Source organism: Hyperolius riggenbachi, chromosome 3 (assembly GCF_040937935.1).
Source record: "Hyperolius riggenbachi isolate aHypRig1 chromosome 3, aHypRig1.pri, whole genome shotgun sequence".
Classification (NCBI taxonomy): domain Eukaryota; kingdom Metazoa; phylum Chordata; class Amphibia; order Anura; family Hyperoliidae; genus Hyperolius; species Hyperolius riggenbachi.
The window spans coordinates 152,595,224-152,667,312 of record NC_090648.1 but is presented as its reverse complement, the minus strand read 5'-3'; the positions used below and the strand labels follow the sequence as shown (position 1 = coordinate 152,667,312).

At 43.8% G+C, this 72,089-nt stretch overlaps 1 long non-coding RNA gene across 1 annotated transcript; it reads left to right on the top strand.

Moving 5' to 3' along the window:
• The first annotated feature begins 12,789 nt into the window (after positions 1-12,789).
• On the top strand, positions 12,790-47,610 carry LOC137563101 (uncharacterized). Its single transcript, XR_011030248.1, has 2 exons — positions 12,790-13,142; positions 47,138-47,610. It is a non-coding gene; the product is annotated as an uncharacterized lncRNA (long non-coding RNA).
• Positions 47,611-72,089: the final 24,479 nt, after the last annotated feature.

Genomic DNA, 72,089 nt, shown 5'->3' with positions numbered 1-72,089 from the left:
TCAGAGAAAGGGCGGAAGTACCACAAGGGTACTACCGCTGAACCGCCCGCTGCCCGGCCTCAACGCGTCACTCTGCTACTTGGACTCCTCCTCCTCCTCACTCCACTGCCAGTGCCAGGCCAGCCACCAAGTACTATTTAACTTGCCTTAAACTTTTTTTATGGGGAAGCGGGCAGAGGGGGGAGCGCTAGCGGAGGGGGTGGGGGGAATTTCCGACCCCCCCCGCGATCGGGGCATGCTCCCCCCTTATGCCTGCGACCCCATAGGGGGGCCGTATTGCGGCATGTTCAGGCGAACAGGGCCCTGTTTGGCGGCCATTCAGTAGTTCGGGGCGAACCCGAACTTAAAAGGCCGAACACCATCAGGTGTTCGGCCGAACTCGAACATCACCCGAACAGGGTGATGTTCTGCAGAACCCGAACAGTGGCGAACACTGTTAGCCCAACACTACTTGTGACCAAGCGTCAGATCGAAGCAATACTGGTTGGTTTTCTAGCCCCCAACTCCCCCACTCTGCACCTAAGAACCCATGTTTGTAACAATCACATTTACATTTTTAGTTGTATGTTCTCCATTTGGCTAATAAGGTCACGGCCAACATACTTGGATTTATTTGGTGCTTGAGGATCATTCTTTCTTCTTGGATCAGTGCTAGTGCAACCTTATACGTATTGTATAATCAGCGTCTTAAACAGTTAAAAAAATTTAATTTACAATTTTTTCAAACATCTTTCTGGTAAGATCACTGCTAGTGCAATGCAATACAACAACAACATGTCAGTGTCTTAAACGGTGAAAAAAATGAATGTACAATTTTTTTCAAACACATGTCAGAGGTGTAATATTCGGGGCACTGATCTGTAGAATGCTAAAAGCTGCAATATTTAAAAGCCATTGGCTGCTGGGGCTAGCTGTACATCATGGCAGCAAATTATTCACCTAACAGACATTTCTTTTTATGGTATGCTTTTTTTTTTGTATCTGCATTAGACAAGAACAAGGATTTTCCATGTAAACAAAAGTTTCAAAAGTTTTCTCTCATTTCTTTTTGATTTATGATTGACTTCACTTCTATACAGTGGTTTGCAAAAGTATTCAGCCCCCTTGACGTTTTCCACATTTTGTGATATTACGCCACAAACATGAATCAATTTTATTGGAATTCCACGTGAAAGACTAATAGAAAGTGGTGTACACGTGAGAAGTGGAACGAAAATCATACATTATTCCAAACATCTTTTACAAATAAATAACTGCAAAGACTTGAGACTGGGGTGGAGGTTCAACTTCCAGCAAGACAACGACCCTAAACATAAAGCCAGGGCAACAATGGAATGGTTCGAGAATCTGTGGCAAGATCTGAAAACTGCTGTTCACAAACGCTGTCAATCTAATCTGACTGAGTTGGAGCTGTTTTGCAAAGAAGAATGGGCAAGGATTTCTGTCTCTAGATGTGCAAAGCTGGTAGAGACATACCCTGAAAGACTGGCAGCTACAAAGTTCTACAAAGTATTGACTCAGGGAGCTGAATAGTTACTCACACCCCACTTTGCAGTTATTTTTTTTTAAATGTTTGCAATCATGTATGATTTTTGTTCCACTTCTCACGTGTACACCACTTTGTATTGGTCTTTCACGTGGAATTCCAATAAAATTGATTCATGTTTGTGGCAGCAATATGACAAAATGTGGAAAACTTCAAATAAAATGTGGAAAACTTGTAGACCAATTTCCAGAGCGCTTTTATGAATAAATACATTGTATTTATTCATTTTCCGGGTTAAAGAGTTCACTTTCTGACTGACTTTAGGAAGTGAAAAAACAATCATCGATTTTCTAAGCGCAAATCGCAGGGAAAAGCTCTTCAAAAATCACAGTATAAATCACTCAGCGCTTGCAATAGCGCTGGCGATTTATAATGTGAACAAAGCATTACTACGTTTTTAAATATGAAACCAACATGAATATCATTGAGACTTACAGAATTTATCTAGATTTGACCATCAGACTGGTAACAGTTTCATGCAACTTGCCCCGCATAGTTGGATATCTCCACTATACTCCAAGTCCAGTTAAACAGCTTTGCTTTTTTCGTCAGAAGAGAATTATGCTTTAGAACGTCTTTTGGAGGCTTATAATGTCAAAGTACGTGAAAATGAAATAACAAGTTCTTATCAAGCATATTCCTGACCTTAGACACCAAATCTGTAATAAAAATGAGCAATGCACTATTCAAAAATAATAATACATAATACATTGCCTTAAACAATTAAGGGTCCATCAGACCACCTTTGCCGTAGGTAATATTTAATTAGGTTCTTAGCACTCATTTACACATAAAGCTCAAGGATATTCTGGCATTAGTAATAGGATCAGATTACAATACGCAGAGATAACACCTAGAACTTACATCTATTTTATTATTATGCTATACCACATTACAGTCTTTAAACCTTCCATGCCAACAGGAATATTTAAGGTTTTGTAAAAAATCTAGTAACTTGGCTATTTTCTATTCCGCTGTTTAGGAATTGTCAAAACAGAGACATACCTAATTAATGAACCAAGACCTTTGAACAATGCTTCAGTTGGGTGTGGTCCTTGCGATCAACTCTAAACAGTAGCAGCAACAAGTCACTACTTGGGACAGTTGTGTTGGCACCGGAGCTTAGTTATTGAATAGCTGAATACCTAATATCATTTACAGCATAATGCCAAGTGCAAAATGGGGCTATATATAATGGCAATATAAGTTGTTTAGCTATACAATAACTGAGCATTAGTGCACAAACAATACAACTTTGGTGATTGTTGGCTAATGTTAGCAGTTAGCCTAAAGAGCTATTTTGGGAGGGTTAGCGTTAAAGTGAACCTGAAGTGAAAATAAACTGATGAAATAAACAATTATGTTTATCCTCCTACTCCTAAAATTACTTTTTAAAGTATCTTAACATTTTCTTTTATATTTAAACATTCACAAAGTAGATTGAATGTTTTACTATCTCTAATCAGTAGCAGTCCATTAAGTGTCCCAGAGTGAAAATGCATGAACAATTGACCTTGTTTTACCTCTGTCTTCAGAAGTTGAATGGTTTATGGCTGTAATTAGCACTTTAAGGGAGTGGGAGGTATTATTTAACAATTAGGATTAACAGTTTAGAAGTAGGCATCAGCAAGGTGTGTATGTAGTAAAGGATGTTAGTTAGGCAATAAGAAGTGGTTTATGTAAGGAAGTAAGGAATGGTTTACGTCAGTAGGTAAGGTTGGTATTAGGAAGAGGTTACTTTGAGAAGTAAGGTTGGAGTTAGGCATTAGGAAGTGGTTTATGTTGAGGTCTGGGGAAAGGAATTAGAAGAAGTTATTAGTAAGAAGGAGGAGATTATTAAAGGAAGGCCAAGTGATAGGAAGAAATGTAGAAAACTAAATCCACAAGTTCCTCACAAAGATGATGGTAAAATATTGGTAACAGATTTTCTAAGTTTTGGTCTCAGCTAATAGGTCAACATTTTTACTGTATGTATCCATATCTTAACGAATTTAAAAGGCAGCTGTAGGAAATGAATATTGGACAATAGGGCAGTAACTTCTTTGATAGTTTTCTTTCTGAAACAAGACTCCAGTGGCCCACTGGGCAGCTCCTTCTAAGAATTGATAAAGTAGTGATTTTGATCCTAACATTCACTTTGTGCTATTAACCGCCTCTAAGAGAAATAAAATGTGCCAAAATTTGTACAATGCGCATGGACTGTTAAAGATATCAATCATGAAATAAACGATCTCACCTTCGTTTCCATAGGACAAAGCTGGGCAATTGACCAGGGCCCCTGAGCCAGCTGCTGGGCACCCCCAGATCTCCCGTTAAGTGAACAATGGTCTTCAGGGCCCTTGCAGAGAATTCGGCAGTGGCAATTCTACAATTCTTGTTATTGTCTGATATAGCCCAGGTGCAGGGTATAAATAGGTTATTTTGAATGAACCCAAGCAAGGCTTGCAAGACCACTCCATTAACCACTTGAGGACTGCATGGCTAAACCCCCCTAGTGACCAGGCTATTTTTAGTAAAATTGGCCACTGCAGCTTTAAGGCTAAGCTGCAGGGCCGCACAACACAGCACACAAGTGATTCCCCCCCCCTTTTCTCCCCACCAACAGAGCTCTCTGTTGGTGGGGTCTGATCGCTCCCCCATGTTTATTTTTTTTAAATAAATAAATTTGTCAGTGATTTTTTTTTTTAAAAAAGTGTTTCTTTAAATATGTCCTCGGCTGTCATAGGCTTCTGCCTATGAGAGGCAATCGCTCTCTTGTCCCCCAGGGGATCGCAGCGCTGCACAGTGTAAATAGACGGCGATCACGCAATAGCCACTCGGAGACTGAAGGCGGGGCGGAGCTCCGCCCTCCAAGCATGAGATGCGTGCGCAGCGTGCGCGCGATCTCATGCAAATTACAGCCCCAGGACTTTACGCCAATCGGCGTTAGGCGGTCCTAGGGCTGCCGCCGCGGCCACGCCCATCGGCGTGACGCGGGCGGCAGAAGGTTAATTAATTATGTGTTTAATGAATGCCATACTAAGATGGAAAGTTTAATGAAACCATTCTGTTGTCCATTATTATTATTTATATAGTGCTGACATATTATGCAGCGCTGTACAGAGTATATTGTCTTGTCACTCAACTGTTCTTCAGAGGGGCTCATAATCTAATCCCTGCCATAGTCATATCTGTATATATCGTGCAGGATCTTTACGCTAGCAGGTGCAGAAAGAGAGCGACCAAGATGCCTCAGACTCCTCTCACCCAGCTCACTCCATCTTCCAGCTCATGCCCTCAAGAGTAAGATTCTGGTCAATCACAACTAAAACCTCTAGACAGAGGAACAGCTTTTTTCCTCAGGCAGTAGCCATACTTAAAGGACTTACGAGGCCAACGGAGGAAAAAAAGTTAATTACCTGCATCGTCGTTTCAGGCACGGAGGACGCCGTCCGTGCCCTCCGTGCCGATACGCCGGGTCCCCCCGCTCATTATCCCCCCGGGCCGGCTCCCGACCCCACGGCCCGGGTCGGGCTCTCCTGCCTCTCCAAAGATTGCTGCTTCCTCTGGCCGCGCTGCGCAGTCCGCCTGGCCGCGAGGGCGGCTGCGCAGCTCTAGGGCCAACCTCCCCGATCCACGCTATGTAGCGTGGATCGGGGGGGTTGGCCCTAGGGCTGTGCAGCTGCACTCGCGGCCAGGCGGGCTGCGCAGCCATGGCCAGAGGAAGCGGACATCTTTGGAGAGGCAGGAGAGCCCGACCCGGGCTGTGGGGTCGGGAGCCGGCCCGTGGGGGATAATGAGCGGGGGGGACCCGGCGGATCGGCACGGAGGGCGCGGACGGCGTCCTCCATGCCTGAAACGACGATGCAGGTAATTAACTTTTTTTCCTCCGTCGGCCTCGTAAGTCCTTTAACCACTTAAGGACCAGGCACATTTCTAATGATCGGTGCTGCGTGGGCTCTACAGCCCGCAGCACCGATCAGGATTACACCCCCCTTTTTTCCCCACTAGGGGGATGTCCTGCTGGCGGGGTCTGATCGCCACCGGCCATTGATGAGTAGCGGGGGGGGTGGGGATCTTAGCCAATGCTACGAAACATGGAGCAAGGCTGGTGCAAAAGTGTAGCAGAGGACAAGGTCAAGGTTTCCGATTGGTTGCTCAGAACATCTGCTCTTTTTTTTTTTTTTGCACCAGTTATGCACCAATTAATCTTGTACTGGTTTTGATTATTCTCTACAACCTGCTCCCCCCTCCCATAACTAGATAAAGAGAGTTTCCCCCAAAAACCACTGTGTGTGTGTGTGTGTGTGTGCGTGTGTGTGTGTGTGTGTGTGTGTGTGTCTGTGTGTGTGTGTGTGTGTGTGTGTGTGTGTGTGTAATTGTGCAATGAACACCAAAGTTGAGAAGCTTAACAATATCTGTCTGTTGGACATGCTGTCTGGTCTGTCATGTTTAATTTGCGCATGACCTCTTGGCCAAAGAATAGGAGTGAGGTGGTAGAATGCGGGACTGAAAGCTCATATCATTGCTTTGACAGTTTCACTCATCTAGAAATAATGCGAAATGCAATTTATATTTATACTCCCTGACCTTTTGTACAGTGAATGAAACTATCTAATGATGCTTTTAAGGTAAGAAAAGACCAAAACAGAATTTAGGACTAGGAGAGGAGATGGGCTTTTGATTGAAGCCATTCATTTAGAATTAAAGAGTGATTAATGGAATACAAGGTACTCTCGTTGTGAGTTTGGTAGCGATATAATTATTGTTTCAGAGATTAGATTTTGGCCCTGACTCTTTTAGAATAGTCAGGTGGTGAAAACCTTTAGCACCAAAGTTGTGGATCATCTAAAAGTTTTTCTAGGGGGTGTTGTTAAGAGGAACATTACCCCCCTATCTTTGTAGGTGTGTCATTACATCCTTCGTAAAGAAAAAAGAGACACCACTGACTAGTCTCACTATACACATGGATTTTCTAAAGAGCGGCTGACACGTTAATCCTATTATTGGTCATGAATAAGTGCAGGCCTGGTTGTAGCCACTGCAGTTCCCAGCTTAGAAAGGGGAAAAAATGTCTTCTGAATATCTTTCTTTTTTTTTTTTTGGACACGCAATGTTTACTTCTTTGCAGCCAGTACTTTGGCTAAACCAGATTAAGGTTAACATAATATCCAAGAGATTATAAAGAAGCGGGAATTCTTAAAATAAACAGTGGCTCCTTTGAAAAATCTCATAAAGTCAAGGATGTGATGATATTACAGTCAGTGGATTACTCCATGGGCAGGAAACAAAGCACCAAATTCTTGTGCAAGTGTTTGATGGATATTTTGTATGGGCCAGAAAGTCTTAACACTAGTATCAATTTTTTAGACATGCTGTAAGACTTTATAAATAGCTTGCAACTTGTCCTGATAAATCTATTACAACATGCTACGATACCGTATGGACTACGGTAGGGCAGTAGTCGATTTTCGTGCCAATATATAGCAAAAGCATTACATGTTATAGAATTTTGAAACAACGTAGATTTAAAGTGGTATGAAACTCAATATTACATTTTTGCTTTAAAGCATTAAACACAGCAAAAATCCAACATAAACCAGTAAAACACTGATTAAATGTCTTTGTAATGGTGCCCATACAAGGTACAATTTTTTTCATCCAATTTTACCTACCAATTCTATGTAATATAAGGGAACTGCCTAAATTATTCTTTCAGTATATTCACTTAATGTACCCTAATACTACATAGAAATGGTAAGACTGGATGAAAAATCATTGTACCATGTATGGGCACCATAAGGCATATTTACATTTTAATGAAATTAATTGATATTGGCAGATGCAGGACAGAATATCAGATTGTCTTGTAATTAAACAATTACTGCTCAAAAAAGCTACAACAGAAACTTTTCTACATTTTTCCACCTTATTTTCTATTCATATTGTGTCTAGTGCTTTAGACCATAGATGAAATTTGAGTTCATCTTGCTTTAATAGGCTACATCTTTATGCTTTTATTGCCTTTACCTCACTCCTGTTTTAGTAAAAGCAATTAAATGTAAATGCATAATGGATGATATTCTACACTTAAATAAAATCTCTTGCAAACTATGATGCAGGCACAAAGCGTGCTGGTGAAGCTGATTTCTTTGGCTGGCGCAGGCTATATGGGGGAACGCATCCGCCTGCCCAGGATTATCGCGGACTGCACAGAAGTGCGGTACGCTGACTGTGAGCACTGGAAACACAGAGAAAAGAAGGAGGCTAACTATTATCTTAAGGTGTCCACTAACAATACAATTTTCTGAATGATCGTTTATGAACAATTCTTCGTCTGAACGATCGGAAATGACCGTTTGGCACCACTAATGGATAAAAATCTCCTAACCGATCCAATCAGATTAATGAAATCGATCTGATTAAAATCAGAGTAATGAAATCTGATTGGATTTGTTAGGAGATTTTTCTCCATGAGTGGTCCTAAACAGTAATTTCTGATCGTTCATACGAAGAATCATTTTTAAACGATCGTTCAGAAAATTGTATCGTAAGTGGCTATCTTTAGAAAGTAGACTAGTTTGTCATTTTCACAAATTGCGCAATGGCTAAATTACTCATCTACACGCATCCAGGCTTTGGCTGCTGACATTAAAAAAAAAAAAATACACACATCTATAGTGTATAAAAACTGAATTCTATGTAGTTTGAAACTTTTATTATTTTATTGAAAGAATTGACAGAGCTGCTTTAAAATGAAACCAGGTCTGCAGGAAACTTCTATTATGGGACACAAAGGTCCTGTGATGAGATTTTCTATCAGGTGACTTTCCATATAAGATGGATAGACATGGATATATGCATTTGTTCCCATTCAGGCAGTGCCTGCTCTTTGACTAGCAAGTTGTAGAACATTTAGCTGCCTTGCCTCTTTAGTAAGGAAAAAAGAGGAGGATGAAAAATGTGATGCCCTCTATCACTTCAATTACTGAGGAAGACTCGGAGCGGCTGCCGTCATGACTTCATCAAAGTACCTTTGCTTTCTCATTTCTCATTCCCCTCATTTAAAGCAGATATTCAAGACACTATTTGCCATAATGCTGATGAAGATGACACTTCAACAACTTTAGCTCCCCATTTCAATTACCGACCCTTTCAGTGGCACCAGATCAAAATGTAATTTGAAGTCTCCCTGTCTCTTTGAGAGGTATTTGTCTTTTATGGCATTTGAAAGTATTCCACTGCACTCCTTCCTGGAGAAGGAACAGAGGGAATATATGGAATGTGATCTGGGCCGTGATTACCATGCGGTTTCTGTGGGGCAGTTGCTGGAGGGACGCTACAAAAAAAAGTTTAACTCTTGAGCAAGGGACAGTGACCATGATGCACTGAGCTTTCTTCATGAATGACTGCACCCCAGGCCTAATGCTAGAAAGAAAGAAAGCGTTTTAATGTCAAATAATCAGATTCAAGAAACATTTATAGTATTTAAAATTCACTTTGTACCTTATAAATCATTTGAAGTGATATTTTCTCTTTATTAGAATTAGAGCCCTTATGGATTTATAATTTTATCTCAAAGGGTCGTCCAGAAAGTAACAGCTGTTTTCTTCTATCTGCCATGCAAGGTACTCTTTCTGTGTAACCTGTGATTTTTATAAAGGTACATATACTTACCTACAGGGGGGGAAACCTCTGGATCCTAAAGAGGCTTCCCCTGACCTTGTACATCAGTCCGTTTCAGCACTGGAAACCCCCCAAACAGGGCCATTTTTTGGGCAGTGTGGGCAGGGCGACCGCCCTGGGCGCAGAATGGCAAGTAGAAAAAGGGGACACAGGCAGAAGGACATAACCGCTAGGGAGCTGGTGACATCCAGTGCAGCCAAATGGAAGAAGAAAGAAGATTACCAGCGTGATCACTTTCCTTGACTCCTCCTCGGCTTTCTGCGTCAGACGTCAAGTCATCATCACATCACCACCGTGTGATGACACCTGATGTCCTGTAGCGATACTGCAGGCTGTCAGTGCGCGGCCAGTGCGTGGTGCGCCTGTGTGTTTTCCTGGTCCCTGCTTCCTCCTGGATGAGTGGCTGGTCACTAGTAAGTAGGCAGATCTACTTGTGACATGTGGCTGTGTGACTGTCCCTAAAGAGTAAGGGTTCCCGAGTCCACGGGGGTGGGGGGAAAGGGGTGCAACTTTACACCCTCGCTCTGGGTGCAATTTAGCTTAGAAACTACCCTGTCTCCAAGGGTGGCCTCCCTGCACATGTGCACTAGCACTGTCCTACTCGAGTTCCGGTTTGCGCCTGCACAGCAGAGCAGACCTGATCCGGTCCCGCTTTTTCCAAAAAAAGCAGAGCAGGATTGTGCTAGTGCACTTGCATGAGCTCAATCTTATTTCCAGGGGTTCCAGAGCTGTAACAGATCTGTGGAGGAGGGTGAGGGAAGCCAATTTATGATCCAGAGGCTTCCCCCTCCTGAGGTAAGTAGCCCCTAGCAGCACTTTTTTCAATTCAGGGTCACTTTAACTTGCTTGTGTCAGGTAAATATCATCTATTCCTGCACTGCTTGTCATGTGACTGCAGAACGCTGGTAACTGTTTGTTCAGCAGCACTACCATGAAGCCCCCATACACCCTCAATTCCTCCAACAGATAAGTGAAGGGAGTGATGCTAGTACAATAAAGGGATTGAAACAATTGTTAAAAGACATGATAAATGCTTAAATAATGCAAGTGATTATGTGGGGCAATAATCAGAAGATACAGTGTGTCTAAAATAAAATAAGCAAAATGTTTTCCTAATTTTTTAAATGAAAACTTTCCAGATGACCCCCGAAGATAATAATTTTTCAATACCCTCTGCAGCGGTTAGAGGAGAAACCCCACACAGCAGCCAATTGGCGGAGCACGAGTTTCAAAGCGTTGTCACAAGTTCTCAAAGGACTAATTGCTAAAAAGAGACATACCATACTCATACATTATTACATTAAATAAAATCTGTATATACTAAAAAGGATACTTACCTACAGAAGGGGACGCCCCTGGATCCTAAAGAGGCTTGCCCTGACCTTGTATGTCAGTCCATTTCAGCGCTGGAACCCCCCAAGGGTGGCCTCCCTGTGCAGGTGCACTAGCACTGTCTTACTCGAGTTCCGGTTTGTGCAGCAGTGCAGCACAACAGAGCAGACCTGATCCGGTCCCGCTTTTTTCCCTAAAAATGTAGAGCGGAATGGTGCTAGTGCACCAGTATAAGCTCAATCTTATTTCTGGGGGTTCCAGAGCTGTAACAGTCCTGTGGAGGAGGGTGAGGGAAGCCAATTTAGGATCCAACATCAATATATGTTTTTGTAAAAATCACTGTTTCACTTCCATTACAATTTTCACAGAAAATTGGACTGCCAATTTATTTATTTATTGTATTTATAAAGCGCCAACATATTACGCAGCGCTGGACATTAGCTTAGGTTACAATCAATATTTAGAGGTGACATACAGCAAAATGACAATACAGGAATACAAGAAAGACCAGATCATGCAGCACAGTATGAGTACAAGGTAATGCTTAGTCAGTCACTGGATGGGAGCATGGAGATTAGGCAAGTTAATGGGGATTTTAGAACCCCTTTACACTTTACCAATACCCTCTTACTGAGCATCAAGAAACTAACACTCTCATGCTGATTTTCAGGTCTTTTAACCTCTTACCGACCACCTAACGCAGGATGGCGGTGGCAGAGAGCCTCTCTCAGGTCTCAGCAATGGCATATGGTGTCATCTCGCAAGGAGCGAGATTTAATGGGAGCTTGTGCTCACACGAGGGCAAGCTCCCGTCAGTAAATACAGCGGACCCCAGCGATCAGCCTGCCAGCCAGTGTTTAGAGCTGGCAGGCAGTTTTTTTGTTAGTATTTACTAATTATATATTTACTAGTAGACCTAAGCCCGTTTAAAAACAGGCTCTAGGTCTGTGTTTCTGGGCGCGTGCGCTCGCCACGCGCAGCACTGCATATAGTATAGTCTTGTCACGAAACTGTCCCTCAGAGGGGCTCACAGTCTAATCCCTACCGTAGTCATATATCTATGTATGTATTGTGTAGTGTGTGTATCGTGGTCTAGGGCCAATTAAAGGGGAAGCCATTTAAATAATCTGTATATATTTCTTAATAACAAAATTTCCTTTTTTTTTTAATTAAAATAATAAAATCTAAAAATCACAGAAGCAATCAATTAGCACCAAAAGAAAGCTCTATTTGTGAGAAGAACAGGAGGTAAAATTCATTTGTGTGCTAAATTGTATGACCGAGCAATAAACCGTTAAAGTTGTGAAGTGCTGAATTGTAAAAAATTGCCTGGTCATTAGGGGGGTATAAACCTCTGGTCCTAAAGTGGTTATTAATGTAGCCAACAGATTAGTTTAAAATGATCAAATCTCCAAACAAAATTAAACTGTCCATAAATCTTATAATCTTGTCCAGTCTTACCCCATCTGTGTAATATAGGGCCAGGGGGCAGACCCTGTAGCCAAGGCCTAGCGAGGAGGAGGGTCCTGCTATCTTTGCTCCTTTCCTGGCTTCAGATCCAAGAATCCTTCTGTAATATCACTGTTTCATCGCATCAACAAATGATATTCAAAAATATCCAAATATGAGTCTTTGTCAAAATGTACCACATTGTACATGGGTGCCGCCATGCTGCCTCAGCTTGGGGCATTTTGGTATCTGATGTGGAAGGTCATAGCAGGGAGTGGCATCAGACATGCGATTGGACCCAAATCATGTCTACCAAGCATGCAGTGGGTATGGCCACATGACCCCTTAAACAAGAAGACCCTTTTAGATCAGTATCAGTCCATAGTTAGTTAGTTGTTAGTTAATTACTTGGTTAATTAGTTGGGGTTGGGGAGAGAAAAGGGCTGTAGGAGGGATTACTTCGGTATTAAAAAAATATGGAAATTAGATAGTAATAGAATTAATATAAAATGTATTTTACCAGTATAAAACTGCATTTACAAGACTGAATCCTATGGAATGTTTAGTGATAGTATCTGATAAGCAGTGTTGCTTAGCGATAGGCACAGTACTGGCATGAAATGGTTAACAGCATTTGCAGCAGTTTAATCCACCAGTCTGTCCCCTGCCTGCCCTTATAATCTCCTGGCATGTGCTGGTGACATCACAAGACACCAGTTCCAAGTTCCCTGCAACTGTCATTAAGTGCCGCAACCAAATGAAAAATGACTGGGAGACACTCTGGCTCCTTACTGTGACCTTGGGTATTATTAGAATGACCTTTTCTTGGCTGGACCAAGAAACAAATCTTTCTGATATCATCATACAGTCTATGCAGCCGACATTTGTTAGCCTGATAAAATAGAAGGCACTGCACAGAGTAAACACCAGGCAATCTTAGTCCTGACTACTGAACTATGCAGAAGTGCAACACACAGGTTTAACCAGACTTCATACAATAACCAAGGGCTGCCTTCCCACTTGGGCTTGTCAGCTCTGAATTTTTAATTAGCAGCAATCAAACAAAGAAGAATTATGGATTAAAGAAGCAAGAAATCTTCAAGTAAACCTGGGCTTTAAATCCTTACCTGAGAGCATATATGGCACACAGGTACAGTATTAACTTTCCTTCCAGATGTGGTAAGTTAGTTTATGCTGCTGATTTTATGGTGATGTATAAAGGTGGCCGTACATCAGGCGACTTGGCGACCCAGAGGCGGGACAAGGTCCTTTAGCACCCAAGGCTGAGACAGCAAAGTGCGCCCCTCCATCCCTCCCACCCCAGCCTTAACACACTGAATGCTATTAGACTAATAGGTGCCCCAGGGCCCCCAACCTCCCCAACACCTTAATCTCTAGTTATCTGGCTTGCAGTCACTGTTATGTATCCCCTTTTCTTATTTCTTTCTGCTTAAAACACAATTGGGAATGACAGCTGAATGAATTGTGCGCCCCCTCCTACACTGCGCCCTGAGGCTGGAGCCTCTCCAGCCTCTGCCTCGGCCCGGCCCTGTGGCGACCGATCGGCCATGTGATTTGATTATCATAATCAAATGAAAATCGGTGCTGCCAAGTGCATGCCCGATCGACGATGCACCAATTTCAGGCCAAAATCGGTCGCATGAATTGGTTGGACATGCTGCAAGATTAAGGGCCGACTTGCTCGATGTGTGGTAGTAACATCGAGTGATATCGGGATGAGCAAGGAATGCACTAAAACCCTTGGCGCTGATTCCCCAGCGTATAAATGTACATGTTTACATATGTGCATTTACACTTTATCTGTGTCCGAGTCTGCCAAGTCTGCCTGTCCTGTGTCTGAGTCTGTTGCGTCCACCACCTCGCCGCTGTTCCCTAGTGTATAAATGTACATGTGTGCATTTACACATTATCTGTGTCTGAGTCTGCCAAGTCTGCCTGTCCTGTGTCTGAGTCTGTTGCGTCCACCACCTCGCCGCTGTTCCCTAGTGTATAAATGTACATGTGTGCATTTACACATTATCTGTCCTGTGTCTGAGTCTGCCAAGTCTGCCTGTCCTGTGTCTGAGTCTGATGTGTCCGCACCTCGCCGCTGTTCCCTAGTGTATAAATGTACAAGTGTGCATTTACACATTATCTGTCCTGTGTCTGCCAAGTCTGCCTGTCCTGTGTCTGAGTCTGCCGCGTCCACCACCTCGCCGCTATTCCCTAGTGTATAAATGTACATGTGAGCATTTACACATTATCTGTCCTGTGTCTGAGTCTGCCAAGTCTGCCTGTCCTGTGTCTGAGTCTGATGTGTCCGCACCTCGCCGCTGTTCCCTAGTGTATAAATGTACAAGTGTGCATTTACACATTATCTGTCCTGTGTCTGCCAAGTCTGCCTGTCCTGTGTCTGAGTCTGCCGCATCCACCACCTCGCCGCTATTCCCTAGTGTATAAATGTACATGTGAGCATTTACACATTATCTGTCCTGTGTCTGAGTCTGCCAAGTCTGCCTGTCCTGTGTCTGAGTCTGCCGCGTCCGCACCTCGCTGCTGTTCCCTAGTGTATAAATGTACATGTGTGCATTTACACATTATCTGTCCTGTGTCTGAGTCTGCCAAGTCTGCCTGTCCTGTGTCTGAGTCTGCTGCGTCCACCACCTCACCGCTGTTCCCTAGTGTATAAATGTACATGTGAGCATTTACACATTATCTGTCCTGTGTCTGAGTCTGCCAAGTCTGCCTGTCCTGTGTCTGAGTCTGCTACGTCCGCACCTCGCCACTGTTCCCTAGTGTATAAATGTACATGTGAGCATTTACACATTATCTGACCTGTGTCTGAGTCTGCCAAGTCTGCCTGTCCTGTGTCTGAGTCTCCCGCATCCGCACCTCGCCGCTATTACCTAGTGTATAAATGTACATGTGTGCATTTACACATTACCTGTCTTGTGTTGCAGTGCCCATCCGGCTTCTGAATCCGCTGCTCTTCCATTAGCCCCATACATGCTGCCATTGTATAGCACACTGGCGATTTGTATAGGACTGACGGGAGAGTGGCAGAATTCAGAAGATGGACGGATACCATGACACAGGAAAGGTAATGTGTAAATGCACACATGTAAGCATGTACATTTATACGCTGGGTAACAGCGGCGAGGTGGCGGACGCGGCAGACTCGGCTGATTCCCAAGAGATTTCATGCTGCAATCGATCAGGAATCGGCCTGCGCTGTATGGGCAGCTGACAGTTCTCTCTCATAACAGATTAGATCAGAGAGAGATTTGTCTCTTGGTAGAATCTGCCCATCATGGCTTGATGTATGGGCACCTTAATTCTGGTGCAAGGCATGGGTGCCAAAATATTAAAACTAATGTGAAGCAAAAATACAGTTATAGCCTATTTCCCCTGCATTCTTAGCATGGGTTTCTGTGTAATTTTCATGCGATTTTCTCATTTGACAGTGCGTTTACATTTTTTAAATGTGTTTCGCTAGCAAGAAACAGTGAATCTCAAGAAAATCACGTAGTGCTCTGTTTGGCATGCAACTTTTTGTGCACCCATTGACTTAACCCAAAAGCAATCGCTCAAAAAGTAGGGACAGTTTGGGGAAAAAATTGAATCACAGGAGGAGAATGACAACGGTGTAACACTTGCGGCTGCGGGCACGCAGGGTGTCTCCGCAGCCACCTCGGTTCCTTGTTTGCAGGTTGTTTCTGTTCCGCCGGTGTCTAGCACGCCGAGGACGGAATTGTCAGTGACTCATAGGATTCTGGTATCGCGCGGCCACCAGCGTAGACAGGACCTTTATGCTGGGAGGAGGCGCGCCAGCTGACCGGCTGGTCGGCTGACGTCAGAGGGGACTCACGCCGCTCGTGATTGGTTAATTCCTGCGGGCGCGGCTGTGAGGTCTCCTCTGCTTCTTAAGCCTTTTCTACTCACTCGCAACCTGTCTGCGGTTGCGAATACATACGTGTTAGTGCTCAGACCTTAGACCAGTTACGGTGTGCTTTGATCTGGGAGGAAACCAGGGATTTCACACAAAACTAGGATTATTATTATTACTGTATATTTGATACTCTGTGTATGACTTAGTCTATCTCTGACTCTGCTCTTGCTTATTGATTCTGTACCTCTGCCCATCTGATCTAGTTGCTGAAACACTGCCTGAATACTTACTACTCTCTTGCTTACTGATTCTGTACTGTATCTGTCTCTCAGTTGCTGAACCCAGCCTGTCTGACCTCTCTACTCACCACCAGTGGGCCCTTGCCACTGGTGAGGTGTTCCAATAGTGCCCACCAGCTCCTCTGGTGAGGTTCTCCCAAACTAGTCAGTAACTGTGTTCTAATAGTACCCACCAGCTCCTCTGGTGAGGTTCTGCCAAACTAGTCAGTTACTGTGTTCTAACAGTACCCACCAGCTCCTCTGGTGAGGTTCTGCCAAACTAGTCAGTTACTGTGTTCGTATAGTGCCCACCAGCTCCTCTGGTAAGGCCTAGTTTCTACTCTGTACTGTTGCACCAATCACTAAACACTATTGAATTATCCTGTTAGCTATACTGGTATTATTGGTGATTCTGCAGATCACCATATAATCAGGTATATTGTCTGTATTATTGGTGATTCTGCAGATCACACATAATCAGACATCGTGTTGCTACACCAATCGTTACAAACGGAAATGGGTCACAACATTTGCATGACTGCAGTGGAGGCACAATTGGCAAACCGCATGCATTCTAAATATTAGATCAAAAAGCATGCAGTGGAAAAAGGCTACTACTGTATCTGTAGATCTAATCCAAAACATACTTTTACTGGAGTTTCTGATTCCTATTTCTTTGTATGAGTTGAAAATCTTGATTCTGCTAGACCTTTCTGCAGCCTTTGATACAGTTGACCGTGACATCTTGATAAACAGGCTACAGGAATACTGCAGCATTGATGGCATAGTTCTTCAGTGGTTCCAATCCTTCTTGAGTGGCAGAACCCACAAAGTGTCTATGGGGCCCTTCCTGTCCACCCCTGTATCACTTAAGTATGGGGTGCCCCAGGGCTCAATCCTCTCTCCCCTGCTTTTCACGATTTACATGTTACCGCTTGAAAAACTAATCCAAAAACATGGCCTGACATACCACTGCTATGCAGACGACACCCAACTATATATTTCCTTCAAGCCTGGTGTGACAGACCCAACTCTAACTATAAACGCCTGCTTACGTGAACTACAGCAATGGATGAATGACAACTGGCTGAAACTAAATGCAGACAAAACTGAAGTCCTTCTGATTGGAGGGCAGAGCATGATAACAAAACAACTTAACTTGCAGTCTTCACCACAGGGAATAGGAGGCATGTATCTACACAGCTCTGATCATGTGCGTAGCCTGGGAGTTCTAATTGATGGAGAGTTATACTTCAGAACTAAAAACTCTGCTGTGGTGAAATCATACTATTTTCACCTGAAGAACATTGCAAAAATCAAGCACCTCATCCCCCCAGAAGATCTGCCAACCTTAGTCCATGCCTTCATCACATCCCGACTGGACTACTGTAATGCTCTCTACACTGGCCTTCCAAAAGAGGTCTTGCACCGCCAACAGCTGATACAGAATACTGCTGCCAGACTGCTAACCAACCAACCCCGTCACTGCCACATAACGCCAGTCCTGCACTCCCTTCACTGGCTACCTATAGAATGGAGGGTCCTATTCAAGATCGGCCTACTGACATTTAAATCCCTGAATAATCTAGGCCCTGGATACATGAAAGATATGTTGCAGCTACATAGCAATCCCCGCATTCTCAGATCCACAGGTTCTAATTATCTAGTCATACCCAGAGTCCACTTAGAATCTTTTGGTCCCAGAGCCTTCTGTCATGCTGCCCCTACGTTTTGGAACTCCTTACCTCAACAGATCAGGACAGCCTGGACGTATTTAAATCCAGACTGAAAACCCACCTGTTCAGTGCTTTGAGTCCTATGGGAGAAAAGCGCTATAGAAATGTTATTGTATTGTATTGTATATTGTATTGTATCCTGGCCAGACTTACTAATGGAGTGTGTGAGGAGAGGGGGGGGGGGGGGTCTTATGCTTTTTTTTCTATTTGCTGGGGGGTGCATACTGGCCTAAATTTGTTGTGGGGGAAGGTAGTTGGGGATGTTATACTGGGTGGAGGACTTCTGCAGGTTTGTTGGTTGGAATGCTATTGGGGGGGAGGGAATTTATGTTCACACTTATTGGGGGAAGTGGAGGAACTTAGGTAGGTGGCAATGACGAAACTAAGGAGCTCGGTCTTCCGCTGAATTGCACTAAAGCTGTGCTGGTTTGCCCAGCTGTAACTTCTCCCTATGTTTCCCTTCCCTAGTGTAGGTAGCCACAGGTGCCCCTTAACCAGTGGCATAGCTAAGAGCTATGGGCCCCGGTGCAAGTTTTACATGGGGCCCGCCCAAGCACTCTTTACATAACAATTGATACGGCGCACAAGGTGCAAGAAGGGGATGGAGAACAGCTTGTTAATGATTACAATTATTTATAGCATCTATAGAAGTTATTATTACCAGCACAGGACCAATAGAGAGCTAATACTGTGTTTGAGGGAGGGCCCCATGGGGCCCCTCTGGCCCAAGGGCCCCGATGCGGTCGCTACCTCTGCAACCCCTATTGCTACGCTACTGCCCTTAACACTGAGAGTACCTCTGGCTACCTAATACTAAGTAGCTAGAGGTTCCCCAAGTATTAGGTACCTAGAGGGGCGCCTGGCTGAAGGGAGATCTCATCGGTGGAATGCCAAGAGCTTTTATTTTCACTTCGCTCGAGAATCTTCATAGGTAGGGAGGCAATTAGGGAGGGGAATGAGCCCCCTTTCCATCATCAGGCATCTGTAGGCACATGCCTACAGTGCCTTATGGTAAATCCGGCATCCATCATCTGCATGTTTCTTCATGACTTCTTCTATACAGTAGCTGTAATGATCGAAGATGTTACCTCTGTTGGGGAAAGCAGCGCAGCTGCTTTCACACCTGATGTCACCTCTGCGGCCACGCCATCCCGGGTGTCGCTTCCCGACTCAGGGGGGACAGGAATCTCTCTTGCACAGCAGCTTAATTCCACACGCCTGCGCATGGAGCAAAAGGACCTTTATGAACGGAGGAGACAGATCAGCTGACATTGTGGTCAGCTGACTTCCACCTGTCAATCTACCTTGCAGGCTGGCTCAGCCCCTCAGGCGGGGCTGCTTGAATCTGCTTTCAGTATTTAAACCAGGAATTGTTACTCTGTCCTTATCTGTTGTCGTGAATGCTTGTGTGTCAGGGCTCAGACCTTTAGATTAGGATATTGCTATTGCTCTGTTATCTGTCAGATTAGATCCCAGGTGTGATGCCAAGGATTTCACACCTAGATTAGGATATTGCTATTGCTCGGTTATCTGTCAGATTAGATCCCAGGTGTGATGCCAAGGATTTCACACCTAGATGAGGATATTGCTGTTGCTCTGTTATCTGTCAGATTAGATCCCAAGTGTGATGCCAAGGATTTCACACCTAGATTAGGATATTGCTATTGCTCTGTTATCTGTCAGATTAGATCCCAGGTGTGATGCCAAGGATTTCACACCTAGATTAGGATACTGCTATTGCTCTGTTATCTGTCAGATTAGATCCCAGGTGTGATGCCAAGGATTTCACACCTAGATTAGGATATTGCTATTGCTCTGTTATCTGTCAGATTAGATCCCAGGTGTGATGCCAAGGATTTCACACCTAGATTACTCTGTTATACTTTAGACTAGTCCCAGGGGGTTGAGACCAAGGACCTCACCCCCAAGCTTAGGATTGCTGTGTGAGTGTTCTGTTATACTTTAAACTAGTCCCAGGGGGTTGAGACCAAGGACCTCACCCTCAAGTTTAGGATTGCTGTGTGATTGTTCTGTTATACTTTAGACTAGTCCCAGGGGGGTGAGACCAAGGACCTCACCCCCAAGCTCAGGATTGTTGTCTCATTGCTCTGTTATACTTTAGACCAGTTCTAGGGGGTTGAGACCAAGGACCTCACCCCCAAGCTTTGGATATTGCTACTCTGTTATTGCTATTTGTTTAGACTAGTTCCCGGGTGTTGACGCTACGGATTTCACACCCAGACTAGGTTATTGCTTCTGTATTGATCTCCTGTGTATGACTCTTAGCTATTACTCTGACCCTGATCCTGTCTTCTGTTCCTGTACTTTCGCCTATCTGCCTACCTGTTGCTGAATCTCTGCCTGATTACCGACTATTATCTTGCTTCACGATTCTGTACTGATACTTACCTCTCTGTTGCCGAACCCTGCCTGTCTGACCAATCTACTCGCCAGTGGGCCCTCGCCACTGGTGAGGTGTTAACTGCGCCAGCTCCGCTGGTTAAGCAGCTCTGCTAGGATATAGTTAGTCCTAATTACCTGCTCATTAGGTACCTATTGTTTTAGTATTACTGTATCTCATAGGCTGCAGTTCAGTATGACTCACCCGCACCTCGGGTGTTCATTTGCCTGCAGTATAGTCTGAATCACCCGCTCCTCGAGAGATTCAGTCTCTTCAGTATTATTTCCCCAGCTTGCTGGATGTTACATAGTTACATAGTTATTTTGGTTGAAAAAAGACATACGTCCATCGAGTTCAACCAGTATAAAGTACAACACCAGCCTGCTCCCTCACATATCCCTGTTGATCCAGAGGAAGGCGAAAAAACCCTTACAAGGCATGGTCCAATTAGCCCCTAAAGAGAAAAATTCCTTCCCGACTCCAGATAGCAATCAGATAAAATCCCTGGATCAACATCATTAGGCATTACCTAGTAATTGTAGCCATGGATGTCTTTCAACGCAAGGAAAGCATCTAAGCCCCCTTTAAATGCAGGTATAGAGTTTGCCATAACGACTTCCTGTGGCAATGCATTCCACATCTTAATCACTCTAACTGTAAAGAACCCTTTCCTAAATAAATGGCTAATACGTTTTTCCTCCATGCGCAGATCATGTCCTCTAGTCCTTTGAGAAGGCCTAGGGACAAAAAGCTCATCTGCCAAGGTATTATATTGCCCTCTGATGTATTTATACATGTTAATTAGATCCCCTCTAAGGCGTCTTTTCTCTAGACTAAATAAACCCAGTTTATCTAACCTTTCTCGATAAGTGAGACCTTCCATCCCACGCATCAATTTTGTTGCTCGTCTCTGCACCTGCTCTAAAACTGCAATATCTTTTTTGTAATGTGGTGCCCAGAACTGAATTCCATATTCCAGATGTGGCCTTACTAGAGAGTTAAACAGGGGCAATATTATGCTAGCATCTCGAGTTTTTATTTCCCTTTTAATGCATCCCAAAATTTTGTTAGCTTTAGCTGCAGCTGCTTGGCATTGAGTACGATTATTTAACTTGTTGTCAATGAGTACTCCTAAGTCCTTCTCCAAGTTTGATGTCCCCAACTGTATCCCATTTATTTTGTATGGTGCTAGACCATTAGTACGTCCAAAATGCATGACCTTACATTTGTCAACATTGAATTTCATCTGCCATGTATGTGCCCATATAGCCATCCTATCCAGATCCTGTTGCAATATGACACTATCTTCCTGAGAGTTGATGATTCTGCACAATTTTGTATCATCTGCAAAAATAGCAACATTGCTCACTACTGCATCTACTAGGTCATTAATAAATAAATTGAAGAGCACTGGACCCAGAACAGACCCCTGTGGGACCCCACTGCTAACAGTCTCCCATTTTGAGTACGATCCATTGACCACAACTCTTTGTTTTCTGTCCATTAGCCAGTTCCCTATCCATGAACACAGACTCTTCCCCAGTCCTTGCATCCTCAACTTTTGCACCAGACTTTTGTGGGGAACAGTGTCGAAGGCCTTTGCAAAGTGCAAGTATATCACATCTACAGCATTCCCAATATCCATATTAGCATTCACTACCTCATAAAAGCTGAGCATGTTAGTCAAACAGGACCTGTCTTTAGTAAACCCATGTTGATGCTGAGAAATAAGATTATTTTCTACTATGAAGTCATGTATAGTATCTCTTAGTAACCCCTCAAATTCCCTTAGGACCCGAGGATGCATGCCATCCGGGCCAGGTACGTTAGTACACACGCAGTGTACTGTTTATACCTCACCAGCCCCTTTGGTGAGGTCTCTTTAAAGCATTATAGTGACGGTTACACCAATCACTACACACTCTGCTCTCAGTCTTGCTATACTGGCATTATTGGTGATTCTGCGGATCACACATAATCAGGTATAGCGTCTGCATTCTTGGTGATTCCGCAGATCACCAATAATCAGACGCCTGAGGTGTGGCACTCAATCGTCAGAGTAGCTAATCATCTGTGGGGCCTAATTATGAAGTTAACCCTACAGAAAAGCTAGAAACTGAGGCCCAGGTAACAATTTTTGAATAAATGAAGTGAAACTCAATCGGGAAAGGCTGTACTGGTGTTGGTGTTTTGCTTAGTGTATCACTTTAACCTTTGTTGCTCCAATGTGTCTGTAGTCATGTTCCATCCAGTTGTAACAGCCTGTGTCTGACTGTTGCATCAACTTAGTATTGCTAAAAATAAATACATAATTTACATGGCTTTTAAAGGTCATCCTAATTTTTTAACACATTCAACAACATTTGAGAAAACGTGGCTTTTTCAGACAGACCTAAAGGAAGGGGATGTAATGGTGAATATTGGAGTGCCAGGGGAAGGAGAGGACCAACCAGAAAGAGCAGTGCAAGACATGACATGTATTTACTAAGTGTCACCTGCTGCTTACAGTCCTATGAGTTGAGTGATGATGATGGTGATGAGGCCACTAGCTAACATACGATTAAGACACAGAGCAGCACAGCCATAAGCAGGGTGAGGAGGAGGACGAGGAAGATGTTGCAAAGCAGTAACATCCTGGCATAGGTAATAGCATGTCCCCCAAAGAAGGTTCTCCGCCATATTTTTTGATAATTCGCCTTCTGACAAAAACATTCTCATCTTTCATCTACAAGATGTGACACAATTAAGTAGTGTAGTGCTAGTGAACTCATTGAAAAAATGATAGTTTCCTGATGGGAAAGAGGTCAGGAAAATTAAACTTCTCTATTTCACAGAGGCAGTTGACAGCGGTGCATCCACTGTCTGTCAGCCTCTTCTGTGGATCTTGGCATGGATGGTGGGGTGGCTCCCATTCCATGTATGTACATTTTGTGTACTGCAGCAGCCACCTGTTAGATGTTACATATGACAGTAACCTCACATGCAGTAATCACACTGTGGGAGCTGTTGACATGCATACGGTTACAAATGTCATTCAGTTATATTACACAACAACCAGATGACACTCCTTTCCCAGCAGATCAGCGGTTGAACGATACGGCAAGCATCTAGTTAAGCTGTAAGTGCGAGCTGCCTCCACTTGTCTCTGCTTTTTCACCTGCTGCTGACATAATTTACTGAAAACTTTCAGCATTGTTTATCTGTTTGGCTCGATGCAGTAGAAAGTGTTTGGACAGCCCAGATACAAGTTAACTCTCGCAGTGCTGATCGTGTTTCCATACTTTTTGTGCCATTATACATTTATGTAACACTGACACATTTCTTATAACTCTTCATTTGTACTCTTTACTCAGTACATCAAACAATCTACATCACTAACCATTCTTACAAAATAGGGCCTGCTTTTGGAAGAAACCAAAACAATCTACATCACTAACTATTCTTACAAAATATGGCCTACTTTTGGAAGAAACCAGAATACTTTGAGGCAGTGGCATAGCAATAGGGGATGCAGAGGTTGCGACCGCACCAGGGCCCTTGGACCAGAGAGACCACTAGGGTCCCTCCTTCATCCATCTTATTAGCTTTGCATTGGTGCTATGCTGGTAATGAACACCTCTATATGTGCATTGCATAGTAGTAATCCTTAACAAACTGTTTCCTTACTCTAAATACACCTCTCTGACACTGCAGCTGTCCTTGGTAGGTTTTGGGTTTCTGTACCTATAGAGTGCATGGGGCCCCGTGTAAAACTCACACTGGGGCCCCAAGCTCCTTAGTTGCGCCACTGCTTTCAAGAAACCCTAGTAAACACAGGGTGAACATACAAACTCCATGCAATATTGTCCTGGTAGGTAAGGCACTTGTATTGCAGTGGTAGAGAAAGATCAGGGGTGGGTGTGTGAGATCTGAATGAGATTTGTTCTGCCAAGTTCAGAGGGGACCAATAACCATTAGTTACCATAGGTGAGCTCCCCACAAGGGTGCAATTCACAACCAATATTTAGACAGCGCTCCTTACCATTGTTTTGTTCAAGTAAGTCTGAAGCCAGAATAAAACAAAAAAACAGACACTCACCTAAGGAGAGGGAAGGCTCTGGGTCCTGTAGAGCCTTCCCATTTCTCTCCTTGTCCCGTCCTTCCTGCACTGGCTCCTCTGTTAGCAGTCTCTGACTGATGGGTCAGAGACTGCTCTCTCTTCAGCTGCTCAAAGCTTCGGCAGTCTTCAGAAGCCCAAGTGCACCAGATTGTGCCTGGAAGATACAACTTAGACATTTTTCTTGCTAAATACTACTGTATTCCCATTTAGTGCTTCAACCTGCCATGCTCCCCAGCAAAGATCTGCCAGTCTGGCCTCCAGCCCCATCTTCCAGTCCTCCATCCAGCCTTTCCCGGGGGCCTGGGGCTAAGGGGATCCACTCCTGTCAGCAAATGCAGAATCATATGCAGAGTTGCGGCAGTGGAGACGAGACAGGTTCCCAGCCCCACTCCTCTTCTTTGAAGCTGCACACCTGGCAGGAAGTCACCATGTGACTCACAACGCCTGTCCCATGATGGGATCCACATGGTAATTGGCTGCACAGCATCGTGCTACACTGAAGAGGGTAGCGAAAAAGACCTGTCCTGCCGTCGGAAGCATGACGCTCCGTCATGCTTCCGACGGCAGGACAGGTCTTTTTCGCTACCCTCTTCAGTGTAGCACGATGCTGTGCAGCCAATTACCATGTGGATCCCATCATGGGACAGGCGTTGTGAGTCACATGGTGACTTCCTGCCAGGTGTGCAGCTTCAAAGAAGAGGAGTGGGGCTGGGAACCTGTCTCGCCGCCGGAAGCAGGTTATGTATAGCACTCCGCTGCCGCTGCCCTGCATTCATCTCTGCATTTACTGACAAGAGCGGGCCCCCTTACTCCTCCCCACCTGCGATGGCCGGGGTTGCAGGGGCTAATTCCTACACCTCTGCCAACTGCTTTCTCTCTACTTGCCACAGTGCAGAGCAATGCAGGTCTGGGATGGAATCAGTGGGGTTTGAGGGCTTATTCCCAGTGGGACATTGTGATGACTTTAACATTGCATTACAACGCAACGCAGCATTACAACGCTATGCAAAAAAAGATCAGAATCAGAATCAATTTATTTCGCCAAATAAGTTTGCACTTACAAGGAATTTGTCTTGGCAGTTGCTTAACAAACACAATCAAAAACAATACAAGGACTGACAGTGTGTATATTACAAGTCAAGGGCAGTATGTAAGTATAGTGGCAGTAAGCATGGTGAGAATTGTTCATTTTCAATTCTGTGCTGATGACTTTCAAGTCCTAGCAGCTTTACGTGTTTCTGAATGCATTAGGCATGGCTACCGCCTGAGGAAAGAAGCTATTCCTCTGTCTAGAGATTTTAGTTGCGATTGACCAGAATCTTACTCCTGAAGGCATGAGATGGAAGATGGAGTGAGCAGGGTCAGAGGAGTCAGAGGCAATTTTGGTTGCTCTCTTTCTGCACCTGCTTGCATAAAGATCCTGCAGGGAAGGTAAGCTACAGCCAAATATCCTTTCCGCTGTTCAGATGATGCGTTGCAGCCTCCCCTTTTCTAATGCTGAGCAGGAGCCAAAGCATACAGTCATGGATGATGTTATGGTGGATTCAATGATTGCAGTGTAGAACTGCACCATTAAATTTTGAGGTAGGCCAAACTTTTTCAGCTGCCGTAGATGGTACATCCTCTGTTGCGCTTTCTTGACAATAGTGGCAGTATTGTTGTTTCATTTTAGGTTGCTTGAGATTGTGGACCCAAGAAACTTGAATGACTCTACCTTGGTTATTGTGGATCCATTTATGGTTAATGGGAGGTGCTGGGGTGTAGATCTCCTAAAGTCCATTATCATCTCCATGCTTTTAAAAGCATTTAGTTGCAAGTTGTTGCTGCTGCAGCAGGAGGAAAGCTGTCCCACTACAGCCTGTATGCATATGCAGGGCCGGCCCTAGACTTTTTGCCGCCTGAGGCAAATTGTTAAAAAATTGTCACCGCCGCCCCTCCCCCCCCCCCCCGTAAGAGGCACGGGCGGGGAGGACACTCACCTCTTCCCAGCGTGCGTTCCACTGACGTCACTTCCTGCAGCGTTGCAGGAAGTGATGTCAGTGGAGCGCACGCTGGAGCGAGGAGGAGGTGAGTGTCTCCCCGCCCGTGCCTCTTACACATACGGCTGCTTCTATTTAGGCTGGAGGGGAGCGGAGGACGGGGGACCCAGGCGAGGGAGGGGGAGGTCCGACCCCCCTCCCCGCCGCTGGCCCAATACCCCCGTCCTGCCAGCTACCCCTCCAGCTCGGCGGGCCGGCTCCCCGCACCCACGGACGGGCGGGTGCCGCCCCTGGAAATTTGCCGCCTGAGGCAAAAGTTTCACCCCGCCTCATGAGCGGGCCGGCCCTGTGCATATGGTAATGCACATTAAAGAGACTCCGTAACAAAAATTGCATCCTGTTTTTTATCATCCTACAAGTTCCAAAAGCTATTCTAATGTGTTCTGGCTAACTGCAGCACTTTCTACTAACACAATCTCTGTAATAAATCAATGTATCTTTCCCCTGTCAGACTTGTCGGCCTGTGTCTGGAAGGCTGCCAAGTTCTTCAGTGTTGTGGTTCTGCTATGAACTCCCCTTTATGCAGACTGCCTGTGTGTTATTTAGGATTAGAGCAGCTTCTCTCTTCTCTCTCTTATCTTTTACAAGCTGGATAAATCGTCCTCTGAGCTGGCTGGGCTTTCACATACTGAGGAATTACAAACAAGGGCAAAGCTGTTTGCAGGAAGAAAAGAGCAGCCTGAAACTTCAGTGCATGGGGGAAAGAAACACACAAATGATCTCTTGAGATTCAAAAGGAAGGCTGTATACAGCCTGCTTGTGTATGGATGTATTTTCTATGTGTGGACATACTGTACATCAACCTACTTCCTGTTTTGGTGGCCATTTTGTTTGTTTACAAACAAACTTTTTAAAACTGTTTTTAACCACTTTTAATGCGGCGAGGAGCGGCGAAATTGTGACAGAGGGTAATAGGAGATGTCCCCTAACGCACTGGTATGTTTACTTTTGAGCGATTTTAACAATACAGATTCTCTTTAATGCTGCGTTACCGTCAAATACAGTAGGTAAAGTAAAGCATACAAGCAATGAAAAGTATGCTTTCCTGTACCCGATAAAGTGTGCGTATAGAGGTAGTACACTGCAAGCAGTGCATTACCATAACGCTACATGTTACAATGCGATGCTAACATTGCACTGTGAACGTCCCATAGGCTTATTGCAGTGCGGTAAGCTGCGTTATAAGACTTTATAACACAGCTCCGCAACATCCCACTGTGAATAAGCCCTCAAGAGAATCGTTGGTTCATGCCTGAGTCTTAATCTCTTCTAGTCTATAGACAGCTTTATTTCTGGGGAACAGTAGCAATCCCTCAGAAATAATCAAATCTCTTCTGCTGATTCCCCCATTGAGGCCTTTGAACTGAGTTCTGCTCCTCTTTGTCTGTGGCTGGTGCAGAACCTGCTCTGTGGAGAATGAGTAGACAGGAAGATGTGACTGCTGCTGATGAATCAAGAGGATATGAAGGACAGCCACTCTTTGCCTTCATTTGCTCTAGATATGCAGCGAGTGCCCTGTGGACTTCAACTCCCCACAAAAGGGCATTTATTACAGGTTATGACAAGCTGCAGATAGACATGGAGAACTCAATAAGCAGAAACAGCAAGTGGAATCACAAATACTCGGGATGTTTTGAAGACAGAAGGAAGATGACTAGAGATGGCTTGAAATGATAGGTGTTAGCAGAATTCTTGATATAATCAGTAATCTGAGGCAGGACTTGAAACATGGCTTCTTCAGGGCTGTAAGGAGAGAAAGAAAGAAAGAGAGAGGAGAGGCTGCAGTGTGGGATAGGAGCTCTCTGTGCCCTTTCTAATCAGATCAGCCTCTCAGAGCTGCTTCACTATTAATGCTAGCTGCTCTTCATAGACTAACCAGCAGTGATTAGAAGCAGCTCTGCGGATCAGGACTGCTGCTCATCCCTCACAATGCTGCCCCTCTCCGACTTTATCTGCTCCAAACTAATAAACTCACACTGCTAGGCGGCATGACATCACACTGATTGCGCAGTGATCTATAGCTCAGGCCAAATTACATCTACACACAGCCAGCATTACTGGGGGACAATCCATGTATTGTATAGTAACTCTTGTATGAGTGTATTTATCTTATGCCTAGTACACACCATACAATTTTCTGTTAGATTTTTCTGTTAGGGTTTCTGTTACATTATTTTCTGTAAAGGCTCGTACACACGTCGGATTTTCCTAAACGACCAGTCGTTTGGACTTCAAATTGGGCGTGTGTACGGTCGGTCGTGCAGATGATAAAACGAGATTTCAACAATCCGCTTGGTAGAGACTGGTCATTATCTCCGGCGCATTGTCTTCTGGTTATCTCCTGCTGAGTAGAACAATGCCGAATTGCTAGGCAGATAGATGGTTAGATAGATAATTTACAACATGTTGGAAATTATCTATCTGGCAAGTAAATTTAACAAAAAAATGTAATGCTGGGAATACACGGTTCGTTTCTGCCGTGCGTTTCTCCTCTCCATCGTTTTTGCTGCTCGATTCTGCAGTTGATTCTCTTATCTTCCGCTCGTTTTTCTTATCTTTTTCCATTCACTTCTATCAGAAATTAAGCAGCGAAAAAATCGAAAGGGAGATCGGACATGTCGGAAATTATCTATGCAACCATCTAATCACCTAAAAACCGAACAGTGTATTCCCAGCATAACAGAAAGTTGTATGGTGTGTACCTAGCATTACACACATATTAATCATATGATGTGTACTGCATACAGTGTTTGCATGAAAATTACATGCAAGTCTTTGTGTGTGTGTATATATATATATATATATATATAGAGAGAGAGAGAGAGAGAGAGAGAGAGAGAGAGAGAGAGAGAAGAGAGAGAGAGAGAGAGAGACATAATTTTGATTATTATGAAAAAATCCCATATCCGGCACCAACTGTGATTGGTTGGTTGCTTGAAAGTCAATGTTAAAAATAGGCCTGGCTAAAATAGAGTACTATACCTCACACTGTGTACTTACCATAAATTCTGTATTACTGTTGAAATACACTTAACTTAATGTAATAGACTTAACTTAATGTAACAGAAGTTTACTACTGTATAAAAAAGTGTAAAGGTAGATTTATATATCCTGCAAGACCAGAATTACACACAGGCACACAGGCACACATACACATATATTTAGCCTTTTATCTGCAGCAATAGCATAACAGCCCCACCTTCCTACCCCCCTCAATTCCTCCAACCCATCGGTGAAAAGAACTTGATGAATGTTTGGAGAATAATTCTAGTGACATATAGTAGAATGTGTAATTTATTTAGGATATACATTTTAATGTGTATTATCCTGGTTTCAGCATTAGAAACACTTCCAATATCTATATACTGTATTGTTGTACATGAGACTGTAGCCCCACCCTCCCCAGTGATGATATATATATCCTTTGCTATTTTTATGTTGAAATAGGTGATTGTTAGTAGAATGAAAATCTGAAAATCTATTGCGCAATTCATGTACTGTAGTAAACTTATCGGATTTGACCATTTATCAGCTACAGCACAAGCATACAGAGAATCATCTTGAATAGCAGTTTAGTGTGATTTGGTGTGTGACGGGCTCAGCTCAGCCTCTGCAGGACAAGCATTGAGTCACCCACAGCCAGCCTATCCATGTATTGGATCACACATCAAAGCTGTCCGCAGCCAGCCCGCTATGGAGATGGGGCAAAGAGAGCAGGACCCTCTATTTAACCTGCTCACAGCTCCAGTGGCCGGCAGTCCTGTGTATACGGCTGATAATCGTCACAGTCAGGGCTACTGCTGACTTTAACATGCTTATACAGCAGCTCAAAGGGCCATGTGCAGTGATACTTCTAACAGCCAGCCAGCATCAATAGTTCTCTGGTGTGATTCCAGTCAATTGAAAACTAAATAGAAGTTATGCTACAGGAAGCATAAAACTCATAACAAGCAATCAAGTCTATTTAATAGAGACTGGTTTACAACCCAGTTCAACGTGCATGGCAATGGCAGCACTCATTAAGGTTAGTTTGTATTCACTGTTTTATACGACCTTCTGCCTGTTGGGTTGAGACTTATTAAGCCACACATCTTTATGATGATGACATGACATACAGTCTACACACACTTTTGTACTTGTTCCTTTTGCCAAGCGCTGATTTGCTAAAAGCATCTTTGTTGTGTGATTGATCTATTAGGCTGTCTATCGAATACATACGGAGGACTCAAATAATATTACATTAAAAGGAGTGTACTAATTAAAAAAAATAGATTTAAAGTATGTATGTTTGTACAGAGCATATACAGGATTCGTTATGCATCTCCTTTAATATGTTGAACAGCAGCATTGGTGAAGGTGTGGCACTGTGCAGCCATTCACACTATGCGTTTTCCTCTGAAGAGGCGGAGCAAGTTAATGGTGCGTCATGGCTGTGCTGCAGACCTGCACTGTCCAGCCAGCATATCTGGAAGTGCCTGTGCTGGAGTGCCGAGGAAAAAGGCAGATCAGGCTAAAACTGTTCGATTTGTACAGCCATCTAAATTACTGGACATATTTGTGAGATTTTCACAGAACCAAATAAATGAAAAGGAAGAGGACAATGATATATAAACACATAAAGAAGTTAGACTGTGTTCACCCACACAACTATAAGTTGTAGCTTTTATAAGTATGAACAGATCCATGCTACGGCATAGAGCTATCATACAAGCATGCAGTGGCGTAGCTAAGGAGCTGTGGGCCCCGATGCAAGTTTTACAATGGGGCCCCCCAAGCACTCTATACATAACAATTTATACAGCGCACCAAAATCTGCCAATGGCAACTACAGTGTCAGAGGTGCAAGAAGGGGATGGGGAACAGTTTGTTAATGATTACCACTATTCAAAGTATCTACAGAAGTCATTATTATGAGCATAGGCCCAATAGAGAGCTAATTCTGTAGTTAAGGAAGGGCCCTTCGGGGCCCCTCTGGCCCAAGGGCCCCGATGCGGTCGCTACCTCTGCACCCCCTATTGCTACGCCCCTGCAAGCATGTGCATAGTAGAAATAAGAAATAAGACTCCATGAGCAGGTGTCCACATACAAACAAACCTATGACATAAAGCATGTTTATGGTAATAGGCAGAATCCATGTGCATGCTTCTAGAGCCATGACAAGTCATACACAGTCTCCAAGGTAAAATCAATAAGCATGCTTCTAGACTTAGAGCGGGGACTATATGCAAAGTATAAGGCAGAGTTCCTGTGTAACATGTGCATTCAGCTGCCACGTTTGACACAAGCGTGTACACAACCGCCACGTGTGACCCAAGCGTGTACTCTACAAGGCAGAAAGCCAGAATCCCTTAGTAACCTGTGCACACAACTGCTATATATATATATATATATATATATATATATATATATATATATATATATATATATATATATATATATATATATATATATATATATATATACAGTTTTTTTGTTTACTGGCACCAATGATAGAGAGAGGTGAAAATGAAAATAATAAAGGGCTATACATATACTCACTAATATAATAAATGTGCAAGACCTTATGTGCAATACCTTGTATACGGATTGCTATGACCACAGGGGGGTTTATATGACTATACTGTCCAATGGGAAATTTATATAAAATCACACCCCAATAGTCAGCATTCAGAAACGATTCCAAGCAATCATCAAAATAAACATCTTATTCATTCAAACTAATGGTTAAAGCTTCATACACTGGGATGATTCCCTGCCTATAGATCCCTGAATTCTGGGCCAGCTGTGATGTAACAGAAACAACACATGAGGCATGATGAGGATACTGTCTGCCCTATTTTGGCTAGTCAGGTATACAAAATGATATGTCACAGGTATTATTCCAATGCTGAACATCATAATCCGATCCAACAACCAGACACAGAAAGAACATAAAAACAGACATGCCCACATTACAACAAGAGGAGAAAGAGAAGATGGTTCCTGAGGTCACAGCGCTCGCTTTGTACTGATACACATGTATATGGGAGAAACTGTTATACTAGGGGAAATTATACATACACAATAAAAAATAAACAATAATACATATGTGAAAATAAGTGATATAAATAAATGTCTATCTATCTATAGAATTTTAGAATTCTTCTGAATTAACCATACAGTTGCCACGAAAACGTTTTATGACTTTTGCAATGAGTCTGGATGGGGGAAAACATTCCCTTATCTCCATGCGCTGCTCCAATGATCTCAGGCAGGAAATGAAGGCTGGGGACAATGATGAGACGCCTTGCATGGTACCACACTACAATAATGTACAACAAACATTGTAAGTGTACTTTATATGCAAGTAATACGTATTGCAGTACAAATCAATAATCAGTGCTGTGGAAAAATAAGCAGTAACAAAAGAAAGCAGCACAGTAGACAAGAACTAAACACTATATATATATATATATATATATATATATATATATATATATATATATATATATACATACACACACACACATACATATATATATATATGTATATATATATATATATATATATATATATATATATATATATATATCTGGCAAGATGAACAGTTCCATGATGGTAATAGTAACACTGCGGGTGCAGAGGATATATATGCGCTGTAATTTATGAAAGGTGAGGCCGATGTCTCTTAACCCTTGCAGCTTTCTGTAGACCTCAATTACTTAAGAGTTTATCAGTGTAGAGATGCCACCAGGAGAATTGAGATCCAACTGAAAGAGGAACTCATTAACCCCATAGATCCCGCATTTGTCCTTGGCCCAGCTTGCTAGCCACTGGTTAACTCATCACGTGCCACCCCTTGCAGCTCAGTGGTTAACCATCCTATCTAGCTAGCCTGTGGTGCTGATGATGAGACATCAGACAATTTCTCCGTCCTGTCTCGCACAACTTTTTTCTTTCCTTTACGTTGATCTCAGTTTAAAATGTGCCTTTTATCCTGATTAATGATGGGTAAATTAAATCGGTGCCTTTAATAGCTAAAAGTCTAGTTTTAATAATTCAGCAGAGCTGTGTGTTATAAAATAAAGACTCTTAAATCTGTCAGATGTCGGTATTTATAGTTCTATTTCACTGGACGATTAGCAGCTACTTACAAACAGTAGATTAAATGGGGCGACGATTTGATGGAGCATGCATTAATCCCTGGCTAAATCTGGCTGTGTTATTAGTACATATACATAAATAATGTATTAGCCCATGCATGGGTTGGCATACACTGTAGCCGCTCTGCTGATATAATGATGGGTTCACTCCCATCCTCGTGTGATTGTCACAAATGGCTTCATGTGACACCCAAGTCATGAGACAAGTGATGGATACCATTGTCCAGAGATGACCCTCCATTAACACCAGCTCTCAGCATCTGTATCCTGTCAGCAGCTTTCATCTCTGAGCCAAGAGAGGCTTCATTGTGAGAGTGCCATGCTGAGACCAACGCTGGATCAACTTAGATGGGTGCAGGGGCCGACCTCCATCCTGATCCCCCCTATCTGAGCCCTGCCTGGCTGCCAGTCTCTGCTGATGCCAGCCATGTGCAGGTGCCGCCATCCGCCTCTAATCTCCCATGCGTTCTATGAGAGATTTAATAATAACACAATAGGGGATATTATTAATATTAATTAACAAAATTCAGAGGATGAGAATTTTTTTTTTTTGGAACAGTACAAATGAAATCAGCTCATTCCTTGCCTGATTAGGAGAGGAGAGAGAGAGACACAGTTGACCTGGTGGGTGACAGGCTCAGGTTGGAAGGGTGACATTTTATTGTAAGCCTGACTGTGAAAGGAAGAAAAGGGAAGGACCAGTCAATTTAATGCGGGGACCAAGAGTGCAAGAGCGTTGCTAGGCGACAGAGATGCTGCGAAAGTTCTGTCAGAAGCGCTACTCTGACCTTATGCAAATAGAAGCTCCCAACTCTTTGTGGAGAGGCTGAAATTTCCACCCACTGTGTCACCAATACCTGGCATAGAGCCTTTTATTCAAATGTTCTCAAAAAACACACACAGAGCATGTGACAAAGCCTGACACGTTTAGGGCTGCAGAGAAAAAAACAGAGAAGGGGGAAACGGTTCAGAGCCTAGAAATGTCAGCAGTCCTCTCCTCGGTCCATTCACGGGGGTCTCTCCCAAGCCAAGACCAGAGGGTCGCAGAATTCTCTCTCTTCTCTCTTCTCTCTCTCCAGTCAGTTTAGCTGTCTGCAATTTATGTAATCCCTTGGTAACACTATGCCTTTCATATGTACTTCTTCTTGGTGTGTCTGTGTGTCTGTGGCTTCTTGTCACATGATACTGCGCACCACATCTTCCCGCCCTCTCTCCTTTTTTGATGCCTATAGGCAAGCTTGGTCCGTTCTGGTTCAATGCTCAGGCAAGGATCAGGTCATGTGGGTCCCCAAGAGTAGATCCTTCTGTCAGATACACTGATAGGAAAACATTGGAGTGGGACTGAGTCATTCCCTATCTTCTCTCAGTGTGAAAGGAGAGGAAGATAGCTGTGTACCCAGATAGCGATTTTTTTACCAACAAACCCAGATCGCAATTTTACCAACAATTTTTTCAACAAGCGGTCGTTTACTCGACATTGCAACGTGGGTACAGGCGCACAATCACACGAATGTCGCTTAGTGTCACGTAGCAACACACGACCATCACTGTGGATCTTTACGAACTCTGACGACACTGCACTAAATACCGCGATCACTTGACTTCCAGTTCACGCCTGTCGTGTAACATCATTATGTCGCGCATACCCACTGGCAGGAAGTTGAATCGCTGGATGCTCTTCGTGAGGGAGACGTCGCTAGATCCATCTTCCTGGCTCATTGCAGTGAGTATGAGGCTTACACTTACTGCCCATTGGAGATCAGGAAACGATCTCTAGGCAACAATTCTGCACATGATGCTATACAGACACATCACTAGCCATGAGGCTAGTAATGCATTCTGTTGCTATGGAGGTGGGAAGAGGGACAATAAAAAAGGTGCATGACAGAGCATCTTCCAGTGGGAGGAGGGAATGACAAGGACAATGCAATCAGTGCTGCTTGGCATCGGGGGTCATTAAGGATCCATCATGCTGGATCCTTAAATCGGAACTGTAGATTGCTAATAAACACAATGTTTCACTTACCTAGGGCTTCCCCAAGCCCCCAGCAGCCGTCCTGTCCCACGCCGCTCCTCAACTAGCCTGCGTTCGCCCGCCGCCAGCTAGTTTCGATTTCGCCGCCGGGGCACTGCACCTGCGCGGCTCTGGCCACGCGTATCCTTTCTTCGCGTTCCCCGCTATTGCACAGGGGAACGCGAAGAAAGGATACGCCTGGCCAGAGCCGCACTGGCATCGACTTACAAGTGAGTGAGCTGAGCGGCGGCGGGGGAATGGAGACTCGTTGAGGAGCGGGGCGGGACAGGACAGCTGCTGGGGGCTTGGGGAAGCTCCAGGTAAGTGAAATACTGTGTTTATTAGCAATCTACAGTTCCGTTTTAAGTGGCAATGGCCGGCTGCTGTACACACACTAAGTGAACAAACAATGATTTTTATCTAGTGTGTACATACATTTAATCCAATTCATCACCTTATTGCTCTTCATTCTTGGTGAGGCAGCTGCCAGCAGTTTATAGGTATCCTTCATCTGTGGTAGGTACATCTGAGAACATAATATGTGTTCATATCTCAGGACACTAGATCATGGCTACTAGAAATGGCCAATGGGATGCTAATAAGCCTGGCCTGTATACAAATGTATTGGAAATTGTATGCAGCTTTGAATTGGGCCAATCAAAAGTGAGAGGAAGTTTGATTGGCGCAATTCCAAGCTGTATACAATTAAACTTGTAATTATTAGCATCTCATTGGCCATCTCCAATGGCTACATAGTGAGGCTAGGCATAAACAGCAGCTTCTTAAAAGATCAGTTTGCCTGCAACACATTGGGCCTGATTCACAAAGCGGTGCTAACAGTTAGCACGCTGGTGAAAAGCCCTTTATCACGCCTAAACTCTGTTTAGGCATGATAAGTTTAGGTGTGATAAGTTTAGACATGATAAGTTTAGGTGTGATAAGTTTTTAGGCGTGATAAGTTTAAGCACCAACTGGGTTAGCACCGCAGTGCACAGCTGATCAAAAGTTTTGCGCTAGCAAAGTCTGGTGCACTTTGCATAGAGTTTAATGGTGCTGCTTTGCGTGCGGGACTTTGCATGCGATCTAAACTTATCTAAACTTAGCATGCCTAAACTTATCATGCCTAAACTGAGTTTAGGCATGATAAAAATGGTTATCACGCCTAAAGTCTCTAACTGGGTTAGCTCCGCTTTGTGAATCGAGCCCATTGTATGCATTTCATAAAAACGGACAGCATGTGGTTCCCCCTACCAAGCCTTGTTAACCCCTCGTCCCCCATGCAGGCTGTTGTGTTGCATTTTAATTTTGCATTGCAACATTAACATCGCACCACAATGCAACGCCCCTCTGTGAACCTAGCCTAAAGGACTTTTCGTGGTTGTGTTTTTATTTTTTTTTAACTCTTTGTGGAAATAGATTAGGGGTACACCAGTATCCCTATACTCATTTCACCTGAGGAGGGGGCAGGCATCTGGGGATCCGCTTGTTAAAGGGGCCCCCAGATGCCACCATGAACTCCCACAGGGGTTGACTGCCACCACCTCCTCCTGGGTACTGCAGTTGGAGAAGAGCACCTTGTCCATCGATTGATTGGACAAGGGCTCTGGGGAAGAGGGGGAGGCTTGGCTGCCCCTCTCTTCCAGAGCCCCCCCCCCCCCAAAACCATGGACCATGCAGGCTGGTATAGTTTAGGGTACGGAGCCACACGTGGTCCGGCCTTCACATGCTGGCTATCCCAGCCTACATAGGGGACAAGGGGTTAAAGAGGCTTGGGAGGGGGAACCCCAAGCTGTCCGTTTTTCATGAAAGTTAAACAGTGGATATACAGAACTCAGAAGTCGGAATGCAGTACAGTGCACTGGAGCAAAGTATAATTTTACCCAAAATCGATTTTCTCAGAAACTACATGGTCTTTAATAATTTTTTTCTTCCATGATCCTACTGATCTCCCTTACTTTTGTGGCAAAAATGGTGATGATCGCATGTACGGGGCCTTTGCTATTAACCAACAGCAGAAGCCAGTGCTATTGACTTCAATAAAAAAAACACAACAAATTACTCGGGACAAAGCAATTTCTCATTTTCACTTGGAACTGCTGAATTCCAATGTGAAAATTGGAAATCAGAACTCTTCCGATTCCAAGAGCTCAACCCTACCTCCAACATACTGGATTAGCCTGTTTCACACATAGGCTATTGAAACATCTATGCCCTGGTTGCAGCGTCTAATCTCTGCAAGGGCGTAGATTTTATTAGCCAGGTTCCATGCACTCCCACCATGGCCATGCTTCTGCTGCCACTAAACCTAGCTGTCCGATGACAACTGAGTTCTGTGCACCACTGTGATGATCTCCTTACCCTGTGATCACTGTGAGCCAATCACAATGATCTGACCACAAAGGGAAGAAAATCATCATGGTGCAATGGTCCCACAATGGTCTTACTTCCATCTGTGTGTTGCCTCCGCTGTGCATCAGGTTCTGGTGTAATAAATGACCCAAGCTGTGCGCTACTAGACAATGTGCATGTTAGGCAAGCATTACAAATGAATGGTGACTGTGCATTTGTGACATATGGAAAAGCTAATTTTGAAATCCATTGCGATGTGTACTGCAACAAATTCAGTGTGAAGCCTAAGGCTTCTTTCACACTACATTCATTGCTACATGACACAGCGAACAATATAATCGCATCAGAATAAGATGCAATTATATTTCTATGGGCTTTTCACACTGGCACTTTTGTGGTGCAATGTTTTCCATGCAGTAACATGCAGCATGCAGTGTGTTATGCCGTGCAAGCATAAAGTCTATGGACTGTATGCTGCACTTTGTGGGTCGCCGTGTGTCGTAACTACCATAGGGGCTGCAGGTGCTCACAGCATTGGGTGTAGCCAGGGCTAGGGGGTGCCGCTGTGGTGCTCAGCCACTGTGTTCTTCAGCCTGGGACCTTTTTTCATAATTTGAGCAACATTCAGAAAAATAGCAGCAGGCAGTGCAGTGGACTTCCTGCACTAGATGTAGCACCCATCCCCCTTCCTCTCCCATGGGCAATGTGTCTCCTCATTCTCTATGCACAGCCTGCAGTGGGTGAATGTGCAGAGCAGCAGGGTGAGTAGAAAGAATGATTGCTGTGTTGCAGCTGGGACTTTAGCAAGGAGAGGTGGCAGGATGTGTTTAGTACATCTGAAATTGCCTGTCATTAGTAGCCATGTGCACTGGCTGCTGTAATACCAGAGTGTCCTGGACTATTGGTTATTTATCCTGATCAGAATAATTTATCAATAATGCAGGGCAGTCTGTTGTTGCAGAAGCCAGTGATACAGGTGCTGACAGCCGACTTGTGTAGTGAGCAGAGAAGCAAACTTGAGGCAATTTAGATTAGCTTGATTTCAAATAATCTTATCTCTTTTCCCAGCTCCCCCTCTCACCCTGTTGTCTACCCCATGACCCTTTCATCTTTTCAAATTTCAGTGGCTCCTTTTAAAAGCATGTCTCTGCCAGATTGCAGTCCTTCCTGCCATTTCTCCTCTCCCACCAAGCTCTCTGTCTTGTGCCTCTACCTCTTTATCCCCCCCCCCTCCTATGCATCCCCCTCTTTCGTATGTCCCCCTTTTCTGATTGTCCTCAGAGTAGCTCACAAATTAATCCTACCATAGACATACTCTAATTTCCTACCATATTATTATTATGTATTTGTATAGCACTGACATCTTCTGCAGCACTGCATAGAGTACAGAGTTTGATAACGGTTAGCTCCGTCCACATCCTGACCAATCCTTTTCCCCCCAAATCTCCCAAAATATGCAGCAAGACACTCGGTGCCCCAACCCTTCAACACTCGTATAAAAAAAAAAATGTTTGTTTTTGTGGGGGGAAGTTAACTGTAAATAATCAGCACCGGGTGAGCTGATTATTTATAGACAACAGGATGTGCAACAGAGCAATGGCTTATTGGTGTACTGGTTAAAGGGAAGGTTCAAGCAAAATAAAAAAATGAGTTTCACTTACCTGGGGCTTCTACCAGCCCCATGCAGCCATCCTGTGCCCTCGTAGTCACTCATGGATCGTCTGGTCCCCCGCTGGCAGCTTGCCGACCTCTGAGGTCGGCGGGACGCATTGCGTGCATTTTTACGCATTCCCGCTAGTGCAGGAACATTAACACATACATTTTTACGCGTTAATGGTTCAATTCGTACATTTTTACGCATTGAACCAGTAATGCGTAAAAATGTATGTGTTAATGTTCCTGCACTAGCGGGAATGCGTAAAAATGTACGCAATGCGTCCCGCCGACCTCCGAGGTCGGCAAGCTGCCAGCGGGGGACCAGAGGATCCATGAGTGACTACGAGGGCACAGGATGGCTGCATGGGGCTGGTAGAAGCCCCAGGTAAGTGAAACTCATTTTTTTTATTTTGCTTGGACATTCCCTTTAAGGGCTCTGCCTCTGACACAGGAGACCTGGAATTATTCTTCTTTGTCCAGATGAGCATTTGCAAAGGCCAAGTAAACTTTTGTGTTCCTTATCTGGAGAAGTGGTGTCCTCCTTGGTCTGCATCCATGGAACCCAGCAGTGTGCAGTGTTCGTTGGATTGTCTGCCTTGAAATATTGCCACCAGCAGAGCCCAGAACCACCAGGATGGCCTTGGTGGTGAATCTTGAATTCTTTTTCACCTCTCTCACTATCCTCCTGGCCAGTGACACTCCTGGTGTCACTTTTGGCTTCCGACCATGTCCTCTGAGATTTTCCACAGTGCGGAACATCTTGTATTTTTTAAATAATACTTTGCACTGTAGCCACTGGAACTTGAAAACATTTAGAAATGGCCTTGTAGCCCTTTTCTGACTTGTGAGCAGCCACAATGCGCAGACGCAGGTCCTCACTGAGCTCCTTTGTCTTAGCCATGACTGTCCAGCCTCTTAGCCTCTGCCTGATTTGCCCGCCCTTAACTATAGAAAGTGCATTGTCTCAGCATGAGAACTATTGGCTAATCAGAGAGGAACAGAGGTGTGATATAGGAAAACAGGAGGGAAAGAGGTTTCAGCCAATTAGGCTGCATTAGTTAAGTCTGAGGGGAAGTAGAGAAGCAAAAAAAGGACAACCCAGCATGCCCTGCAACTTCCTTTTTGTGCACCACATTTTGTGTGTTCCAAATAAGAGTCAGGTAAACCGGGGAATGATCATTTATACACAATAAAAGTTATAGTGATTTTAACTTTTGGATTTTATGCCTGACAGTTACACTTTAAAACAGCTGTTCTCAATTAACCAGTGTAATTAGGATGCTTTAGAACAGCTAGGACTATTTGGAATGGTATAGAACTTTGGATTTTCCCACAGACTGTGACAGTTTGTGAAGGGTATGAATAATTTTGGACTGCACACTTTTTGCTCAAATGTAAATAAAAGCTGAGAATTTTTTTTTTTTACACAATAATGCCTCTTGTACATTGTCTTATTACCTTTTGGGAGACACCTGTGTCATTTCCCATGAAAAAATTACTTGCTGCTTGAATAATAGTAACTTTAAGTCAAAATTTGCCAGAGGTATGAATACGGTAGTTATGGGCAGTACTGTAAATGTTACTGGTCTTGTCTGTATATTGTGAAAGTAGTAAGAGATCAGTAACAGAAGTAAGAGTTCAATGCTTATGACATAGCTTAAGTACAATTCAATCCAGCCATTATTTTGCGATTTTGTAATTTCACAATGCAAACTTGGAATTTACAAAATTTGAAATTTGCTTGAAATTTTGCGTGAAAATTTGGAATTTCACCAGATTTCGAATTTGGCAATTCCAACCATCCCTAACGCAGGTATAGGCATTTGTACAAAGTCACAGCATGAGAGGAGAGCTGGCTACAGCTGTCATTGTTCTGTATCTGAGTCTCTGCTGTTAATGAGCCAGATTAAACACTATGTAAAGTTTTAAATGTGTTTAAATGAGGTATAAAAGTGTATGAAAGGGAAACACCCTGATAAAAGGACTCTACCACCATAGAGGAGTGAATCCACAGACCGCAGCCTGGCCAGGGAGACTTATCTGCAGGGTATTCATTTCTACATTAAGGCAAATCATTGTAAGGAAATCGATATTGTCAAATCTAGAGTTAGAAAGTATTTCAAACACAGCTGTGATGTGCAGATAACATCAAACGCTAAAGGGCTGATTGTGTGTGCTGCACGGGGACAAAGAGGCAAGACAGCAACCTTTATGTAGGGGCTGCACACCGGCTACAACAAATCAATGCTGCCCATAGTACTCTGTAATGAAAATAGACAGATTACATCTACAATAGGAAGCCCTGGTAAAGAAGAAGCGCTGTGGACTGCTTTCTGACATATGGATATTTGGATGCTGTTGGTATTATTATTATTATTTATTAGCATCAACTTAAGTACTGTTATGCGAGTTTTGTTCATACTGTTTCTCTTTTTTTATATAGCACATACAATTTTCCTGCTGCACACTCAACAATTCACAGAGTGCCACAGGCTAAAAACATCTAAGGCCAGTACTCATTTTGCAATTTGTACTGCAATTTTTCTGACAATCTCGCAATGTGGACAAAGGCGCGCATTCACACCAATAATGTTTGGCAATGCGCGGGGCTAACAACTGTCCAATGGATTGTATCTTTAAGAGTCCCGATGACTACCATGCAAAGTACCACGATTGTTTGACCTCTCCTTCTTGCCCGTTGTGTGACGTCATGTGACGTTGTACGTTCCCGCGGGTAGGGGGATGGATCTGAGATCCTCTTCCGTCAGAAGGTGTCGCTGTGAGGTTCCCTGATCCATTGTTAGGTGAGTATTTAACTTTAGGATCAATGTTGTAACATGTTAGTATCCGGTCAGAGCATTGGTTCTTAAAGAGAACCCGAGGTGGTTTCTAAGAATGATATCCGCACACAGAGGCTGGGTCTGCTTATATTGCCCAGCCTCTGTTGCTATCTCAATCCCCCCTAAGTTCCCCCTGCGCTCTGCTATGCCCCCATAAATCACAACCGCGCAGACGACACGCATCGGGCTGTGTTTACCTATGTAGTGTCACTCTCGCTGCTCCCCCCGCCTCTTGCATAGCGCCGGTCCCTGTCCGCATCCCTTCCCTCCAATCAGAGGGGAGGGAAGGGAAGCAGGCGGGAACCGGAGCTATGGAGGAGGCGGGGGAGCTGCGAGAGTGACACTACATAGGTAAACACAGCCTGCCGCAACACGCTGCGTGTTGACAGCGCGGCTGTGATTTATGGGACATAGCAGAGTGCAGGGGGAACTTAGGGGGGATTGAGATAGCAACAGAGGCTGGGCAATATAAGCAGACCCAGCCTCTGTGTGCGGTTATCATTCTTAGAAACCACCTCGAGTTCTCTTTAACCTTGTTGACGGTACGGAACCCCGCAGGCTTCATATATGCATTCACCAAACCTTTCAGAGTCTGAACTCTTCGTAGTTGAAAAAAAAATATATATATTTTTTCAAATTCAAAACATATATACAGGTACATTTAATTAGTGCACAAAATGAACCATGCATCAGTTGCACATAAAATCGCTGTGTTCAAAGAACAAAACCTATAAAACATGAATGGACACAAAACCAAAAACACAACTCAATAAATATTTACTGAAATACACCTCTGCCTAAAGGTGGCCACACACCATACAATTTTTTTTTAAATATCTGTTCAATTCAAGAATTGCAACTAATTTTTCAGACAGATTGTAACATTTCAAAAATCTGACCAATGTACCACACACATGTTCAATTTGTCCCCAATTATGATAAAAATGATTGGAATCTCTGAGAAAATTGCTAGGATGTATATTAATAAACTGGAAATCTAACACACCATACAATCTTTAGAAAAATTGAAGAAAAATTTCCAGCATTCCAGATCAATAAAAATAGAAAAAAATTGGGAAATCCGATCGGATTTTTCAATCAAATGAAAAAAAAGCTTTTGATTTTTTCGGGAGATCCGTCTATATTTATCGAATTGCAGTAAAATCGGATCATTTTATTGTATCATGTGTGGCCACCTTTAGCCTGTGTATGCCTTTGTCACTGGTGAGCTGAATACCGGCTCACCCTCATCTTCACAAGTTTGCCTCAGGCAGCAAAAAGTCTAGAACCGGCCCTGTTTGGTGGTACTTCTGCCTTGTATTCTCATCAGTGTTTGTATCTGGCACACTTAAAGGCCTAAGTGTATTCGAGTATTGGGATGATGCACAAGGCCAGATTTATACTTTTAGCGCCTCCAAGCCAACCTTCTAGTTACTTTCCCTCCATGTGCAGCAGCGCCTTCCCCTGGCATGTACAGCCCACTAATTCCATGTGTACTATCCATGTACAGCAGCATCTCTCTTTCACGCACAGCTCTCTTGGGTAGCAGCACCCCTTTACCATGTGTTGCTCCCCATTTCCAGACTCTTTATCCAGTTTATATCCTTGTCTTTTCAGTTCATCCACCCCTCTTTTATGTCCAGCCACCCTCTTGGGCTGCGGTGCCCAAAGCCCAGGCCCTTGTGGCCTATGCAAAAATCAAGCCCTGACAACGCACTTGTCATCTCTCGACTGAGCAGGGACGTGTCACACAGGGGAAATCATGTGTAGGAGATTGAGATTAGGTACTGATAATGAAGGCAGGAGATCTCCCAGATCTTATACCCGGAGTCATTTTCTAACTGTTACCTTGAGAATACGTCTTTTGTGTAGAAGGAAAGGATTCTCTGTTTGTAACGGAGACCACTTGTCAATCTAATGAAGAAAAAGTGCTGTGGCTAATAGGACATGCTAATGAATTGTCCTCTACAAATGCTTGCAGCACCCTGCTCAGTTTAGTGGTAAGGCCTTTTATAATGTTCACTGTCCCATTAATGTTTCATAGTGGCTGTACGTATAGTGAACTGTGTGACGGGCAATTCAATAGAGGCAGTAAATATTAATGGAATAGGGAATGAAGTCACAGTTATGTTGCAGTGGCAGTAAAAGAGAGTAAGCATGTGTTGGCCCTGGGGCAGGCATGGCCTTACTCTGGTTTCATCTGCTCCATAAGATATACTATCTAGTGCTGAGCTCACAGCATGAAGATCCCAGGTCACCGCAGACAAGTGTCCCTGTGTGACGCCATTCCTCCCTCACAATCAGCCTCTGGAGAGCATTTAGCTGTGTCTATTTCAGGTAAAAAACCTTTTACAGCAGCTGCTGGTCGGACTTGCTCTTAAAGGAACCTGTGAGGAAGAAACAAAACAAAAGATAGATTCTTAGCTCAGTAGAGGAATAGTCCAGAGGCTTCCCAATCTGTCCATGAGACCATTGTTCGTGTGCAGGGTCCCTCCGAACATATCCGACAAGAGCTTCTGACGAGGCTTCCCATGGTAAGAGGTACAATCTAGGTTGAATGTATTATTTTCCTACATCTAGGCCAACTTTCTTGTGGCTCCCCTTGTACATGCAGCCGCCCCCTTCCATTTCATGTGCTGCCCCTTCTTCTCTTCTCTTTTATGTGCAGTCTTTTCCTTTTTCCATGTGTTGTGCCTATTTGGAGCCCCCATTTTCCATTTATAGACTCCTCCTTCATATAAAGCCACTCCTCTTCCTTGCTCAGCCACCCCCATGTGTAGCATCCGCCCAGGGCCCAGGGCTTTGTGGGATTTCCAGAAATCAGGCACTGGGCACAATGAAAACAATGTAATTGGGGCTGCTTGGCCATCATGAAGGATCTAACATGTCAGACCGTTAAACGACATCTGACTGCCTCAGCACACACACTAGCCATAACTGTCATTATCGACCGATTCAGCCGACCTTTATCTAGTGTGTGTATGTATGTACCTTAATTCTGGAGTGTTACTGTAATGTAATTCTTAAGGATGCCACACACCATACAATTTTTTAAATATCTGTTCAATTTAAGAATTGCAATCAATTTTTCTGACTGATTGTAACATTTCAAATATATGACCAATGTACCACACACGTATGTTCAATTTTTCCCCAATTACGATAAAAATGATTGGAAACTCTGACAAAATTGCTAGGGTGTATATATTAATAAATTGACAATCTAACACACACCATACAATCTTTAGAAAGATTGAAGAAAAATATCTGGCATTCTGGATCGATAAAAATCGAAGAAAACGGGAAATCCGATCAGAATTTTCAGTTGAATGAAAAAAAGCTTTCGATTTTTTCGGGAGATCCGATTGTTTTTATCGAATTGCTGTAAAATCGGATCATTTTATAGTATCATGTGTCGCCACCTTTACTGATAGCTAACCAGAGGTTATAAAACTTGTGTGTCACTGTGAGAAAGAGCTAAGAAATCTTTTTTTAGGATTAGGTCTATAGATACAGTTGTTCAGCTCAACAATTTATTTTAATTACTGTAGTCAGTTGATAATTCAAATTTGTAAAGGGAATCATTTTTGTTACTATGGGTTATTGCTCCACTTTTAATCTCATTTTCTGTAGTTCACATTTCATACACAAGGTTTTTAAAGGACACCTGACGTGAGATGATTTGCCAGTTGCCTGGGGTCCTGCTGATATTTCATGCATCAGCAGGTTTTGAATCACACACCTGAAACAAGCATGCGGCAAACCATTAGTCAGAGACATCTGATCTGCATGCTTGTTCAGGGTCTATGGCTTAAAGTATTAGGCTTGGATCACACATAAAAAGGTGTCCAGTCCTGTCAGTTTTTGACAATTGGCATCATTTATATGTGTTTCTGTGGCTTCACACATAAAAGGTGTACATTTCTGGTCCAGTCAGGTAAAACTGACAGGACATTACTGGGCGGGAATGGAAATGTGCAGATTTATGTGTGAACCAGGCCAGTGGTGCAGCTTAGGAGCTCTGGGTACCAGTGCAAGTTTTACATTGTGCAACCCCCCCTGGAGAACACCAAAACCTGCCACAATGACTGCAAAGGTATTATACTAGGTACACACTTTGAGATTTTCTGGCAGATTATTATCAATTATTTCCAACATGTCCAATCTGATTTCCGATAGATTTCTTATTGTTTTCCGATAGTTTTCCAATAGTGAACAGGAAACAATCGGAAATCAGATCGGACATGTTGGAAATAATCGATCTGACAGTAAATCTGCCAGAAAATCTCATAGTGTGTACCTAGCATTAGAGTTGCAAGAAGGGGATAGTGAACAGTTTGTTAATGATTACTGTACTACTATTCAAAGCATCTATAGTAGTGATCATTACCACTACAGGACCAATAAAGAGCTAATACTGCAGTTGAGGGAGGACCCCTCTGGCCCAAGGGCTCCGGTGTGGTCGCAACCTCTGCATTCTCTATTGCTAAGCCACTGAAGCAGGCCTTAGAGGCAGTGGATCAGATGCAGGCACTGTGCATTTAAAAAAAAAAGGAAATAAATATGGCAGCCTCCATATCCCTCTCACTTCAGGTGTCCTTTAAGCCCATGTCACCTCCACAACCTTTGCAGTTCACATATTTTAGATGTATACATCAGAGTGAGCCGTGGTAGATAAATGTGAATATAAATTCTCTTCCAGTTCTCTCTTGTAGTGTTAGGCCATCCTGTGGCTTCTCTGGAAATGTACCTGACTCAGCCCATCAAAAATGTATACCGCATCTCCAACTTGGCAAAGCGCTTTCTAGATGATGTCGTCTTCCTCTTCTGATCAAAGCGGCGAGCGCAGGATGGTGGGGACTTGCTGAATTGTACAGGAAGAGACCTTCCTCAATTTGATACCACTTAAGTTCTTAACATGTAGCCTGATTTCCTGCCGCTCTGGCGAAGCTCCATGTCCCTTTCCAGATGTACTTTTGCAGTTTGTATGACTTAATTTAAAATGTCTATTGCACCCAGCATCAAAGCACTGAAAGCCATTTCTTCCCTATCACTTGAAAGGGCATTTCTTTCAAAGATTTTTTTTTTTTTGTCACTGGGAGAAATAAAAGGGATGCAGGTTTTGTAAGTGTTAAATAACTTGCTCAGCGTGCATTAAAGCAAGATTGTATTTTATCAACAGCTGATTGAAGCAGCTATGTGATCCTCCCTGCTTGTCTATAGTATCATATTTATTTAACCTGCTGGGGGACCATGTCCTGGGTCAGTGTGCTCACGCTGCTGAGAGCACACACATTACACAGTACCCCAGGTATTCTGATTGATTGTCACCACCCAAAGCCTTTGGATCATAATTTAACGCAGCAGGTTCTACATCACAAGCTCCATTTCAAAAAAACTCTGCTAACCGAGTTTCATTGCAAAGAAACAGACTGCAGAGCAGTGGTGGGATTTAGTAATAGAGGAAGCACATTAAAAAACTGATAGGAGCCTCTCTGTCTTTCTCTGTCTGCTGGAAGGGATTGTACATGGATTGCATATAGCCTGAATATGATGACTTGAAGAAATCTTCACCTGCAGGCTTAATGATCCGCTAATGGGGTGTAAAACAGGCATGATGCACAGAAGGACAAATCTTTAACAGGTATAAGTTTGTTTATTGAAAGCAGAGGCAGATCACCCACAAGGCAATTCTAGGCAGTTGCCTAGGGCCTGGAGAGAGTCTAGGGGCCTGGTGGATGCTAGTCCCCACCAAATCTAACCCCACCAAACTAAAAAAGCCAGGGGACCATAAGTGTTGGCAATTCTAGGCAGCTGCCTAGGGCCTGGGGAGAGTCTAGGGGCCTGATGGATGCTAGTCCTCACCATGCAATGCGTTTCACAGGAATGACCCTGCTTCATCAGGCAATAGGACAGAGCATATAGTGTACAATGCAGGTCTGAGACTGAGCTCAGAGGCGCTTGGCTCAGTCTCAGACCTGCATTATATATGCTCCGTCCTGTTGCCTGATGAAGCACGGTCATTCCTGCAAAATGCATTGTATTGAACTCTGGAGGATGTAAATAAAACTGCTTTGGTGAAAACAACATCAGCATAATCTTAAGTATGCTTGAAGGAGGTAAGTCCATCACTGCCTCCACTAATGTTAAACTTTTTAGTTACTTTTATCCTTTTGGCATGTCTGCTTTTATGCTATTTTGGGCTAGAAGATACAGTGTTATAGTGGTGAAACAGATATATCAGGAGGCGGGACTAACTTTACATAGCATGGTAGTCCCACTGTTTCCAATGAAAGAGGAAAGTTTTAGCTCAGAGCAGTGGCATAACTATAAATCACAAAAATGATAACACCCCCCCCCTCCATGTTCACATCCCTATCTTTGCTTCTCCTTGTAACCCCCACTGCCTGTGGGCCCAGTGTAACTCCCACTGCCTGTGGGCCCCGGGGTCAGGGGTCATATAACAGGTCCACACCACCCACAACAAGTGTTGCCACAACAACAGATCTGGATGATATGCACGGCTCAATTTTGCTGCTCGATTCTCCCGCTCGATCGATTCCCTGCTCGATTCCGCAGGCAATTCTCTTATCTTCCGCTCGTTTTTCTTATCTTTTTGCATTGTCTTCAATGCGGAATCGAGCAGCGAAACAGGCCTGAAATCGGACATGTCGGAAATTATCTATTGAGCCATCTAAATGGCTCAGAATCGAGCCGTGTATTCCCAGCATTAGACCCCTGTATCGGAGGAAGGAGTGTTAAGTAGTTGGGTCCCCTTACATAACTGGGCCCCTGCAGTTGCAGCAGCTGCTCCCCCTATAGTTATACTCCTAATTGTAAGTGTACGTGTGGAGACAATATATTTTTTTCATTCTTGCAAGATATATTAAGTATACTAATTCAATAATATTCTAGAGTTAAAAAATAAACGCTTTTGAATCGGTTGCACCATTCATTTAAAACGAGAAACGTCTGGGTGCTTTCAAAGAAAAATAAATACATCCAAAGGTCATTTTGTATCATAAATATACTAATGGTTGGCAAACTTAGTCTCCATAGAGTCACGTCCCCATAGCTGATAAGTCATTGTTGGCCATTTGATGCAGTGGACTAGGTGTTTGTACTGCAGCTAGTGTTGGATGACAAAAATGTTTGCAAGGCTCCATGGGGTCCATCTTTTTACTAAGAAAACACTTGTTATCACAGTGAGTACACACAAGGTCCAAAGAGAAAGAGCGGCCTGGCATGGAAAATATTTGCCTATGACTCAGCTGTGACTGGGGATACAAAGTCGTACCAAGGTGAGCAAGAGAGCATTGTAGGTGGCACTTAATAGATCTGCCATAATCACATGGGTCAGAGGAGTGTTGACAGATCATGTTAATCTGTAATGTACCGTATTGTCCTGTGCTGGGATCATCGTTACTCTTCAGTATATGTAATCTCTTATTTTCACCCTTTCACCTCCACATGTATTTTGTTACAAGGTAAATACACAAGGTGACAGGCAGGGAACACAGTACTTAGTGTGTGTGAACTAGCTTGTGCTCCCTTTTGTTTGTGCGACTTATCTCTGTGCTAACACATTTTACACATTGCACACAGGCCGCCTTGTGACTTATACTTGGGCAAAGAATATTACTTATTTATGTTATTTATTTTTACTGTAAATACAAAAAAAGGATACAAGTAGATGAAATAAAGGAAAGCCCAAAATAAGTGCCTGTTATCTGGAACCTAGGCAACCGGAAGTCTCAACTAATTGGCATGCCTGAGGGGGACAACAGGGACAGAACTTTTGGGGGTTTTCAGCTACAGCCCAAAATGCCCATAAACTATTTATGCCCATAAATACTTACTGATCCTCCGTCTGCTACGCATCCTGTAGCTCCTAGCGGCTTTCGGGCGTCCATGCATGGCCTCTGGCGTGTCACCTGACCAGGGACGCAACTATAAATCACTGGGCTCCCCTGAAAAACTTTGGATGGGGCCCCCTCCCCCTGCACACTGAATAGGGACTGTCTACAAATCTTTGTCTACAAAACTTTGTATGATTCGTTATCAGTGGCTGAGCAGATACAGCAATTAGAACAATTGTGCAGAGAGTTTTTTCACTCCTTGCCCTGAGTTGTCAGTCTCTCAGGACGGTGCCCTTTGTGGCTTCTGGGCCTCCCTGCGGCTGCATCCCTTGCAGGGTCTATTGTTACGCCCTTGCAGGTCAGGTGACACGTTGGATGCCCTACACAGGGGTTTTAAGAACACCGCTGGGAGCTACAGGAAGTGTAGTAGATGGCTCCTAGCCCCGGAGGATCGTTAAGTAGTTTCTGCTGCACGGAGAGGGGGATTGTTGTGCTATTTTTGGCCGGTTGCTTAAGGCAAGCAACTGACAAGAACACATGTCTGGCATCAGCAATCCCCACCTGTGCCGGATATTCACTGTATTTCCTCTAATTTCTTAGGCTATGTTCACAGTGGTGCCTTGCTGTGCTGCATTATGACTGCTTTGTAACACAGCTTGCCGCCCGGCAATATGCCACTTGTAGCGACAGTGTGGTGTATGCGTTGCTGTATAACGGCAAGTGGCATCGTAATGCACTGCATGCATTGTGTTACCCCAAATCATGGGCGATAACAGTAAAAGTGAAGCATACATTGGGCTCGATTCACAAAGCGGTGATAACCCAGTTATCACGCCTAAAAGACTTTAGGCGTGATGACCTTTTCACCACTGAGTTATCACCGATTTTTCCTGCTCTTCGCGCGAAATTACCGTGCGCAAAGTCCCATAGGGCTTAATGGGAGCTTCGCGCGAAGCGTCGGGTGTTGCGCGCGCACTTACGCGCGTACGCGCGTACGCGCGGCAACTTCGCGCGAGTTTCTTCTTATCATGCCTAAAGTGACTTTAGGCGTGATAAGGGCCTTTTCACCACGGTGCTAACACTTTGCACCGCTTGGTGAATCGAGCCCATTGACTGTATGCTTGACTGGAATTGATGCAACATGCGGGTAACGTGCAGCACCGCTTTCCCATTCTGTTGCATTCCTGCCGTTACAGGGAACGCAATATAAAGGCCAATGTGAATGCAGCCTAATTTGTAATTCTACATTTCTCACTTAAGCTTCACAAAATTGAATGAAAGTGAATTGATCAGACATGTTTGAAGCAATAGATGACAGGCAGAGTAGATCAAAGTGATCAAATCAGAAAGACAGACGCGTTTATGGGCAGCTTTACAATATTATGGACCTGGTGTAATGGCACAGAATCAGCCGTGCAGCAATAGCCCCTCAGACCCCCACCCGAGGGAGGGGCTAAGGGGGCCTGCTCCTGTGCTTGCATGGAGAGCAGTAGAAGCGGAGCGTCATACCTTACTTGCTTTTGGTGGCAGGACAAGTACTCACCACTCTGTTCAGCTTAGGCATGTCCCCCATAGAGCCTGCACCTTGTGGCTCCTGATGCATGAAATGCAGAGATGGGAGCCGCAAGCAGATAGGCTGAATGATGCGGAGCTGCACTAAACATCTACTGCTGGAAGCAGATAAACTATGATGCACCGCTGCTGCTGCTTTGCTATAAAGCTGTGTTAGGTTTTGAAAAAGGTTGGAAACCACTGAGGCAGAGTAACTAATAAGATTTTGCTTAAAAACAATTGCTTGGAATTATGTTTTATTTTGTGTGTTCAAAAATGCTTTTTGACATTGTAGAATTACACATGAAAAATACACACATTTTAGCAATTCCCAATGTGCGCTGTGTGATTGCATGTCTATTGTTCATTTTCAGTAGATCTAAAAATAAGCTAAGTTTATGAGGCATGTTCTGACCCTCAGGGTACAGTTTTCTACTGCTGGTATTCTGGTCTGTACAGTGTGCATCTGTAATATCTGCTTTACTCCAAACATGGACAATTACTAGCAAATGTGGACGACAGCTAGCAGAACCCTAAAACAGGCACATGTGCACACGCACAAAAAAGCACCACGCACTATAGAGGATAATTACAAACTCAACTGTCAAACCCAGAGATGGCTAATTATTTGAAAACGTTGTAATTAAAAGACATAAAAAACCCCAAAACCTTAAAATCACAGAAAATATGAGAACATAAGTAGAGGTAAAAATACATAAAAATAATAACAACAGTAATAATAATAATAATAATATTAGGAAAATAATTATTTGACCCCTTGCTAAACTTTTTAAGTTTGCACACTTATAAAGAAATTAACAGTTTGAACTTTTTATGGTAGTTTCATTCTAATGAAGAAAGAACATCAACCAAAAATCCAGAAACAACATTTTTAGTAAAAGTTATAAATTGTTATACATGTCATTGAGTTAAATAATTATTTCTCCCCTACAACCCAGACAGAATTCTGTCTCCCATAGATTGGTTATGTGCCCATATGCCACACAGATTTCAACCAATCAATTAAAGATACTCCTGATCGCAAATCATCAAGTCTATAAAGCACACCTGTCCACAGAATCAGTTCCTTCCATTACAGCCCCTCCATCATCATGGTCAAGAAGATATTAGAGAGCGTACAGGGCAAGATTGTATGGCGAGCAGCCTAGTATGATGGGCAGCCCCGGTGGCGAAGTTAGAAATCATTGGGCCCCATTGTAAAACTTAAATTGGGCCCTTGGTTGTAGGCACTCTTATGCAATGCCACCCGCCTCTACCCTATGGATATGAGTTAAATGGGCAATTTGCATTCTCATGCAATCAACACTGCACAGAGTCCATGGGCACTGAGACAAAGTCAGAGGGTGGAGAAACACAAGAAAGTTAATGGTGAATACATTAAGTACCACCTGGGTCCTCTATGCTCCAGGGCCCCATGGATGCTATGGCTATTGCTATGCCCCTGGGCAGCCCTGTGTACCGGAAGGAGGGATGATAAGAACCTAGGATCCCCAAAGGCATACATTAAGTATTGTCGTTCAGAAGTTTGGTACAGGATATAAATTGAAATAGTATAGATGTAATATCTCTACAAACTACCACTTCCTATTGTAACACTAACCTACCTTCTCTCCCAGGGCCGGAACTCGCATAGGGGCAAACTGGGCAAATTCCCCAAGGTTCCAAAAACTGCCGGAGCCCCCCAGGTGTCCCCCAAACTTTATGTTGGTTCCCAGGGCCCCTGCAGAGTTTACGGCAGTGTAGCGAATCACCTGTCCCAACTGGCATGCCTCCATTAGTCCATGTGTTACTGTCTTCATCCCTGCTGGCAGCATCTACTCAGTGATCTGGAGACATGTAATTACATAAGATTTATGTCATACCATGCGCTGGGTCACAGATGAGAGGCGCCCCCATGAGGATGAAGATGGGAACGCATGGACTAATGAAGGAGCATGTCGGCGGGACAGGTAAGTCTCTACGCTGCTAAAAAAAATCTGTCAGGACCCCACAAAAAAGTTGGGGGGAAAAAGCCTGGTAGCTGGCTCCGAAGTCCCAGGGTGTAATTTGTCAGAAATAATGGGTACCTAATACAAATTATGGGGGGTTCAGGGCCCCTCTCAGGTTTATTTTACCCAGGGCCCCACTGTAACAAGACCTGACCCTTCCCTCTCCACTCCTAACACTAACATCTCGATTCTCTCATCTCCACTCTTAACACTAACCTATCCTCTCTCTACTCCTAACACTAACCTTTCCTGTGTGAGAAAACGCGGAAAAGTCGCCGCATGTACTCAGAACAAGGCGGCTGATTCCACGTCCAACGCGGCGGTTGGCACGCGTAGGCCTACATCTAGTAGTATGGCCGAACGCGGAGAAACCGCCGCATGCCTTGATAGCGGTGCGGCGGATTCCGCGTCCAGCGCGGCGGGTGCTTTACAACAATTTACTGGTGTGGCTGGGACTGATAGTCCACACAGGTTCAGAAGGACGCGTGCGCGCGCTGAGAGGCTTAAATGACAGCCAGAAGGGAGTCAGCTGACCAGGCCGGTCAGCTGATGGTTCTACTTCTTCCCATTGGTCCAGCACTTAGGGGAGGTGCTGGAGGGCGCTTTGCTATATATACTGGGTGCTGGTCATTCTCTGGTTGTCTGCCGTTGCGATCACTACATGGAAGTACTCAGACCATATTGTCAGAATCTGTGTTATCTGTGTTATACTTCAGACTAGTTCCAGGGTGTTGATGATTACGGAGCTCACACCCAAGACTAGGAATACTGTGTATTTTCTGTGCTATACTTCAGACTAGTTCCAGGGTGTTGATGATTACGGAGCTCACACCCAAGACTAGGAATACTGTGTATTTTCTGTGCTATACTTCAGACTAGTTCCAGGGTGTTGATGACTATGGAGCTCACACCCAAGTTTAGGAATTAGCTTTACCATCCTGTTATTCTTCAGACTAGTTCCAGGGTGTTGATGATCTAGGAGCTCACACCTATAGACTAGACATGGTTGATTATTTGTTATGACCTTCTGCTTTCCTGACCTTTCTTCTGATCTCTGATTTGGTACTCCGCTATATCTGATACTTCGTTGCCGAACCTTGCTTGCCTTAGGACACTGTATCAGTCTCTTTCCTCTGTATCTCATCTGTCTGTCTGTTACCGACCTGGCTTGTCCGACCTCGAGAACTATCTCCTCTGTTTAGAGATAGTTCACAGATCTGTCAGTGACACTCCACCATTGGTGTCACTCACACTCTTGTCCTTCCCACTCTCAGCCTGACTCCTCCCCTTGGGGAGCCTCAGGCCATTGGAAGGCGCTTGCTCTTGGGCAGTATCCCTTACTGCCCCGAACCCTCGATACGGGTGCTCTCCTCAAAGTATTACTGTTGCACCAAACACTCCTATTACTCAGGTGTCCAGAGGTTAGAGATATATCTGATTATCGGTGATACTGCAGATCATCAATAATCGGGTATATATCTGTATTCTCGGTGATACTGCAGATCACCGATTATCAGATCCTCTCTGTGTTACACCGATCATTACAGAACGGCAGACCAAACACAAATGGACGCACTCAGCCGTCTGGGCACACTTACCACTTCAGTGGATAACATCAACCAAGTGCTGGGTAGTCACCGGCATTAATTGACGTTTTGTCCGGGTCTATACAAACCCTCCAGACAGCTGTGGATGAAGTGCGATCTCCTCCTAGCACAGACATACGTATGCCTGTACCCGAAAGGTTTTCTGGTCACAGATCTGACTTCCTAAATTTTAGGAGTAGAGTGTTATAATACTTTGAGTTAAGACCTAATTCTTCAGGAACTATGACCCAAAGGGTTACGTTTATTAAAACTTTGTTATCAGGTGATTCTCAGACCTGGGCGTACAGTCTGCCCGACGAACACCCGGCCCTAACCTCTGTCGAGGAATTTTTTAAAGCTATGGCGATAATTTACGATGACCCAGACATCGCCTCGACTTCTGAGTGGAAGCTCAAAATGTTGCGTCAAGGCAAGAGTCAGGTGGAAGATTATGCCGCTGAATTTAGGAGGTGGTCAGTTTCAGCTAGGTGGGACACATTTGCCCTTTTAGATTGTTTTTTATCAGGGTTGTCAGATGAGGTCGCCGATCTTATGTTGAGTCAGCCTGAACTAAAGTCAATCGATGAGGCCATTTCATCAGCCATCAGAATAGATCGCCGGCTGCGCTATCAGAGACAGACCCGGGGTAGAAACCATGTGAGAATGGTGTCCCACGCTGCGCCCCCTGTGGCTCCACCTCCTCCCGCTTCACCTCCATCTGAGCCAATGCAGATTGGTCGGTCTAAGTTGTCTCAAGTGGAGCGGAGACGCAGGATATCAGAGCAACTTTGTCTTTATTGTGCAGAGGGGGGGTCATAGAGTACAGAATTGCCCTAAGAAATCGGGAAACGCTACTGCCTAGGAGTAGTTGGGGGTAATACCCTAGGTGCGCAATTTTTACCCCTAGATGATAAACAGTTGCTTCTTCCTTGTACTATTTCATGGGAAGATAAATTTGAAGTCACTGAGGCCTTCATTGACTCGGGCTCAGTGGCTAATTTTATGGATTACGAATTTGCCAAAAAATTGGGTATTCCGCTCACCCCGGTAAAACCACCTATCCAGGTTACGGCAGTGGATGATTCCCCTCTGCAGGGTAACAGCCCTCTGTCGCAGACTCCAGAGGTGGGAGTCACTATAGGGGTGCTGCATAGGGAGAATTTGCATTTTTTTATGTTACACATGACTACCTCCACGATCATTCTTGGCATGCCCTGGTTACAACGTCACTCCCCTCTGATTGATTGGGCCTCTGGTCAACTAACGAGCTGGTCGTCCCATTGCTTTCATCATTGTTTAGGGAAGGTAACCTTGGGCCAGACCAAGATTTACGTGGAGGGAGTTCCTGATCAGTATACTGAATTTTCAGATGTGTTTTGTCCTAAATCAGCCGATAAACTTCCTCCACATCGCTCTTTCAATTGTCCTATTGATCTCCGGTCTGGTTGTATGCCCCCTAGAGGTCATCTCTACAATTTGTCTGGGCCGGAAAAGTTGGCCATGCAGGAGTACATCCGTGAAAATTTGGCTAAAGGGTTCATTCGCCCTTCCCGGTCACCTGCTGGAGCAGGTTTCTTTTTTGTAAAGAAAAAAGACGGAGGCCTACGGCCATACATTGATTATCGGGGTCTGAATAAAATCACAGTAAAAAATCGCTACCCTTTGCTTCTGATAGACGATTTATTTACTCAGATCACCAATGCTAAGATTTTCTCTAAATTAAATTTGCGGGGTGCATACAACCTGGTGCGGATCAGAGAGGGCGATGAGTGGAAGACGGCCTTTAACACACCCGATGGGCATTACGAGTATCTGGCGATGCCCTTTGGGTTGTGTAACGCTCCGGCCGTCTTTCAGGAACTCATTAATGAGGTGTTCAGGGAGGTTTTGGGTAAATTTGTCCTGGTATATCTGGATGATATACTTATCTTCTCAGATAACCTCTCAGAGCACAGGGCTCATGTCAGATTTGTGCTGCACAAGCTAAGACAGAACATGCTTTATGCTAAATTGGAGAAATGCATTTTTGAGGTAACTTCTGTCGCCTTTTTGGGGTACATAATTTCTACCTCGGGCCTTTCTATGGACCCTGCCAAAGTCTCTGCTGTCCTGGAGTGGCCTCAGCCAGTAGGACTGAAGGCGCTCCAGAGATTCTTGGGGTTCGCAAATTACTATAGAAGGTTCATAAAGGGGTACTCCACAGTCATTGCACCTCTCACCAGTCTCACAAAGAAAGGGGCAGATACCAACCACTGGTCCCCTGAAGCTTTGGCTGCTTTCTCCACTCTGAAAGAACTATTTTGTTCTGCACCGATTTTGAGACATGTCGACACATCCTATCCCTTTATTGTAGAGGTAGATGCCTCAGAGGTCGGGGTGGGGGCTGTGCTGTCTCAGCGTTCTGGGTTGCAGGGAAGATTACACCCGTGTGCCTATTTTTCTCGTAGGTTTTCACCAGCAGAGAGAAACTACGATATAGGCAACAGGGAGCTCCTAGCCATTAAATTGGCCTTTGAAGAATGGCGTCATTGGCTAGAAGGGGCAGAACATACGATTACAGTTTACACTGATCACAAAAATTTGGAATACATTGAGGGGGCTAAGAGATTGAGTCCCCGTCAGGCTCGATGGTCACTGTTTTTCTCGAGATTCACATCTGTAATTACGTATACTCCGGGTAGTAAAAACATTAAAGCAGATGCTTTATCCAGATGCTTTGAGCCAGAGACAGCACAGCCCTCAGACCCAGAGACTATTATCCCACAGAAAGTGGTATTGGCAGCCACAGAAACCTGGAAGAACTGGAAGGAGACTTTGGGTCCCTTCCAGCAGGATGTTCCTGAGGGAAAGCATGAAGGGGTCATGTTTGTACCATTGCCGTTTCGTCTCCAGATATTGCAGATGTTCCACTCCCACAAAAATGCTGGACATCCTGGGGCCGCCAGAGCACAGGACCTTGTTGCTAGGTGTGCTTGGTGGCCTTCATTGGCAACTGATTGCAAATAGTATGTGAGAGAATGTGCAGTGTGTGCAAAAAGCAAACCCTCCCATCTGGCACCTGTGGGAACATTGCAGCCTTTGCCCACCCCGAGTGAACCATGGACCCACCTGTCCATGGATTTTGTGGGTGAGCTCCCGAGGTCTGAAGGCATGTTGGTCATTTGGTGGTAGTCGACAGCTTCAGTAAAATGGCCCATTTCGTGCCCCTGAAAGGACTCCCCTCGGCCCAGGAGTTGGCCGATCTTTTCATCATGCACATTTTCCGGCTACATGGCATCCCGGAAAATATAGTGTCAGATCGGGGAGTCCAATTTGTTTCTAAATTTTGGAGGGCATTTTGTCATCAATTGGGCATGGAACTGTCATTTTCATCGGGCTACCACCCACAGACCAATGGTCAGACCGAGAGAATTAACCAGTCACTGGAACAGTTTCTTAGGTGTTATGTCTCGGATGCGCAAAGTGTTTGGGTCAGGTCCTTGCCATTTGCGGAATTTGCGCACAATAATTTAAAAAGCTCTTCTTCTGGATTCTCTCCATTTCAGGTGGTAACTGGAAAGTTGCCTAAGTTCTCCCCACTGCCAGTAGCTTCCACTCCGTTTCCAGCTTTGGAGGCTTGGCAAAAGTCATTTGAGAACATTTGGAAGATCGTGAAAGAAAATTTAGAGAAGGCCTTTCAGAGTCAGAAAGGTCAAGCTGACAAGAAACGTTCCATAGAGTGGAAGTTCCAGCCAGGAGACTTGGTCTGGGTATCGACTCGTCATTTGACTTTAAAACAGCCTTCGCCCAAGTTAGGACCCAGATTTGTGGGCCCTTTCCCGATAACCAGAAAAATCAACAATGTCACTTATGCCATTGATCTTCCTGCCAGCATGCGTGGGGTAAGATCGTTCCATGTATCCCTGCTTAAGCCAGCAGTACATGTAGGTTCCACTCCTCCTCCTCCTGTGATGGTGGATGACCAACCTGAGTATGAAGTGGAAAAGATTTTAGACTCACGTATAGTGCAGAACTCAGTACAGTATTTGGTTCACTGGAAGGGTTATGGCATTGAGGAAAGAACATGGGTACCTGATTGCCGCATGCATGCGGATTAGTTAAAGAAGGAATTTCACACCCTACATCCTGAGAAACCGGGTCGGAGATGTCCGGAGTCCACTCCTCAGGGGGGGGGGGTACTGTGAGAAAACGCGGAAAAGCCGCCGCATGTACTCAGAACAAGGCGGCTGATTCCGCGTCCAACGCGCGGTTGGCACGCGTAGGCCTACATCTAGTAGTCTAGTACATCTAGTAGTACGGAGAAACCGCCGCATGCCTTGATAGCGGTGCGGCGGATTCCGCGTCCAGCGCGACGGGTGCTTTACAACAATTTACTGGTGTGGCTGCGACTGATAGTCCACACAGGTTCAGAAGGACGCGCGCGCGCGCTGAGAGGCTGAACTTATATGACAGCCAGAAGGGAGTCAGCTGACTAGGCCGGTCAGCTGACGGTTCTACCACTTCCCATTGGTCCAGCACTTACGGGAGGCGCTGGAGGGCGCTTTGCTATATATACTGGGTGCTGGTCATTCTCTGGTTGTCTGCCGTTGTGATCACTATGTGGAAGCACTCAGACCATATTGTCAGAATCTGTGTTATCTGTGTTATACTTCAGACTAGTTCCAGGGTGTTGATGATTACGGAGCTCACACCCAAGACTAGGAATACTGTGTATTTTCTGTGTTATACTTCAGACTAGTTCCATCGTGTTGATGACTACGGAGCTCACACCCAAGTTTAGGAATTAGCTTTACCATCCTGTTATTCTTCAGACTAGTTCCAGGGTGTTGATGTTCTAGGAGCTCACACCTATAGACTAGACATAGTTGATTATTTGTTATGACCTTCTGCTTTCCTGACCTCTCTTCTGATCTCTGATTTGGTACTCCGCTATATCTGATACTCTGTTGCCGAACCTTGCTTGCCTTAGGACACTGTATCAGTCTCTTTCCTCTGTATCTCATCTGTCTGTCTGTTACCGACCTGGCTTGTCCGACCTCGAGAACTATCTCCTCTGTTTAGAGTTAGTTCACAGATCTGTCAGTGACACTCCACCATTGGTGTCACTCACACTCTGGTCCTTCCCACTCTCAGCCTGACTCCCCCCCTTGGGGAGCCTCAGGCCATTGGAAGGAGCTTGCTCTTGGGCAGTTTCCCTTACTGCCTCGCACCCTTGATACGGGTGCTCTCCTCAAAGTATTACTGTTGCACCAAACACTCCTATTACTCAGGTGTCCAGAGGCTAGAGATATATATGATTATCGGTGATACTGCAGATCATCAATAATCGGGTATATATCTGTATTCTCGGTGATACTGCAGATCACCGATTATCAGATCCTCTCTGTGTTACACCGATCGTTACATCCTGTCTCCACTCCTAACACTAACCTCTCTCCTCCACACTCCTAACGCTAACCTCTCCTCTCCTAACAGTAACCTCTCTCCTCCACACTCCTAACGGTAACATCTCCTCTCCTAACACTAACCTCTCCACTCTCCATATCTAAGACTAACTTCTTTCCTCTCTACGCCTAATACTAATTTCTCCCATCTCCACTCATAACACTAACCTCCCCCCTCTCCACTCATAACACTAACCTCTCCCATCTCCATTCTTAGCTCTAACCTTTCCCCTCTTCATGTCTAAAACTAATTCCCACTATCTGAGTTCATTTACAGTGGATACAATACAGGCAAACTCATTACCGATCATTTTTGCCTCCCCACCGCTCCATGCATTCGGCTACGTCTTAGCCAAACATCTGCGCTATTTCCAAGTGTTCATGTCCAAATCCAAGCACCCAGTGCCCCCATAGCTGTTATGAGAAAGCTAAAATGCGACTGGCGCCATGTGCCAAAACTCTCTGCTTCACCCCCAAAGTGCTTGCACCCCCCCTTGTGTCTGTAGAGGCTGCTCTCTCTACAGTCATGCTTCTGTTGGGGTCAACCCTTTTTTTATAATATGTAATTAGAAGACATGGTACCATCACAACAAGTGCTTTTACAACAGTAGCGATAACTGCTGGATGAGTATGGGTGCTGGTTGAGCATCGTCAGGCTTTCCAGCAGAGTTAGAATCACAGGCATCAAACACAAGTGCAAATCCAGAGGAATTACTTCTCTCTCCGACTCTCCAGCCACCTTTACCATAGGAAGGGCTGAATTAATCTATATCAGTGTTGGTCTACAGACAACTTTAATGTCACATATGGATTAATGTGTATTAATTAAATTGACTGTAACTCCTCTAATGAGCGAAAACTGATTTATTTTTTAATACAGATGATCTTAATAAGGCTTGTAACTGCTTACGTGTATTTTCAGTTTGATATAAATGTACTCTTGCACATCATGGATGAATAGTTTCAGCATATCATATTAATTCCCCTGCATTTCTGAAAAGAGCTTATTAGATTAAAACTTAAGTGAAGAACCTGCAGTCAGCTTACTGCCTAGGCAATAAAAGTAATTTATTACTGACTATTATATAGGGATCCTGGGACACCGTGTGTAAAGTATGGCTAATTCCATATTAGTGGAGTTTTAAATGGCAGACAATTACAGTCCAATAACAATATACATCAGATCTGACAACATAATCCACTTTAGCCTTATGGTTACATGCTGCTTCAATTATTTTCTCACTTGGGGATGTTTGTCTAAAGGGTGTAACTTCAGGGAGAATTCTTCACTTTATGGATCTATTCAGGATACCAAAACTTAAAGTGGACCTACCTGTTTGAGGCGTTGGGAGTTGTCTAAATCAGTGGCCTGGACATGTTACATTCTTGTATCTGACACATTGTGAAGACGCCAGATATGGAAAATGTACTTAGGCTTTCTTAAAGAAGAATTCCACAAAACATTAATGAAGGTATCCTCTAACCTGTATCGGTTACTACAATATGAATTTTTTCTTCACTTATAATCTGCTTTCAAAGACAAATGCAATGGTAGCAAGATACAAAGGGAAGGAATGTCCCGCTCATGTGATCATACAGTGTAAAGGTGGTCATACATCTACCGATTTTGTGGCATGATCATTCATTTGATTCGATAATATTATTGAATAAGATAGAAATCAGTAATGAAACAAGCACGCCGCAACTGATGAATGTGATGGATGCCACCAGTCTGCCTCCCCCCAAGGTAGAAGGTCCGTTCCAGTGACCATGCAGAGTAAAATCCCACTTCTCCCACTTCCGCATCTCCTGGTCTCACCATCACTCCCGTGTTGCCCCAATCACATGTGTTATGTCACCACATGGCGCACGCCTCGCGTGGTACAGGCATGTTGTGGTGGCACTCAGGGGTGATGGAGGAGGAGGCAAGGAATCGCAGCACTGAGACAGGTGAGATTTTAAACTGCATGGGCACTGGGAGGAACATTCACATTTGGGGTACAGCCAGGCAGGTGATGGAGGCAGCATAGACAGGCCACATTCTGATAGATTTCCTGCTGAAAACTATCAGGAATCAGCCGGCAGTGTATGGGCAGGCAACAGATCTCTCTCGGATCAGATTCAATCAGAGAGAGATCTGTTTCTAAGTCGATCTGTACATACATCGCTAGATGTATGGACACCTTCAGGACGTGTACACACCTCCAATCAGTTTAACCTTCAAGAATTGTGTTTGATCCTTAGAGTGACACTGCAAGCAATGAGGCAACATGTCGCTTAGGTATAACCAAGTGGTGTATAGCTTTTTATGAATAGGGAAGGAGGAATAACAAGCTGTGCACAATGGATCGATTATCCAAAAATGTCCAACCATTGACTTTTGATTAATTTCACCAAAAATCAATTGAAAGTATCAACTGGACAGTATGGAAAAATCTAGGGTGGGGCAATAGATGGACAGCTCATAGTGCAATGTTGTGGTTTGATACATTTTTCGATAGATTTCCTACTAGAATCTATTGAAAAGTACTGTGTGTGGTAGGAATACTGTAGATTTTTCTCTCAACCGATTCATCCCAGATAGGAATCCATTATTTTTCCACATCAGGTGGCAAAATATAAGTATATGCCCAGCTTTACATAGTTACATAGTTTGGTTGAAAAAAAGACATCCATCCATCAAGTTCAACCAGGGAAAAAAATCACTGCCCTGAACCTGCACATATCCCAGTTGATCCAGGGCAAAGCGTAAAACCTTTACATGCTTAGGCCAATTAGCCCTAACAGGGAACATTTTTTTCGACTCTAGATGTTAGTCAGATAAATCCCTGGATAAACTCTGCCTGAAATGATCTAAAAATATAGCCGTGGATGACCTTTAATGCAAGGAAAGCATCCAAGCCCTTTTTAAGTGCAGATGTAGAGTTTACCTTAACTACTTTCTGAGGTAGGTAAGGCATTCCAGATTTTAAACACTGTAAAGAACCCCTTTCTAAATAGATGGAAAAAACTTTTTTCCTCCGTACGCAGATCATGACCCTTTTTCCATTGTACAAGCCTAAGGACAAAAAGCTCAACTGCCAAGCTTTTGAATTGCCCTGTGATGTATTTCTGCATGTTAATCAGTCATCTTTTTTCAAGTTAAATAAGTCCAGTTTGTCCATTTTTTTTGGTAAGTAAGATCTTGCTGCATCCCTCTCATTCATTTAGTTGCTTCCTAACCCTGTCCTCAAGTACCACCAACAGTGCATGTTTTGCAGGAAACCACAAACCTTAACAGGTGAGTTTGGTAGTGTCTCAGCAGAGCTAATTAAAGAGACTCTGAAGTCTATTTTTCACTGATTTTTTCATATCAGCCTGTTAAGAGTAAATGCTTAAGTGGAGGAGTGATTTATTACACAGAAAGCAACCTGCAAAGTTCTACGACTTTGCAGGTTGCAGATCATGCTGCCCTGGCTCGCAGGGCTTTTCTTTCTGGAGAGGCTGAGCTTTGAGCTTTAGCTCAGCCTCTCCGCAATCAATTTCCTTGGGTCTCCGCCTCCTCTCCACCCCTTTCAGTGAAAGAAGACTGAGAGGGGCGGAGAGAGGTGGCGATCCACAGAGATTGACGGCAGAGGAGGCAGAGCTACAGCCTAAAGCTCTGCCTCATTGAGAAAGTGAAGCCTTGCAAGCCCGGGAGCTTTGCAGGGCTAATCCTCAGTAATAAATCTGTCATGTGCCATGGGGATGCAGCTATTTCACTTAAGGGGCCCTGTCACGGAAGAGCCGTGAGACCAGAAATCGCAATCGGTTTACTGCACCGATTGCCGTTGACGTGCCAGATCAGAATCGTATGTGTGTGGATACCAGGCAGTCAAGCCTGGGGGTCTCTGTTGTCTTCATAGGTGTTAGCATGGTTCTTTTCATGAGAGCCAAGTATGCTTTCTGATAAGGCCTGTGTGGTTAATTAACTGGATCAAAAGAGTCCCTGGCCATTGACACTGAGGTGTGAAAGCTCTCCAGCAGTAAGCAAATAGCAAGTGTTACTGCCTTTTGAAGAGACAGGATAAACTCAGCATGAGACCAAACTGCCTGACTCCATCAGAAGCAGAGAGAAAATGAATAATGAATATGATTTTTTGCCTATTTATGGAATACCGTATCTAGGATAGTTCTGAGAGTTGTATCATTGGGTTTGTATTGTCTTGCTGAACCTTTTGATACCAGTCTTAAGGGGCAAGGGTTACGCTACAACCAAGTTAATAAACTTCTCAGGAACTGGACCCTCTACCCTAATCAAGTCTGATGTCATAGGAATTGTCATAATCTGATGAATATTAATCTGTTATCATCGCAAATGTGGCATTTATCAGTTTTGAATTACAGCGTTTTATAAGTTTAAACCCAAATCTCTCTCCGAGGGAATGAACTGTGATTGGTTTGTGAACCGGAGGGGGCTGGCATTGTTCCACCCCCAAAACTAGCTTCCATAAAACCAGGGTGCATACAGGGAGGGGCAGTCCTCCAAATCCCATCTTTACGAGAGCATGCTGCTGCTAGCCAGAGGACCATGTGGTTAGCGGCCATCTTGTCTGAACTTTGCTCCTGAACTAAAACAAAGGAACTTGACGAGTTTTCCCAGAAAGGACATATTTCCACGAACTTAAGTATTTTCTCCTTTTTCATTTTTTTTTACTGCGCTACTAATGTCTCTATAATTGTTGATTTTAATGATTTTCTGTATAGATTAATTATTTATATTGCATTTTTAATAAACAACGCTAACGTCATTTATTTGTTCTGCTACACTTATTATTCAGCAACACAAAACTGAACCCTGGCTTCTGAAGAGTCGCTACTATTGTTGATAGCTAGATAAAATAGAGTGTGTTTAACCGTTTTCTATTTGCAGGTCTAGAGTCAGCCAGTCAGTGGGTTCCTCTGTCCCATGGTAACAGAGGTGGTGGCAGTTATACCCTGAAATAGTGTGTAATTTGTATTAATGTAACTCACAGGCTCCCTTCTAGTCGGTCTGCTGAATCCCAGCAGTTTCTGCGCACCGATTGCGACCACAGATTGCATGGTCTGTGTGCTGAAACCGATTGTAAGGCATTGTGCGGTCTGACCACTAGGGGGCTTGTGACAGGCCCATACACTTAGCGATTTTCCCGCCTATATACAGCAGATTTGATCACTGTCATTGAATCTGCTGTGAAATCGTTGTGCAAACGCTGACCAAACGATCGATTTCCGTCCGAAATCGATCGTTCCCGTCGATCCATCCATGCGGAAGATTTCGATCGATCGCCGGCGGGTCGGGAGTGCGGCGATAGCGGTGTTCGAATGCCCGACGACTGACGCTAGCGGCAATACATTACTTGCTCCGTCGGCACGTGTCCCTGCTGTCACCGCTGTTTCCTTTCCGCTGGGCTCCGGCAGGCTTCACTTCTTCCTGACGCGACAGGAAGTTTAAACAGTAGAGCGCCCTCTATTGTTTAAACTTCCCCCGGCAGGAAGTAAAGTGAAGCTGGAGCCGAGCGCGGAGAAAAGACAGCGGAGACCGGGGGACTCCCACCGGCCGGATCAGGTAATGTATGCGGGGGGATCAGGTAATGTATGCGGTAGCTCCACAGATTGTGAATTGGTTTAATAGTGAAATCAATTCACAATCTGTTTGCAGTAAAGGCAGCCATACGATCTCTCTCTGATCAGATTCGATCAGAGAGGGATCTATCTGTTGGTCGATCTGATGGCAAATCGACCAGTGTATGGCCACCTTTAGGCATTAACTCTTAACAAGCTGATATGAGAAAATAAGGGGGAAAAAAAGAGACTTCAGAGTCTCTTTAACTACCTCTGTGGATTTCTGCAAAATGAGCACTGTGGGTGGTACCTGGGGACAGGGTTGGAAATACCTGTTCTAGAAGGTCAGTGTTATTCCTATAGTGTGGTGCCCCAAACACCCATACTCCAGATTGGCTTCACAAGTGATTTATACAGAAGGAGTAGTATGTTAGCATTTTAGAGATTCAGAGTGCCATGCCTCTAAGCCACCCCTTGGGACATTAGTACCCATGCTAGATTTTCGACCAAGAGGCCCCAAACTGCTGCCTCAGCTGAGCTCTATCTGTTGTGTGTGTAAGGTTTTAGGATGGACAACTCAGGTAAAGGTCAGCTAAGGTGCACTATCACAACTCACAACTATAAGTGTCAATGAAGAGGCAATTGAAGTGCTTGCACCTGTGCATGCGTGCAACACATGTCTTTAAATCTCAAATGTTCTCTGCATGTGACACATTGCATGCTGCCGCAAATTTTTAACCTACTTTGTGCTGCATTTTGTGCAAGTTACAAACAATGCAATGCAATACCCATATGACGACCAATGGCAAAGTTTAGGGTTCTCTGCTGTAAAAACATGAAGAAAGCATTACAGCTCTAAAATTCATCAATTTACTTCATTAACCTTGTCAGCTGTCAGCTTGAGAAAACAGCCTCTGTCAAGTCGACCCCGCAAACAAAATCATCTCTGCACCATCATCATCCCAATCCAGCCTCCTCTCAAATTGCTGATACATGTAAGAAAGGAATGTTCAGATGCACAGATCTCATTCAATGCATGGAATGCATTAACACTGATTAAAGAAGACGCCTTTCTCTACAGGCTCTAGCCAGTCATTCAGGAGGGTGCCCTTTTGCAGGCAAAGGGTTAATTTGCCTTTCTTTGTGTCCCAGGCTGGTAGAAGGTGGGGTACTGACCTCAGGAGCCTTCCTCACAGATAAACCCCAGTACGGGCACCGCTTTGTTTCACGTGAATAGGCGCAGAGCATCCATTTCTAAGCAAGGCTGTTTGTTAAGAATCAACTCCCAGCTTTGTTATGAAGACATTTTTCACTGTTCTTTGGAGCACTTGTGCACATTAGGAATAAGGGAGGCTGCTGGAGGACCAGCCTCTTTACTTCATATACAAGGTGCAATCTGCTTGCTTGGAGACTGAGGGTCCAACATTGACTCATACAGTATATGGAATGGTAGCTGATTTATTATAGCAAGCAGCTATTCACATGGTGCAGTAACCTACAATGATCAGATATACTTTCTAATGATTCTTAGCTAACGGAAGGGGGGTTGTGATCTGTTTGGCTGCAATATATTAACACATTCTGGGCATTATCATAATGGTTAGGGAACACAATTAATTGCAAAATGCAATCGCAATTGCTAAGCGCTTTTTGTAGTGATTTTAGCAGAATTTTCTGGAGCTATTTCTGCTGATTTTAAAGCATATTTGAATTTAACTCTAGCAACTTGAACGAGTGTGATTTGCTTTTTTGGGGGGTTCTGGGTAGTAAAAACCTTTGCAAAATCACTGAAATGCAATTGTGCAGTGATCCTATACTTTGTATTAAAGCACAATCGCTCCAAAAATGCTTCAGGACCTGTGATTGCAATTTGGGGAAACTACAATTGTTCCTGTGGAATCACCCCAATTGCTTTTCATTAGCTTAGCGTTTTTGGAATCGCCAGCGAGTCCAAAGCGTGACTAAAGCAACTCCTGTGGGTCCTGGCCCTTACTTATTTTGCTGGTTAGCAAAAGCATTCCATTATTATTATTGATTTTTAAAGCGCCAACATATTCCATGGCGCTGTACAAAGTAAGAAACAAACACGGGGTACATAATAATACAGACAATGGTATACACCAATATACAAAATACAGGATTGGTACAAAATACCGAACTGGTTATTGCAGTGACTAAAGTAACGTGATTAATAAAATGTATAACAATTTCCAAGACACCAAAGGGTGAAAGAGCCCTGCCCTTGTGAGCTTACATCTAAGGAATGGAGGTATGCAATAATCATACCTGGAGGCAGTGTGTTTTTAGGATATCTAGTAGGAGTGCAACTTGGCCAGAGGTCAAAGTCAAAGGGGGAATGGCCTAAGATAGAGTGAACGCTAGTCGAACAAAGTAGGTTTCAAGCAAGCGTTTAAAGATTTAAAAGGTTGGAGAGTGGCAGATGTGTTGTGGAAGGGCATTCCAGACAAGGGGTGATCATTATTATTGTTGATTATAAAGCACAAATGTGTTCTGTAGCAATGTACTAAGTAAGAAACATTTGATACACATCCAGTAGACCAGTAGATGTCTTTACAGTATTATTATATTTTATTTATATAGTGCCAACATCTTCTGTAGCGCTGTACATAGTAAAAAAAACAAATATTGGAGAACATATACACATGAGACGTTCCAGACACTGTACAGTCATGTCATTCAATATTACAAGTACCAATACATACATAGTTAATGTGTAGTTTGAGATATCTATAAAGTTTGTACATGTTGTTCATATGCTACATTACAGCAATATAAGAAACACTAGGAGGAGGTCCCTGCCCAGGTTACAATCTAGAGGGTATGTAATGAGAAGGAGGTTAGGGGCATAAAACAAGGGATCTTATTGGTTGGTGTTGGAAACTATTCTAGTTTTGTTCCTTTTTTCATATCATCAATCAGCATAGACTGTAAACCCACTTAACTCTATATAGCCTTCTGAGGCTTAGGAATGATTCACAAGTATGAGAGAGTGCTGCTGGCTCCAGCACATCTTATTACATGTATTATTTTATGTCCCATCCATACGGATTAGCTGTCTTGTTTATTAAGGATTGCAGAGATGGGATTTTGCAATGACTTCTGTGATGAGATTTTAAATCCAGGAATCTAGGCATGACCCGTGTCAGATGCTGCACCTTGGCCCATCCCCCTCGTGTCTCTTCTAAAGAACTCGAAACTATTTAAATGCAGGACCTTTGCTGATCCTGCCTCTATCTGTGGAGCACCCTGGCCACATAGACGGGGGTCCCATTGTCCTCGACACTAATTAGGGGGAGATCACAGTGAAAGAAGATCCACCCTCCATTGGAAATAGATTATCTAGTGATGCTTCTCTTATTAGCAGGTAACAATAACTCCGCCAGTGACTCAGTGAGCACAATTAGTGCTGTGCTGGGAACCTGCTGGACAGCTCCCAGAAGTTCGCCATCTCCCATATAAATCTGTATTCTAAATATACCCACTAACGTCTACAATGTAATAATATTCCTGTATACAGCTAATATCCTGAACTGCGGAACTCGGCTACAGAGACTAACTGACGAAGCATTTGTTATAGTTATTATCAATATACCCGAATCTCAATATAGTTCTATTCGTGCTGCAAGCTTTCGGGATTTTCCGGTCCTTTTTTGAAGGCTGATGTGAGGGCGAGGAACACATTCCAAGCTCTAGAAGTAGGAGGCTGATATAGACTGTTATTTATCATTTATTTTTTAATTTTACAAACTACATTTCTGCTTCATAGTTAGAATTAAAAAGTACTTCAGGGATATAATCACACAGACAGTTGAAGTTTTTTTTTTGCTATAACGCTCTGTTCTCATACGGATAAATAGTGTCTTCACTCCAGATTACAGACTTTCAAATAAAAAAAAATTATATATATATATATATATATATATATATATATATATATATATATATATATATATATATATATATATATATATTTGTCTCCATCTAAATATTGCACCTCATCCGTTCATTTATTTATTACATCTCGCATTAACCTGGAATGTCTCTAAAGCAAATAACACAACAGCATTCTGGGAATCTCAATTTATTATATTTCCCTATATTCATTTAGCAGATTGTCTATAAAAAGTTGTAATGTAAAACTTGGTCGTATAATAAAAATTAATAGTAGCCAAAAATACATGATCGATGACTGAAGAACTGACTAAAAATAATATATATACACAATCTACCTTAGTGTGTATGTATATATATATATATATATATATATATATATATATATATATATATATATATATATATATATATATATATATATATATATATATATATATATGTATATATATTCATAGTGTGTGTGTGTGTGTGTGTAGTTGGGGGGGGAGGGAGAGAATATATATGATGTGTGTGTATATATATCTGTATCTATACAGATCTATCTATCTATTTATACTGTGTGTGTGTGTGTGTGTGTGTGTTGTCATTCTCAGCATTCTCAGTGTGGTTCAGTGCAAAGCCTGCAGAGTGTGTGGATATAAATATTGTGTGTGTGTGTGTGTGTGTAATGAGTGTGTTGTCATTCTCAGTGTGGTACAGTGCAGAGCCTGCAGAGTGTTTGGGTATAGATACTGTATGTGTGTGTTTAATGAGTGTGTTGTCATTCTCAGTGTGATACAGTGCAGAGCTTGCACAGTGTGTGGGTAAATCTATTGTATGTGTGTGTATGTGTGTGTAATGAGTGTGTTGTCATTCTCAGCGTGGTACAGTGAAGAGCTTGCACAGTGTGTGGGTATAGCTATTGTATGTGTGTGTGTGTAATGAGTGTGTTGTCATTCCCAGTGTGGTACAGTGCAGTGCTTGCACAGTGTGTGGGTATAGATACTGATATATACACATGTATGTGTCAGGCAGAGCTTGCTATGATGGGGACTCCCTGAGCTGCTCCCTGGATAGACTCATCACATCATTGAGCAGCTGTGAAGTCACTCCTGCTTGCCTCCGTTTAGCACAATTCCCTTCTCTTAACCCTAGAAGTTCTGACAAGCAGCTCATAATCTGCCTGGCTGCATCTGTTTGTTTCCCATGTGCCCTGGTAATGAACGCAATGTATGTTTATTGGGCTGTCACAGGCATGGCCGTATAGCTCAGACAAGAAGAAATGTTTCATGAAGTTGACTCCTACAAGCGCTCTGTGAAAGTGTATTGATCATGATCAGGTATGCCCATCTTGCCCTGCTCAATGGCTATGCGTTAACAAGCAGCCATGTGTAGGAGTCAGTGCTGTCATCTCTGTACCCTGTGCCCTGTTGCAGTAATTAGGGGCTGTGATAATTTAGCTCAGTAGTACACAAATGATGTGCCCACTGCCCAGCACAGACGGACCCTGTTCATGCCTAATATTACTATATATGATTCCCAGGACATCATCCTGATCTGAAAGTATTTAAAGCAAAGCTGTTGCCTAGAATAGAAGAGAGACAGAGCCTTCTGTCCGAGGGGCTATCGATGTATTGATCACTGCTTTTTCCCAGCCAGGCTGCCTTTTATCTGCTGACATGTAAAATCCCTCACATATCATCTCTGTGGTGCTTTCTGTGCTGCTGAATGCTTAAAATATACACATAC